General features: G+C 45.6%; 1 protein-coding gene across 1 annotated transcript; it reads left to right on the top strand.

The window, feature by feature from the left end:
- The first annotated feature begins 32879 nt into the window (after positions 1-32879).
- On the top strand, positions 32880-52806 carry LOC121837120. The gene is made up of 6 exons (XM_042292599.1): positions 32880-32893; positions 34029-34910; positions 51062-51257; positions 51433-51454; positions 52426-52598; positions 52732-52806. Exons 1-6 carry the CDS (start codon positions 32880-32882, stop codon positions 52804-52806), a joined length of 1362 nt encoding a protein of 453 aa, XP_042148533.1.
- The last annotated feature ends 19283 nt before the right edge of the window (positions 52807-72089 follow it).

Below are 72089 nucleotides of genomic sequence, written 5' to 3'. Positions count from 1 at the left end.
ACTCACGGTAACCACCTCTTGCTGTCAACAGAATAGCAGAATGCCACTGGAAACGAGGCGTCCGTACGAGAGCATAGGACGAAATTTACGTCATTGCCCAATGTTGTTTCACTAGCTCACCTGGTGCCAGCGTTGCTCAACCGCTGTCATGCCACTAACCCAGCTGGTATAGAACATTTTTAATATTGGTTTTAATCCGGAATGCGGCGTCGGTTTGACGTGATCTTATGGTTATGACCGTATTTTGACCCCCTAAAGCGACATCAGCCCTTTCTATAAGGTCGACTTTTTGAGTGGAGTTGCCCTTTAACTCGCGCTGTCGCTTATGTGCGATTCAGTAGCATGCATAGGGAGAGGCACGCTTCACAGCAGTGTTTTCTAAACCCTGCCACACTATACGACCTAACAGAAACATAATATATCGCGTCGTGATCCCCCAACCCGACTTTTCTCGATGACATTTCGGTGCATGAATATCAGTCTTGTAAACGTTCCTCGAAAAAAAAAAAAAAGGAAACGAAAGCTTGTTCCTCGTTCCTTCTTATTTTCGGAAGGTTACAAGTTCCACCTGTGAAAAAGAAACTCTTTCCCGTTACAGTTCCAAAACGGAACATATCGTTACATTCGTATTTTACTGATTACCATATTTAGTTATTGTAGAACAAATTTTTTTTTATACATATCTTATCAAATGGCAACATACGGATTTGAATACCGTGATGGAAGGGCACCAGGAGAAAAAAAACAAGCGAAGCAGGGATTCCTTTGTTGGTATATTCACCTTTAAAAATCTTAGCTTTTAACCATATTCATGATTGTGGCGGGCGAATTCAGACGGGCAAAATATACTGTTACCCCACACTGCACGAGCGTTTTACAACAACCTCACGCCTTTTAATCTAACAAAGTCCCTTGTTCGCACTTAACAACAGTTGCTTATCGATGTTGCTGTCCGCAAAAAGGTCAAGTGAAGAAGGGGGTAGGACTTTTGGAAGATCAGTCTTGAAAACTATAAATCTTTCTTTGTGAGGGTTGGATTCGTTGTTCAGTTTGAAGGTGGGGCTAGGGGAGAGAGAAATAAAGGTTCATTTTCGTGCATCTTCTAAGTGACCAAATTTCGGGATACAAGGGTGCGTTCGATGTCTGGTAACATGTTATTTTGTTGTAACTCTAGGTCTCTGTGAAAGTTCAGCAATGGCTATAGTCGGCCTTATATTTCTAGGTGTATGAGGATTCGTAGAAGAAAATAAATTAGCCGAGTTTGAAACGTCCCATTTTCGGTGTCTTTTCTTTTGACTAAAAGTTTTGCTTTTTGTACCGCAGTTTCGGGCACTAAAAAAAGAAACATTTCCCACTAGCTTTCCTGCACCGGACTGTTACTAAACGAGGACCACACAAAATAAATCCTTAGATAATTAACCAAGAGGTTAATGAGATTCTGCTCTTCGTAACAATATTGTTTTTATACTTTTAAAAATTCCCTCTTAGAAATAAAAAAAAAGTACCCCACAGGACGAAAAAAAGGAACGCCGTTACTTTTTCCGTTCCAGTAAAAATCCAGTAAAAATGTAACGAGTTCCCGTTTCAGTTCCACCGATGCAAAATGGAACGGCAGCGTTCCTTCTTTATTTCTAAAAGGAACGCGTTCCAGGATCGCCGTTCCTTGGAACGCCGTTCCGTACAACACTGATGAACAGTAATACACATAATTTACTCTGAAATTTTATTTAAGTTAACAAAGACAGTGAACCATTTAAACTAAAAACCATCCTGAAAAAAAAAACGACTACCAGCAAGAATGATTGTTTCTATGACTGTGAGTAAGCTTCTTCGTTAGAGCACAGTTTCTCAAAACAAGGGCGGAGTTTGGACACTGCAACTCCCAGTTCCGACTCAACGTTCGGCATAGTAGTACTCTTCCGGCGAGGTATATAATTACATCTCCCTGCTAAGGAACATACGTGACATAGTAGTAAACTCCGATAAAGTGACCGGAAGTTGTGATTGTTAGCTCGTAAACGCATTCATAGCATATATTGGTGTGACATAGCATGTGAGCTTAAATATTAGTAAAATTAACCTCGTCAATTTCACAAATAACGTATCAAAATTTACCACGACTTATACCATTAAAACGTGACAATCAGCAATATCTCTCAATGTAAATAACTCGGCATTTATTTTTATCAATCGTTTTAAATGGAAGAACCATATCGTTTATACAGTAAGTAGGACTAGCAAAATGATATTCCTCATTCGTAGAAATTTCAAAGATGCGTCCCGTGTCGTAAAGGAAAAACGTTACCTTTTACACGTAAGGTCGATACTTGATTATGCGTGCGTTATTGTGAATCCCGGCCAGCAGTATTTAGTCGACAGATTAGAAAAATAAACTTCAAGCGGCACTTATTGTAAGCAATAACTATGACTCGTACGCCAGTATGTCGGAGGTTAAAGCCATATTGTGTTGGAAACCATTGAACATCCGAAGGCCAAAACGAAGTTTAAATATGTTTTATTTTCATCGTTTTTTTTATAACAATACTGGTGTTGGTAAGAAGGAGGATATTTAGAATTCAACGTACGTTTCAGCAAGGTGTGATAATTTTAGAAACGTTCCTAAAACAAACAGTTATTGTAATTCCTTCTTTGTAAATATTCTGGAGCGAAAGCTCGCTGCAGAACCCATAGTTCCTTGGTTCAATCCCCACCCCTTCTCGTTTCGACCTGGAAGTTCATCGCACCAGAGTGCAGTCGTGTATCACCACGTGGTGCACGCTAAAGACCTTATTGCTCATCTACAGCTGAGAGGCAAGTCGCCCGTTGCGGCAGAACTTCAGGCTGTTAAACATACGCACAACAAAACAAAATTTTTTCTTAGTAAATATATTCTATTCAGAGAGTTGAATTTGCTACCAGAGGAAATGGAAAGCATATTAGACATCAAGGTATTTTTCTCTTATACACCTTTCCAAAAAACACTCGACCCCAGGGGCAACAAACCGTTTTCCAGCCCAGTCACTGAGTTTGAGGCTAGACTCTCACCGGCGTCCCTCCTAACCCTAACTGAGTGGACTGTGATCTCAGTAGGCGCAGCCTGCGTAGGTGTAGTTTCAAACGCTGCTGGCGGCTAAATTCTCGTCTTTTCCCGCTATATTTTGTGTTTCATGGTACATGCATTTTCCCGAGGACATTGAGAAAGCATTGTGCCACATTAACAAAAAAAAAAAAAAAAAATCTCAGCTATTTTTGTTAGGTACGCGCGCAACAAAACGAATGCGTGTTTTTTTTTTTTTTTCTTACGCTAAGTTTTGCCGGTGCAGCGGAATTCGCCGCATGTGAAACGACAAAGCGGTTTGCTGTCAAAAATAAATTGCAACAGAAGAGGGCCGAAAGGCATGCATTTTTCACGCTCACAAATAACGTGTTTACCGATGGACAGGACACGGACATACAATTGAGGAAGTGCTAACATTCGAACAATATATCGTACGTACCACACGATGCAGCGTTATCCGAAAAGATTTTATTTGAGAACGATCTCAAATAACACAGTCACAGTCGACGACAATCACAGCTTGACGATCGGACGGAATCCGAGATGACTTCGTTTTGGGGCACGTTTTGGGGAGAGCTTCCTTTTTTCACAACCGCACCAAGGCAAAGAAACAAACGCGACTGACCCGTTTCTCACCCCAACCCGGACAACTATTTTTGGAGATGACTGAGGATTCTACGCGGATTATCTCTGGAAAGGGGGAGAACAATGTTCGCAAAATCGCGTCGAGGGTCGTTCGACGTCCTTCACCTCCTTCGTTTCCCGTGAATGTCGAGCAGAAAAGCTTGAGTGGCAGGCACTTATCAGCCTTATTTCTCACAATGGAAGATAACATGAAAAGGGTACGCAGCACGCATAAAAAAAATTAAGTGGAAACTTTCAAGAGAGGCGAGGAAACGTCCAATGCAAAACCGCAAAAACGTAGGTAGAGAACCGCGCTGAGCGGGTCTTCACAGTCCCAGGGAGTGGCAGAAAATTTCTAGCTGATAGAGGGCGCGAGAGTCGCACCAGCCGCATCAGCATCAGCAACATGGCGGCGGCCTAGGAGCGTTTTTTGGAAAGGTGTATAAGTAATCGTGCGTACATATGTGACCCTCGTGTATTATTTTCTGCCCTGCCCCCTGCCCTCCCCCCCCCCCCCCCCCCCCCCCCAAAATGGCCTCAAGGCGCTGTAAGTATTCTGTAGAAAAAGTAAATAAATAAATAAATAAATACTACGCAAGCACCTAACGTTACTTAAAGGAACACTCAGGGCATGCTTACAAGCCCGTAGTGTGAAGCGAGCACGCACAAACCTAAGCAGAGGTGAAAGCTCACACCCTCTCCCGCGCACGCATAGAAAGGTGCTCACCGGGAAGCATTGTCCAGGAGCCTGTGCCATGGCCGTATATCCTGAGCGAGCATAATTGCAGCGCAAACATGGACTGCAGAGAGTGGCACACGGAGAAGGTGCGGCTAATTATGGGCGGCCATTCTCCACCTCGCGTGAAAAGGAGGCTAGAAAAAAGAAGAGCCCGTCCCACTTTCTGAACACAATTCTTACGGCCACGTCTTGAATCGCAGGGACTGTCAACAGATGGCATTCCAGACGAGTCGCTGTAAAGAAACTCCGCAGTCGAGGAAGACCGCGCAGGGTTGACTTCGGGGGAAATCCCCGGGTTGCGCAACAACTTTATTCGACAACCCGTCGTGTGACACAGCGGGAGTGTCGACAAAGGGAACAATGCACGCGGTGCCCCGTGGTGCCCCCAACAGCCGACGCCAATTACTCCGCGCCGGTTCACGCCCTCACACGGCGCTGATACCGCCCTGGGTTCTGCGACCGTCAACACTGCGCCTTTAAAGCGGCTTGAAGAAGCTTTATTATTATTTTTTGCTGTAACAATTTTTTTTTGGTTAATCAGAACTTTTACAGCTAAGAAATTTTATGAATGGGGAGCCCGTCTTTGCTGGCGGCTATCGCGTACTTTGTGTAATAAAAACCGTGAATTTTCGTTCGCCGTATGAGCCAGACGAGAGTAAGTGTCTAGACGTAGTTTAAGGTACAGCGCGAGGCGTTTTTTTATTTCTTCTTCCATACAATTGTTATTTTCATGCAAGAATTTTCCATACCGAGAAAACTGTGATTCACACGGATCAGCGTGCTCTTCATACTGACAACCAGGGAGCACGCGAACTTCCAGCTTGTTATAGCGAACCTGCGTACAGTAGAGGAAGTTTACAATATGCCCTCCATTTCGAGAAGACGTCATCTCTTTCAGAACGAGCTAACATAAAGCGGCGACTTTTTACTGCTGCCGCGGCAGTGATGTCTAAATGTCCCCCCTTTTTCCTTTCTCGTTCCGATCTGACAACGGAAGTGGCGCAGGGTATACGAGCCATGCACACGTACTGCACACGCCTCTCGCGCTGTCCATCTGCCCCGTTACGTCAGGCGATCAATGGAACGACGACGACCAATCAGCAGCGTCCGATGGTGTTGTACTGGCGCCTGACTTACAGTCTCTCGTAAGTTCCCGCAGTGGCCATCACGAGGGAATCGTTCTTCTCACTCGCCCTCCGAGGCGCTCAAAAGTGAGACGTCTGCTCCGAGTGTGTCCTCCTCTGGGGAGACGTCCTTTTGTATACACTCGTGGCGTATACACCTGTAAAGACCCGCGAGTGCTGTCCCATGGCCCCCTGACCAGCTGCCCGCCCTCCCCTCTTTTGACGCAAGGCTCGCAAGACGGCCGCAAGAGACGCCTCATTGTACTACCGAGATGCTCGTGCTCTCGGGGTAAAAACGAAATGAGGCAAAGGGATGAAAGGGGGTGGTCTAGTCCGTTGCATGATTCTTCGGAAGCCTTGTTGGGGACTCGCGCCCCTTCGCGGTTTCTGTCAGCGTGCACGGCGCGCGCGTCTCGTGGCAGCCGCCTTGACGCATTGTGTGAGTTCCGTAAAAGGAGCCGCTGGAACTCGGGCTTTTGTGTGGGACAGTTGGGAGCAGAGCGCCTTCTTCCCTGACTTTCTCTCCGAGAAGGAAAGCGTGCGGTGGCGGTTTTCTCGAGTCTTGGGGGCTGACCCCCGAAGGCACCTGAGGAGTCGGCAGACGTGGCGCCGCGCCACGCATGATAGGCGCTTGTTCTCCATTTGCGCCACTGTGGTGTAAGCTCCGTTGACCTAGCGGATTAGGACCTGCTTGTTAGGCGGGCCCATCAATGGCGAGGGATCTATTGGTTCATGGCTTTTTGACACATACTCGTTGTGCCCCCCAAAAGTTTACCTTTTTTTTTTACCGCAATTTTTTTTTTTTTTTTTTTTTTTTTTTAGTTTTGCGTTGCGTTTTGACGGAAGAACAGCATTGTTGTCGTCTGGTCGCTCAAAAAAAAAAAAACTCTGTAGGCACGTTGTTCGTTGAAAAGACCAGTTCTTAGTCTAACTCCGCTTCTCGATGGCTCTTTCCGGTGAAGCACAAGCAGATTTTCTCCCGAACACATATGTGTCGAAGTGCTCGCTGCTGCACGCCTTTTAAAACGATCTTAAGTATATATATATATATATATATATATATATATATATATATATATATAAGAAATAGCAGGTCGTAATTGCAATACTTATTTCAATTAGGCAAAATTCATGCGCTCGTCATGCCTGACTCGGCTTATTTTTTTTTTTTTTTTACATTGAGTTGAAATTATTTTTGTTAATAATGGTAAACCATCTGAGAGCGTTTATATTTTTATAGTATAGTCCTGAATGATGTTGATCCATAAAGATAAAAATCTAGGACTTAAGGGTACTATTCTTTCATTCTGCTTATGCACCGGGGGGTCCACCCATGACCAATTGCCCTTCGAGAAGGGGGGAGGGGAAGGGGTCCACTTTGGGTTTGGGGGGGGGGGGGGGGCGCCCCCGTCGCCACCCCCTTGGATCCACCCCTGCCCGTTCCGTTCTGGACGAGCATCGTACCGGCGCGCGGTCGTGTATCACTACTGCGTAGTGCACGTTGAAAAACCAGGCTAGCGGTTGAACCGCACTGGCTAAATTGCTCATCTACAGCGAGTGACCCGTCGCAACTTTGAAATGGCTGACCAACTACACGCTGTATAAGTATCCACACAAACCCCCCCCCCCCCCCTTAAATCTGCCCCTGCGTCCGCCATTAAATTGCAAACGATCCCATGGTTTGAGTTGGGCACTGTCTACAATCTGGGCGCTCTGATTATTTTCATCGCGCCTTGCGCCTATCTTTATCATTGCGCGCTTACGGCGCCCGTCACACTTTCCCTTCCAGCCACCATAAAATCAGTTTGTCTGCTTGCGAAGCCGCAATAGCCGCCCACCAAAAATGCCATCCCAACCAAAAATACCACCCCAACACTTTATTAGTTCCCTGCTCCAAAATCAGAATGAACGAGTTTAAAAATGAGCTCCACTCGTTTGTCCCGCGTTCCCACACAAAGCGACTTCGTGGCCACGGAGACTCACGCGGTGCTGCGAGGAGGAACGCCAACAAGGCACAAACCACCGGCAAGAGGACACCGCCAAGAACCGCAGGAGGCAGGTAGGTATACCCTTAGGTATGCCAAAATGGTCTCTCCTTTACTTACGTGAAAAAAAAGCGAACTTTTCACGCACGTGCGCTTAGTGCACTAGTGCACCGGTGCCCGTGCGAGGATGACCCGACTACGGGACCACACGTGTCGCCTGCTGATCTGCGACCAGTTCATATCGCGGCGACGGCGTGCCTTCGGGGCGGCCACGCTCCTCTCGGAGACAATGGCGTAGGGACAATCGGCGGAGAGGCGGGCGCGCGGGGAAGACGCTGTCGCGGGACGCCCCGCGGTGACGTGGGCGCCCCTTCCAGGACGTGTGTGCTCCTTGGGTGGCGGGCAGCACCCAGAAGAGACCAATGCTCGACAAAGATGTCTCTTCGGGGCACCGGCTTCTCTGGAAAAGGTATGCGAAGCCCGTAGGGTGCGGCTATGGCAGGGCACACGCGTACGTCGTGTACCGCGGCGGGGGAAAGCGCATTTGTCTGCCAGGCCCGTACTGCGATGTGGCCTGGTACTTTCGGCCCTTCATCCATTTGCTTTCGCTGCTTGCTCCTGCTACCTGTCGACTAGGAATGATCGTTTTCGGCCCTCGCGGAAGTGTATGATAACTCGTGGTCAGGAACGGCTCAATTGGAGCGGTCAGCTGGGCTGTTCTTGATATCTGAGTACTTACTGTACGTCGTATTTGAGGATAGCATCAACCGCAATAAACGGGAGACGCGAAGTTGCCTTGGTGAAGCAGACAGTTTCTCTCTTTTTTACTTCTTTTTTTTCGGGTGACTACATTTTCGCTGGGAGAGGCTGTGTTGAAACTCGAGGTCTCGGACGAGGGTACGTAAACTAAATACTTTACTAGGGAATACATTTGACTCCGCGCAAATCTAACGGCCTTAGCATCGACAGCTTCTGCGTAGTTGGAACGGCTGGACGCGCGCACCCTCTCTGTTTCCCCACTTCATTTGGGAGGCGTGGCTGCCGCCATCTATCGTCGTGGAAACCCTCGAAATATCGGAGCAGCAGTCTCTGCTGTGTGGAGCGCTGTACCAACTGAGCTAACCAGGGGTTAGGTGTCAGTAGAGCAAGCAGGTTGTATCATCTGAGCGATACAACCCTCTCCCTCGGAGCTGCGCGAAGCCGCGACAGCGTGGACGGCGCAATACGCGTGCGTTCTCTCCTCGAGGGGTTTCCAAACCGCTGGGGGTAGATTTAGCGCTGAAGGCTCCTGTGTAATAAAGCCCCTTCATGTTTTAAAAATAGCGCAAGGTGCGTCGGTGCAAGAGGCACGTGCAACGTGCAGCCCTTGTGAAGATCATAGCGGCACAGCGCAGCACCATATACCACCTCTATACTCACAAAACCTGGCAGTTCGATGACGGAGGTGACGGATGACGCGGATCAGGTAGCAAGAGCATTTCTCGGGGGGTCTGGTATTCAGCGCACAGCTTTTGCAGCGGCGAGCACCCGAAACATGGTTTTCAAAGCCGACCGAGGAACGAGAAAAGCACGAGCGGACAGTCCATCGCTCGGAAAAAGTGTTTCGGAGTCTCGCCGCAGCGGGGCACCCGTTAAATGACGTTTGACTGCAGCTCTACCTTTTCCGTTTCGGCGGCCGCGTCTCGTGGCGATCTGCGAGGTTTTGTCAGCAGAGAGGAGGCTATGGCAGACCTGAGTTAAATTTCGGACGCCATGTTCTTCCCAGAAGTGGCGCGCGGCACGTGGTTTGAGCATCTCCACAACAATGAATGGCGTCACTTTTCCCAGGATAGAGGGGCTTTACTGTCTTATGCAAATGAGCGAAGTAGGATATATTCGCTCAGTAAAGTATCTGCGTGAACCTCCATGTAAAATTTTCAATTCTCTTAGTTACGTCTCACGACAATGAAATGCGCCGTCCAAGTGAATTCATTTGAGTTGATTCGGTTTTCTTCGCTTCTGTTGTTGACAATGTTGTTGTTGTTGTTGTTGTTTACTTTAAGGGGAAAGGGACCGGGTTAGAGTTTAAATGTTTCTATAATGCGTATTTCATATTTCAAATTTCTTAGAAAGAAAATAAATAAGGGTCGTATTGTATGTACGAGACTTCCAACCTGGGTGGCAACACTGCTGTGCAGCTTATTAATCGTTGGCATCCTAAGAGGTCTGCCATTCACACATTTGGCAGATCGCAGATGATCTGAAGGTCTATAATAACGTGTTTACTTTACTTTACATTTACTTTACTGCAGGAAGACAATAAAGCCAAATGTCAATGGTGTCGACACACAGCAAGCTGGATCTCGATTTTTAGGCAACAACTGTTCGACATTCCGCATGTAAAACCAGTCCGCGTCTTACCTTGAGTACCAGTTGGAAGCATCGTGTTATGTGTTCCAAAAAGCTTGGAGATATACTTGACTATAAACTTAATTTGTGATCACATGTGTCGTTTGTTGTTATCTTCCCGCTTTAGACTTCTTGAGTAATTTCCCGATTCAATAATATTGCCTTCAACTGTTCTTTCTTATTCGTGTTTTAGTGAAGTTTTATTTCTTCCAAACCATATGACTTACTGTGTTATCTAAAACAGTCTCGGTACGACTTCTAAAAATCTAAAACAAGCAAAAAAAGTTATGTTTATTTTTTTACAGCTAACTGCAAAAAAAAAAAAAAAAAAGGTAAACCCGGTTTTTTTATTTCACTCCAAGTTTATTCCTTCATAATATGACAAATTTCTCGGTGGTGTTATCTATAAGGTATCATGCACCGAAGTGAATGTCTCCTCACCATATCTCAGATTTCATGTGACCTTCATTAACTTGATGTCATTCTCAACTTAAATGAAAAACTACCTAGGATATGCGAAATCATTTGACGTAGAGATTAGCAACCGCAATTTCTTAAGACAATAATTACCTGCCGCTTCAATGCAGCGGCATGCTTATGACTTTATAATTACTCAGTATGTCTTTTTTATGTCTATGAAGTGTTTCAAATTACTATTCTCCTCGTTACAGTGTTTGAACTCATGTGCTACTGCCAACAAGTGCACAGATGGAAGCCACTGTGGCCTTTATAAAGCAGTTTAAATAATCAAATCCAAATCCAAATAGGTAATGGACAAACAGTGAGGCGACATCGGCCAAAGAGAGTACGTCTAATCTAAAGCCCATTCTTGTTTCCCAGTGTTGAGGCCACTCATCATCACGGGCCCGCAAGCACAAAAGGAAAGCTCTCGGCGCTGTGTGGGAACTGGACAGGTATGACCGCAACTCTTGCCAGCCTCTGCGCAGAGGCAGCGAACCGCCAGGGAAAGACGGCACCTTCTCTTCACGCTTGTCATCGAAATCCACGAAGAGAAGCCACCTTTCCCCTCCCCAGATCCCCCGCGCCTCCCCACCGTAGCGTCGGCGTCGGTCGGTGTGCCCGCTCATTTCTGAAAATCTGCCCATTCGTCAACGTTAGTCCCACCGGTTTACCCGTCAGCTCAGCTCCCGACGACAGGCGACCAGGTCCTCCGTGCGTAAGCGCGTCAAGACGACAACGAACTTCCTGTCTACGCGTATTGGGAATTTTCGTTTTGTTCGAGCGTTTGGGACTTGAAGTGATCATGATTAATAACGCGGGTCCCGGGAACAGACTGGCGGCGAAATTGACGGCCCGGGAGTGTAGCCAAATTAATTTCACGCTTGTGCATGGGAACGATAAACAACTTCGAAACGGACTGGGTGGTCGAGAATGTGAGGGACAGCTGTAGACAGTACCCGAATGACTTGAAAGCCTTTGAAGGCTCTATGGTAGAAAGGTTCAACCCTAAGGGTTATTGTAGCTGAAGACCCTACCTACCCTTGGTGCGAGAAGTCCAGCTTAGAAAATAATAAAGCTGCAGCAAATACGACTGCAGCTCAGAGTGGCGTCCGGAACAATATAGGAGCATCACCAACCACAGCCTCCCACTCCAACATCGTACGCCACGCAATAAAAAAAAAAAAAAGATTAATAGAAATTACATAGAAAAGAACAGACGAGCTTTTGAACGTTCATCGTTATAAAAACCGGAGATCGAGAAATAAGAAAAACTAGACACACATACGAAGAAACACAGCAACTATTTTTGAGATCTTCGTGTGTGTTAATTTTTTCCCCCTTTTCCTTAATTTCCGGCTTTCTTATTAATAATTTTACGACCAGCTCACCATATATATGGTCTTGTTTTGATCATCATTTCAGAAATAACCTCATCTTTGCACGGACTGATATGTAAAAAAAAGAGGTTCCCTCCATTTCGAGTTGGAATAACCCCTGTGTAAATTGCCTCTGTCGTTCAGCTCCGGCCATTAGTCCACTTCACAGATGTGCGAAGCTTCAATAGTCTGCATTTCTGCATTTGTCATGCTCTCTGACTGATATGTTTTTATCACACTTTTTTATATCTTGCCACGCTGTCATCAATGTCGGAAGTGCGCCTAATTAAATTATTTTATCTGTCTTTTTTTTAATATAGTGTATATTTTGCATAACAGGGCCTATTAAAGGAACATAAATAAATTAATTAAACGCTGCACCGTATATTTAATCTTATCTAATTTGGAGCGGACTGACAAATAAAAGGTTCGCGTTTACACTTCCCCGCAGAATAAGCTGTTTTCAACGTTTTCATTTATGGCGTTGCATCCAATAGCAGAGAGCAAAATTCTTCATTTCGAAAGTTTTGCACAGAGCTGCTGGAAACATCAGCGTGTGCATGCCGGCCGCCATTTTGCTGCCATTTGCTCGTTCATGTCCCCTTTTTCGTGTTCGTTGCCGTTTGCCGTTTCAATTTTCCTGAGCTGTCACTTGCCCTCGACGGGAACAGATTGCATGCATCGGAATTTTTGGTGAAAGGTGCTCGAACTGCGCTGTGTGAGGATAATAATAAAATTTAAAAAATCATATTTGCCACGTGTTCACTTTTTCTCTAGCGAAGAGTTTGATCTCAGACAACCGAACAATTGCTAGAACCTGGCACTTTGCAGGTTTCAAACTGATTTCGCACACTGGGGCCGAACTGATCCCCCTTCAATCCCCATCGGTTTTTCCAAGACATAGTTTTCTTCTTTTTTTTTTTTCAATTATCGACTGCAGAATATGTTACTCGTGTAAATAGCGTAAAATTGATACGGTAGCTATGATAATGTACGCATGTATTTTAAACAACACTAATATTATTTTGTAGCATTGGTATGACTACAATTTCGTAACCGACAATAACACACACACAAACACACACGCGCGCGCGCACGCACGCACAAATTAAGGCTTTTTTTCTTTTTTTGCAATTTTAGTGATCACTGGCTCGGACATACAAAATAAGGTGTGATGTTCTGAAGTAGTTATCCTTTTTTTTTTTTTTAAAGCGCAACTCTTATTCGCCCGTTTCCGGCTTGAGCGGCGTCGGCGTCGCCGTCGCCGTCGCCGCCGGCGTAACCGCGCGGTGCATTATGGGTAAATTTTCCCGAAGGAACCCGAGGTCCTCCCGAAGGACCTCGGGTTCCTTCGGGAGGACCTCGCAAGAATCTCGGGTTCCTTCGGGAAGACCTAGGGTTCCTTCGAGAGGAGGTCGGAGGACCTCGGGTTTCTTCGGGAGGACCTCGGGAGTACCTCGGGTTCGTTCGGGAGGACCTCGGGAGGACCTCGGGTACCTTCAGTGACCTCGACCCCCCGAGGTCACATGACCCCCCAGGTCACGCGACCCCGTGAGGTCACGTGCCCCATCCACAGGTCATGTGACCCCCCCAGGTCACGTGACCCCCCTGAGGTCACGTGACCCCCAATGTCACGTGACCCCTCCCCAGGTCACGTGGCCCCCCAACTTTTAGAGCGCAGCTCTTAGGTGCCCGTTTCCGGCTTGAGCGGCGTCGGCGTCGCAGTCGGCGTAACCGCGCGGTGCATTATGGGTAAATTTCCCCGCTAAATCTAGCGGAAAAAGTTCCCCGCTAAATCTAGCGGAAAAATTTCCCCGCTAAATCTAGCTGAAAAATTTCCCTGCTAAATCTAGCGGAAAAATTCCCCCGCTAAATCTAGCGGAATATTTCCCCGCTAAATATAGCGGAAAAATGTCCCCGCTAAATCTAGCGGAATAATTTCCCCACTAAATCTAGTGGAAAAATTTCCCCGCTAAATCTAGCGAAATAATTTCCCTGCTAAATCTAGCGGAAAAATTTCCCCGCTAAATCCAGCGGAAAAATTTCCCCGCTAAATCTAGCGGAAACATTTCCCCGCTAAATCTAGCGAAAAAATTTCCCCGCTAAATCTAGCGGAAAAATTTCTCTTCAGGTCAGGTGACCCCCCGAGGTCACGTGACCCCTGTGGTCACGTGACACCCCCAGGTCACGTGACCCCCACGTGACCTTGGCGAGGGGGTCGTGATCCCTCCAAGGTCACGTGACCACCCCTCCCCCCGATAACACGTGAACCTCAGTACCCTTCCCTCCTCCTCCTCAAGAGCTGCGCTCTAATTCGGTGTTACAGGGAGTTGTAAACGGCTTTCATTTTTTTCTTTAAAGGGGCAGTCAAGTGGTTTTTGAGTTCGTGTTTTGATAATGACAGCTGAATTTAGACGCCTTAAGTATCCCTAAAAACCAAAAAGTATAGTCATACGGTGATTATTTCTTTAATAAAAATGTAATTGAAGGCCGCCAAACCTCGGATCCATCCGAAAACGAAACCACTCTCATTGGTCGTCGCACGCTTATCAAAAGGATCTCGGGCCAATGGCGTTGGACGACGTTCCGTCGCGCAGCGATCCCGAGGTAGCCGCATCGGCCGAACCGGCCGAACTGGCCGAACCTCTTTGTCATTCGAGCTTTGATCATGGCGGAGTTCTCTACGCTCGAGGACCTGACGCCGTTAGAGGTTGAAGTTCTTCGGCGGACAGCCGACCTGGGGATGATTTCCTATGACGCCACTCCGACGTGCGATGTGGACGATAGCAGCGCTTCGGAGTCATGCTCGGGTTCCGAGGACGACGAAACGCAGACCTTTTCGGGCGTTCTTCGATTTGCGGTTGGGGCAAGTCGTAACCAAACCAACGTTTGACATCGCAGCGTTACCTCTGGTACGTGATGTCAAACGATGTCGCCACGTTGACTTTCGCCTCGGGAGAACGGGGGGAAGGCTGGTTCAGACATGTGCAACGAGCGCGTACCTACGACCGCGTCCGTTGCAACCGGAGCGACCGGAACGACCGCACTGCGCCGCGCGTACACACACCTGTAACCACTACAACAAGCGCAGCGGGTCGTCAGCACGGCGACCGCTTCTGTACGCCGCCGTCAGCTGTGTCAGCGGCCCCTCTAAAAAAGGGGACGCACTGCTACTCAATGCCGTAACAGAATATAGACAGACAGTTTTCTAGTCTAAAGCTTTATTATTTTTTCTTGATAGGCTTGCAGGGTACAGCGAATGAAAAAAATAAAATAAAAAGATGCAGCGCCGTCTTGGACGATCACGACTCTAATACACGACATAGCAATAGTACAAATATCGCCACACGCCTTTTCTACGATTATAAAAGACAATGTAATCTTAGCAGCGATATAGCAACGTAGAAATATGATTTCGTGATCAGATAGACGTTGCGAGCGTTCAGGATTGCTAACACTAATCACTTTTGTCCGGTGATGAAAACGCGTGAAAATTCGTATCCTTTATACGGTACGCGACAGTAATACCAAAGCACACGCATGAAATGCGCCAAATCAGAAATCCGGGCGATGTTCGAGGACACAAATGCTTAGAAAGCACCACTGTAGTCGAAGTAAACAAACACGACGGCACGGGCGTTTCTGCTATCTAGAGAGCAGAGGTCGGCATTTTAGGTCGCCCTCACTCACCCTCACCCTCACAGCCACACTTACCTAAGCCCCTCACTCACCCTCACCCTCACAGCTACACTCACCTTCAGCCCCTCACTCACCCTCACCCTCACAGTCACACTCACCTTCAGCCCTTCACTCACCCTCACTGAACCTCACGGCCCTCACGCACTCACCGCCCTCACGGCCCTCACGGCCCTCACGCCCCTCACTCACTCATGGCCCTCACGCCACTCACCGCCCTCACGGCCCTCACCGCCCTCACGGCCCTCACGGCCCTCACGGCCCTCACGGCCCTCACCGCCCTCACCGCCCTCACGGCCCTCACGGCCCTCACCGCCCTCACGGCCCTCACGCACTCATAGCCCTCACGCCACTCACCGCCCTCACGGCCCTCACGGCCCTCACGCCACTCACCGCCCTCACGCCACTCACCGCCCTCACGCGCCTCACCGCCCTTGCGGCCCTCACACCCCTCACGCCCCTCACGCACTGATGGCCCTCACGCCAGCTTCAGATGGGCAATTTCGCCCAGAAACTTTACGTCGCAACACCAGCAACACGGGCCGCCCGCGATCACACGCAGCAAGGAATTGCTGCAATTTGCCATCGTCATCATAAAATTTTATTTTTCTTGCACTATTTAGACACAATTACGCGTTATAAACGTGTTTTTATGCATTTAAATCTCGTTAAGAATACTAATGCACCTTTCTGAAACAGTTTATTTCCAAAAAAAACAATCGATTTCAAACCAGAACCAAGTCTTTCGGTGTCATCATCACCGGCACGAGGTATCACGTGAAAATTTTGCGTCCCTGATTGGATGCAGCCGCTTCAAACGCATTCGAATTGCTCCGAGTTGCATGGCCCTCACGGCCTTCACGGCCCTCACCACCCTCACGGCCCTCACGGCCCTCACCGCCCTCACGGCCCTCACCGCCCTCACGGCCCTCACCGCCCTCATGGCCCTCACCACCCTCACGGCCCTCACGGCCCTCACCGCCCTCACAGCCCTCATGGCCCTCACCGCCCTCACAGCCCTCACGGCCCTCACGGCCCTCACTCACCCTCACACTCATGAATTTTCCTGGTTCAGAAACTCACTCACCCTCACCTCACCTGTGAAGATGAGGGTGAGTGAGGGTGAGTGAGGGCCCTCATGAGTGAGGTTTGCCGAGGTATGCTTGAGAGTGCCGCCACGACATCGCCGCACGAGCAGGTGGATGTTCCCTTCTAGTACGTGCTGGGTTATCATAGCGAAACACGACGAAAATTCACAGTCAAGGATAGCGCTTTTACGCGGAACGATGAGCTTTCACCAGGCCGTCCATTCCGACGATCACCACCGACGCCACGTTTGCGGATAGGAGCCGGCCGGCCCGCGACCGGCACGACCGGCCTGCAACGCGCGGAGATACGTGCGCTTCCGCGCATATCTGGGGAACGGGAAATTCACCCCCCGCGGAGGAAGGCAAATAGAAAACGTAGTCCCTTGTTTGTGAAACGATAATTGCGCTATCGCGTATTCTAAACTAGAAATATTTTACGTCTTGTGAAATTATCATGCACAACATATTTAAATGAACTGAAAATTGTTTTTTTAGCGAAACTTTAAAAAGACCGCCAAAATTTTCAAACATAGGATAGTTTCATTGGTCCTCGCAAGTACAGAAAAGAGTCCGCACGTATTTTATTCCTGCGTGATTAATAGGCGTTTCTGCCTTCTAAAACTGAAGATACTCATTCACTGACACTTCCTTAACACCATCGCACCAAAAAGTAGCTTCTTCAAAAACCGCTTGAGTGTCCCTTTAATCTAAAGGGTAATTTTTTTTATTCGAACAGATTTATTACGAAAAATCCGTAAAAGATGCACTAATACGGTTTGTGCAGGTAAGTTATACAACCAAGAAGAAATTATGCGGGTGGCTAATCTTTGCAATAAGTCGGCTAATTGACTAAAATTCGTTAATTAACTTTTTAATTAAGGAAAACAGATATTAGTTCCAATTAGAAACTTAGAGAGCGTCATCGGAAACCACTAAATCAACTGATTTTAGAACGACTTGAAGCTCGAGGGAAACTCGGGGGCCCACCAAAGTTACCACTCGTGCAGCAGGCGCAAAGCCAGCAATGGCGGAACGCGGATAATCAGTAAAGTCGTTCTAAAAAGAGTTGATTTTAGTGGTTGTCGATAACGCTCTCTAAGTTTCTAATTGTCACCCTATGTATATTTTCCCTAATTAAAAAGTTAATTAACGAATTTTAAGTAATTAGTCGACTTATCGCAAAGATTAACCACCCACAGTCACCCACAGTCCTTCAGTCATCAGATGGATTTTTTCGTTTCTAACAGACAGACAGCAGTCAGTTTCAGTCAACAGTTCTTCATCAACATCAGTCCCAGTACTTCCGGTGTTCCCCAAGGCAGCGTCCTCGGCCCCTTTCTTTTCCTTATCTATACACGAACTCAACTCACCTACGTCACGCCGCGGTGGTGGCGCGTCGAACGCACTTCCGGTCTGGGGCGGTGGGCAGAAGTCGCCGTGCGAGACATGCATTCTTGTGTTCTTTTCAGGGAAACCTGACAAAAATCCTGCGTTCTCGTCAAAATGCCGCGACGGGGGCTGTACTAAAAGAGTCTGGAAAGGTTTGAAGATCAGTTTTCATGTGTTTCTGCCCGCTCCGTTCGTCCGAGTATACGTGGATAGTAGCCTTGAAAAGGGCAAACCAGGCGCTGTCGAACTACGATTGTTTGTGCGGGCAACACTTTGTGGTCGCCAGATGTATTTGTTTTGTTCCAACATGAACGAGAGAAAACCGCCAAGTTGTCCGGGCCACCCACGGGTTTAGTGCGACTTCAAATTTACACGGCCGCCTGATCGTTCGAACTTTCGTCTGCTCTCTCGAACTTGTCTGCTTTTCGTCGTCTATTCGTTCAAACAAAAGCGACCCGTAGACCAAACTTTGACCCGGTGATAGCAATGAGAAGTAAATGCAGGCCTCAAAAGACTTAAGTATAGGCTCGGTATAAACAGTATAGATACAAGATGTTGATGATTGGTACCAATCACCGACTTGTTGCGTTTGGTTTGTTCCAGCGTCCGAATTTCAGTATCGACGTCGATCATCGCCGCTACCTTCTACACTTTTGCATCACGAGCGACGTCGTGACCGAAAATATCTAAATCTCATCATAGTTTTGGCGTCCATTCTGCGGCGTTCACGCGAATGAATCGCCGCACGTCAAATGGACCTTTTCCACATACCGACGGCACCAGGCGGTGGCTGCACGAACTAAAAATCGAGGAAGTGACCTACCTGCGCTACCAATCGATAATGGTAGCTACGCTACCAGTTTCTTCGCTCTCTGAGCAGCGGCGCCTGCCCAATGCGGCTTGAAAGAGGGGCATCCGTGGCGTCCACCCAAACGTCGTGTTTTCCGTTCCATCGACGTTCTTTTTTTGTGTAACGCAATTATATATATGCTGCAGTTGCGTGTTCTACTCGCTGATATATAGCCTCCTTCCGAATTTCCTCGATTTTTCGTTCCGACTTCCGCCGCTTGGCATCGGGCGCTCGCGCGTGCGCAGAACGCTTCTCGGAAAAGGTCCATTATTTACGCAAAGTTTATTGAAGTTGATAATTTTGCTCAGGCGATTAAAGTGGTAAGACATTGATTGAGGACGTAGAATCGACAATTCCAACGCGAAAAAGAGTATGCAGACTCACACAGACGCTGACAACGTGACATTCCAACGGTTTGTCGACGCGGGACGCAGTGCTTCTTGCCCACACTCTAGTGCGAAAGCGTTCGAACTGAAGTCTGCTCTTTCAAGCTTTTCTGCTTTTTGTCGTCACCTCGTTGAAACGACAGCGGCCCGTAAGCCAAACGTTGACCCGTTAATTGCGATAAGAACTAAGTGCAGGCCTCAAAACACTTTTGAAGGTTGGTTGGGGTAAGTAGGTTATGTGTAAACAGTAGAGACAAGAATTGAAGAATATGTTGATCAGATTATGTTACCAGCGGCCATCACCGATTTATAATGGCCGATTCTACTTGCGGTTTTCAGTATCGACGTCTACCATCTCAGCTACGGTCCACGCTTTTGCAGCCCGAGCGACGTCGCGAATGAAAATAGCGAGCAAAATCTCATCGTGCGAGTTGGGCTTTAGAGCCCATTCTGCGGCGTCCACGTGAAATGAATCGCCGCAAGTCACATTATTCACGCAAAGTTTTGCCTCGTTAATTTTGCTGTAGCCGCTCCAATAGTCAGACATTGTTAGGAGAACGTATAATCAACAATTACAACGCGAAAAAGAGCACGGGAACTCCCACCGACGCCGAAAACAACGCAATTCAATGGTTTGTTTATGGGCGACGGCGGGCTTCTTGCCCACCATCCACCGCGCATGCGCGGCGCCGGTGGCGTCCACTAGGGGTGCTCCGGTTTGTTTGTAAACATGAATTGGTGTATATTAAGGATCGTCCTTCCTCAATTAACTCGACTGTTCGGCTATTTGCCGATGACTCTGTTGTATATAGGAAAATTCGTGATCCAACAGATTATTACATTTTACAAAACGATCTCGACACCATAAGCTCCTGTTGCACCCAATGGCAGATGAGTATGAACCCCGGGGAATGCAGACAAGTGACCGTTACCACCAACTCGATCATATCATCTAGCGAATATTCATTACTGCCGCAACAATTCGAAAGTGTCTCATTATACAAATACTGGGGTGTCCATATTTCTGGAACATTATTGTGGAATGAACACATCAATAACCTAATCGCCAGCTCAACGAGATCACTAGCTTTTTTGAGACGGAACCTCTATCTGCTGGCCCCTGCTGCGACAAAATTACTCGCCTATAAAACAATAAATCTACCTAAACTTGAATGCGCAAGCGTTGTGTGGAATCCATATCAAAATTATCTAATATCAAACTTAGAAGAAACTCAAAACAAAGCCCACCCGGTTCATCCTAAACAATGATTCTCCAGAAAGTAGTGTCTCCGCCTTAAAATCAAGACTTGGTCTCGCTTAATTAGCCACATGACGCAAAATGAACTGCATGCATTTCTTCCATCAAGTTTACCGTAGAAATTTACCGTTCAGAAATATCTATAGTCATAAAGCCTACAATATATTTCTTCTGGAAACGACAACACATGTAAACCCCTTCAATGCCTCTCCCATAGTAACTCATTCATGTTTTCTCCCTTAATACTGTAAAACCCTTAAAGTTCGCGAGCCCTCAATTTTCGCGAATTTCACGAATTGAAGAATTAGCGAAATTTAAGGGCGCGCGAAAATTTCGGTCCTTATGGTTTTCAATGCAGGCGTCTGGAAATTGCAAAATTTAGTGGTCGCGATTATGTCATCTGTGACCGATTCGCGAAAAATAGGGGCCGCGAAAATAAAGGATTTTACAGTATTGTGTATTACAAAATGGAATAACTTGCCGGATCACGTTGTGACCAACTTAGATATTACAGCTTTCAAGAAATTTGCGTGTTTTTGTTCAATGAATAGATAATGTCTGTTTATGTATATTTTCTTTCTTTGTGGTTAGACGAGATGTGGTTCTGTTAGTGTTCTTACGTTTTATATATATATATGGGTGGTTTCATCTCAAATTGTGCAGGCAAAAAGGGTCGAATTTTTAATTTCGATGAAAAAAATATATGTTATGGCGCCGTTTCTAAAACCGCAGTCGACACAAACCCCAAGTTCGTCGGATTTTTTGTTCCCGACTTATGAATTTTTAAAGAGGCCGCGGCGAAAAGCAGTGTTTTTCACACCCGTCGTGGGTCGGATGTTTCGCTTGATCTCCCGCCATGGATTTTCAGTCCACATTATATTATCTTTTTTGAAGCACTCTGTCGACACATTTAAAAAGCTCCAATACCATGAAATAATTTTTGGCCTTTTGCTTTTTTTCTGTAAAAATGTCAAAAACGCCTCCTCGGTCAATTGTTGACGAACTTTGACAATTAATTACTGGCGATCTACTTGGGTTACACCGATATTTTTTATGTCCATGGAGAGCCCAAAACACGCTCTTTATATTTATTATAAAATGCTTTGGCTGTATAAAATATCCTTTGCGGTACGTTTACGTTAATATTATGCAAAAACCAAAAAGTACCATTTTTGAAATTGATTTTCTCAAAAAACTTATTTTTTATTTTTTTTTATTTTTTGTTCAAATGTAGATATGATAGTTGTCTACACGAAAATCAAGCCTAGAAAGTGTATATTTTGTTTGCATGTTCTACATTTAAGCATCAATATTGTACAAAAACGTGTTTTTACGGCTCGAAATGGACTTGCGAATTGCGCGTCTTCACAAGCTTGGAAATAGTTTTTTTCCTTTTTTCAACGTTCCCACGTAAAAATAAAATACAGTATTTCCACCCTGATATATTTATTGATTATTTAAATTTTATTATAGGCGGCAAGCTACATCGGAGGAGTTCCAAAAAGAGAAAGCAACGCTTCTTAGCAGACCAGCAGGTGTCGTAAATTTTTAACGTGTAGGAGTCGGCAGACGTCTTATTGATTCGGGGCCCTCATTGGCCTGCATGAACGTCACGCCCTTTCGGAGCCAGCAGATGACCACGACCTTTCGCGCTCGTTGTGTTAGATGGGACGGCCCGTGACAGTAAAGCGAGCAGCGCACCCTGTGTCACGAGGAGTGAAATGGTACGATTCTGTCGTTGACGCGGCGAACAGTGACAGCCACCCAGGAGGAGTCAGTCAGAGCATTGCACAAGGGAAAGCAAAGGAATCGTTGCCTGAAAGGATGAGGACACCACGGCCATACAATGTCGACGGTCATCAACTGTTCTGCCAGCCAAAACAACGCCGCGTGCGCGCTAAAACCGGCGGCGCGGGACAGAAGTCCCGCAGACGCACACACGAAGATGGGCCGGTTTCGTTAGGGATGTGGGGAAATTTGAAACCAGCCATCCGTGCATGCGTGAAACGATACCGCCTGTTTGCCCTAGCTTCGAGCGCCCTATCCTTACCTTGAAACGGCCGTGCTCTCTCTCCCTCTCCGGGGAGATCCGATAGCACCGAAGGGTTATCTATTAAACTTGAGGAAGAAAACGAGAAGGAAGTGTTTAAGTTTAATTATCCCCACCAACCCACTCGTTCTGTCCTTATAAAGGGTTATCTCTTTTCGAAACAGCAAAGCCCGGAGACTGACATTAAAACGAGCGTGTTGGTAAATATACTTGTGTTTGTATTCTGCCCGGAGACTAGTTGGGTCGAAGTCAGCCTCCTTGTCAACTATAGCCGTTTGTGAAGAGTGGGCTTCTCCCGAGATGAAACGTTAGCGCCGGCTGACGTGTTCTTTTGAAAAAGGGAAGGGGAAAGAGAAAGTTTGAGTAACTGCAGAAACTACCTCGAAAGCTCCTCTCCCGATATGAAGCTTGAAGCATAGTCTCGGTTACCTTCTCGCGCATCGCCTGCTCGAATCTATTCTTCACTTTCTTTCGTACAGCCACTGTTCCGCACAGCCGTCGTGGATGTGCGTAATAGAGGGAGGAACAGATTCGAGCATCATCTGGACGCCGTCATCCTGCCAGACTTCAATGTCGTGGGACCGACTCGTGTGTGTTTCTTCGCCCCGCTGAACTTTGTTTCTCGGGTGCGGATTTTTCTGAACGTTTTTTTTTTTTTTTTTTTATGTTTTTTTACTAACTGTTTGTTAGCACTGTTCAGTTGTTGTGTTTATTTCGTCATGGCGTAGCGGTCTGGCGGTGATGTAGAGAGCGTGTCCGCACGCATTTGGTTGCATCCCGTTTAGGGAATGCCCGGGGGAGTTGGTTTTTGTTCTTGCCATGTGCGGCTGAGTTTTCCCGCCTTTATTAAATTATTGATTTTTTTTTTCCTTTACGTGCCGTCGACTTCTTTGTCTGACTTTCCACCAGGCGTGGACCTATCGCCTTGCGACCGCTCGTACCTAAATACTTTTTTTTAACGCAATTTTTGTTAAGATCGGAGTTGGGCAATTTAATTCCTATTTATTTATTTTTATTTCCTACCCCTCTCCATGACACACTCTCTGTGTGTTTCGGAATGTTTCTGTGTCACCACTTTTGTGTATTACGGAAGTGAAAGGACATTCCCTGGTGACCTGTGCGATGTGCGGTGAACAAGCCCCAGTGTTTGGTTTCGTAAAGAATTGTATATAATATATCGACGATGTGGTGACTTTCTTTGTCTTAGTAATATGACAGCTAATAGTTAGTCGTGCTAGTTTATTTTGAAAGGTTTATAAATCGAAACAATACAACGTCTGTGCCTTTTGGTTATTGAAAGTCTACTAGGCCTGCTGATTTGGTTAGATACGTATCTCTTGGTTCCCGCTCTTATCAAAACATACATAAATATTCAATACCACAAAATCCGTATATAATTGATTACAAAATGCAGAAGAAAATTCAAGAAAACTTTTTCACAATTCATAGAGACGCATGGGTCGCTATGTCTGACTTAGGTCTTCCAAACCAAAGACGTCTTTTTCCGATTGAGGAGTTTCAGCGAATATAGGGGGCGCTCCGATCGATCCAACATGGCGGACAAGAGGGGGATAGATTTGCGACGCCCGTAGACCGGTAGCGTAAAAATTAAACAAAGCGTGTCGTTCTCTGTTTGTTGCCGTGTGCGAGACGATCATCGTTTCAACCAAGACCTACCGTGATGCTACAGATGAAGCCTTCAAGCCAGTTGAAGGCAAGAAATCTTGCCAGAGTCAAGATATGTGTGCAAGTATTCGACGTGAGCTCTCACTTCTGGTGCAGCTGTCATCAAGTTGAACCGAATGTACGCGGGTCCAAGGAAAGGTACATATCAACAATGTTCGCGCGTTGAAACTATGACGCGTACTTTATATAAGACTAAACTCATCGGTCTGTGGCTACAAACATTTTCGTTGACGTTGCTTAGATGATGTAACCATTCAGGCCTCGCACTAAAAGGTGTCGCGAACTCTTCGGTTGTTCTAGTTAATTGTGCTAAAAAGCGGTTGGATAGAAAGTATGACAACTACAGCATACAAGGGACGATTGAGGTCTTTATCCTGCGTTCTGTGTATCGGAACATCGGTATCCTTGGTGTTATCTTGCGATCAGCTGGTCGCCGATCGTCCTGTTTTTACGCGTAATGTAAACAAGCCCCGGAAGCGCCAATCTCATTTCTATGTGCTTGTGCACCCCTACAAGCCTCGTTTTGGCTCTTGTGGAAAGCTTTATTGTAATAGCAATAGTCTCATCGGTCATTCGAGTTGTATGTGCCACGGTGATATCTGCTGACAAACAAGTCTGTATTAAATGCGAGAAGGAGAACGAAGGTAAAGCTTTTTTAACTGTGTTCTTTTTACAGAACAGGGTAAAGCTTCTAAAACAAGACCAAACTAAGCTGATATTTGAGTGTGCTCAAGAATGAATGCCAAAGGTGCTTATGCTAAGTGGTAGATGTATGCAGTTGATTTTCTGTTTGTCTCTGCATTGTAAATTGGAAGATATGTATCAGCAGAAGACACATGTCCTTTTGAAAATGTCTTTTATTAGGGCAAAAATAGATTTTCATACACAACCGAAGAGTCGCAACACCATTTAATGCGAGGCCTGAATGGTTACATCATCTAAGCAACGTCAACGAAAATGTTTGTAGCCACAGACCGATAAATTTAGGTTTAGATAAGTATGCGTCATAGTTTCAGCCTCAAACACGCAACATTGTTGATATGCACCTTTCTTGATGACAACTGCACCAACGTGAGAGAGCCCACGTCGTCGAACACTTGCACACATATCTTGACTATGGTATAACAAGATTTCTTGCTTGAACTGAAGATCATCTCGCTACGACTAGCTACGACCACCCACCGCAGCGATGCAGGCGTCGAAGGGGCGCAACGCAGTCAGTCGCCGTCACCCGACGCTGCTCGTTTGGCATTCACGGCTTTCCGCCGAGGTGCTTCGTTTGTACTTGGCACCGAGTGTTATTTTCTGTGCTTGTGTGTGCTCCGTGGCTAGATATGGGCCTCAAAAGCAGTTCTTTAGGCTCAATAGCGTTCACCAAAGAACTTCTGAAGAAAATGCCACCCAAGAAAAAAAGCACGAAGACACAACGCACCAGCTTGGCGGACTATGCACTGGGCGCGGAAATCGGGCCCTGCGGATTATACACCAAATGCAAACTATCTAAACAAAACAGAAACATTTTTAGGCTCGAACTGATTACTGCGGACTATACTCCTGGACACTGGTGCCTGTTATTATGCATTGTATATTCACTGCTGTTTGTTGTGGCTTGAGACTGCCTTCCTGTAATAATGCAGATGGGTCCACTGAACCTTAAAATAAAGATATTTGAGCACATCTAGATGCAATGCCCCTTGAAGCCAGATGGTCAGGGAAAAGGTGTGCCATTATCTAATTTGCCAACAGCACACCAATGGTCACAATCAAAACTCACCGAGTCAATGGGCAGTTTTTCACCACAATATTTATTGCCATGTAATCACCAATTGGGTCCATTAAAAATCTTGAGGCTGTAGCCTATAGCACATCTATTCTGGACCTGCAAAGCTTATACTGTAGACATCCATCATCACATGAGCATGTTTCTTATCAATCTTAAACGTAAAACGCTAGTTATGCAACGAAATTCCCATATCATCACATTTTTAGCAAATTGAATGGTCCCACCTGTCACACTGTTAGCTTTGGAAGTAAACCAATTCACAATACCACCAGTGGCATACATCGTGCCGAGCATTAGTGCCGCATGTAGCACAAAAATGTCCTAACTAGAGAAGCAAACTTAATCGATCGTGTTGATTAAAGCACTTAAATACGGGAGAAATTATCAATCAGAAGGTCACTCGAAAGGGAAGTTTTCTCGCTGAACGAATATGACTTTTTATTGGGCGTTCCGCAATGTAAGGCCGAAGACATTCACTCCGTGATCGGTACAGAAGCATTTGCTTAGCAGTCGGTCGTGCGTGCTAGAAACAACAACAAAAACAAAGGTGGATTAGAAACGCGATAGATTCGCCTTTGCACGGAGTACTTACACTCAAAGTCGTGTCAACATAAAGCGACTATGGCCCACCTTGCTAGCAGCAATCTTAAATTTTAATCGTGTAGTCGTCGCAGCCGTGCACCAACCGAAAGCGTTGCTGCAAGCCCTTCCGCCGTCAACTTCCAATCGCTGTTGAGTCTGAAGAACTGCTCTATGAGGCCCATATCCAGCCACTGAGCACATACACAAGCACAGGAAATAATACACGGTTCCAAGTACAAGCGAAGAACCCGGGGCGGAAAGCCCTGAATGCCAAACGATCTGCGTCGGGCGACGGCGGCTGACTGCGTAGTACACAGGTTGCGCTCCTTCGACGCCTGCATCGCTGCGGCGGGTGGTCGTAGCTGGTCGTAGCAGATCATGTCACCTCTGTTGCTCGTACCGAAACACTAGAGCCGCGTAATATTCTTGTTGCCGAAGTTTATAAGCCTACGTTCGCGGCCAACGCATATACACAAAGCCACCGCCCAGTGAAGCTATCCCCCTCGTTCTCTGTCGGCGACCGGCCGCCAGGGCGGTGACACCGTCGCTGAAACTCCTCAATATTGAGGCCTAAATATAAAACATGCAAACAAAATATACACTTTCTAGGCTTGATTTTCGTGTAGACAACTATCATATCTACATTTGAACAAAAAATAAAAAAATAAAAAATGGGTTTTTTGAGAAAATCAATTTCAAAAATGGTACTTTTTGTTTTTTTGCATAATATTAACGTAAACGTACCGCAAAGGATATTTTATAGAGCCAAGGCATTTTATAATAAATATAAATACCGTGTTTTGGGCTCTCCATGGACATAAAAAATATCGGTGTAACCCAAGTAGATCGCCAGTAATTAGTTGTCAAAGTTCGTCAACAATTGACCGAGGAGGCGTTTTTGACATTTTTACAGAAAAAAAGCAAAAAGCCTAGAATTACTTCATGGTATTGGAGCCTTTTAAATGTGTCCACAGAGTGCTTCAAAAATGATAATATAATGTGGACTGAAAATCCATGGCGGGAGATCAAGCGAAACATCCGACCCACGACGGGTGTGAAAAACACTGCTTTTCGCCGCGGCCTCTTTAAAAATTCATAAGTCGAGAACAAAAAATCCGAAGAACTTGCGGTTTGTGTCGACTGCGGTTTTAGAAACGGCGCCATAACATATATTTTTTTCATCGAAATTAAAAATTCGACCCTTTTTGCCTGCACGATTTGAGATGAAACCACCCATATATATATATATATATATATATATATATATATATATATATCGTATTCCCATGTATTACCAACCCCCTCACCTTGAGGTAAATAAATTAAATGAAATTAAACATCATGTCCCCCTGGCTGTATAACTCATCTGCACAAACCGTATTAGTGCGTATCTTTTACGGATTTTTTGCAATAAATCTGTTCCAATTTAAAAGAAAAAATCACCCGGAATACTATAGTCAACGACAACCAGGGTGTTCTTAGCTTCGTGATCTGTCCATTGACGTTCTTATGCGCCGAGAAAAAGAAAAAAGAAAAAAGGAGGAGATGAGGACGCGCGGGGACGTCCGAATGCCGAGCTCTGATTGGAAGGATTAGTGGGTACGCCTCAAGCTAGCTGCCTTTGTCTTCACTGCACTCGTCCAACGCGTTCGAATGCGAAAGCCATGTCCTACATTTCTGAGGCCGTGAGTGGCTTCAGCCTGTGGGTTGCTAAAGGCGACCTACTGGCTTCTGGCTATGAATCTCATCTTTAGTATCTCCTCTCTTTGCTGTGGGTTGATAGAACCAACGGGAAGACGAAGGAAAACACCGTTGATCTGCGAATAAATATTATTGCAGAGACAAGAAATCACACGAGTAGTTTGACCTGGTCCCACCAAATCATGACCGCCGATCTCGAAAGTCGTTTCGTCAAACTCACGAACACGTCCCAATACTTATAACCTGAAATAAAGCAACAGATTACATTTGACCAATAGGCAGGTCACGTGACTTCGTCGTGTCACGTGACTCATGTGCGACTTGACGTCAAGTTCGGGTGTCATGTGACGCCACAATGGCACATCACGTCGTGGTATCATGTGCCATCATGAGGTCACGTGAGACGACATGCAAACATGCTAAATGCGCATTTCTAATATTAGCTCCAGTGTTAAATATTCAGAGCAAAGGATTCGCTTTTGTGCATCCAGTGAGGCCCTTTAATTCTTCCGTCGCTCATATAACAGCTTTTTACGCACGCAACGCTTCCACATGCGATTTTTTTTTTTTTACAGTGACAGTTGTGTTTAGTGGCTTGTTCCCCGGTTTTTGACGGCGTGAGCGTCGCCCCAGTGATACACGCGCAAAGCAGGGAAGCCTTTTTTAAACAGCGTTCCTTTTCGATAAACAGAGTTTCTCTAAAGGCTCCGGTTTCTCAGTCTAAACCGGGCTTCGATAAAACGTGCCCCTCCTCTAAAACGTGTTTCGATGAAATGGCGTTCGATCCACCGTAGTAAACCCCTTCGTCGCACGTTTGTTATCTGTATTAGGCCTAGGTTCTCTGGGCCCCGGCCCCAAACGAAGGCGGAGGAGTGTCGTAATAAGGACCTGTCCCCACTCATGTCCGGGCTACGGCTCTGGACAAAGCCCAACAATTTTCGGTCTATAGACCGTTTTACTGAAAGAGGGCAAGAGAGAAAAGGGGAAAGGGCTTCCGGCGCTTTCCTCCTTTCTGATTGTGTAGAAAGAGTGAAAGTCCCGGATGAGAGGCTTCGCCGGTGTTGGGTGTATGCTGTGCCCCAACTTCGTTCGCGCTTTCTTTCCTGTTTGAAACTCGCAAACTTAGTTAGAGCCAGAGGCTTCGATGGCAACAGTTCCCCGGTCATCGGGACACCATTGCTCGGTCATAGGGTGCAACAACAAAAACAGAAAGCATAGAATACTGTCCGAGGACATATGTAGATTGCAAGGAATCCGGCAAGGCGAGAGCGGCTGCAATGTCTTTGAGCTCCATCGCTTTCCACATGACCCCAGTCTCCGGCGGCAGTGGATTGCGTCTGTAAACCAAAAAGGCGTTTCCTCAACGCCATCCTCTCGACTTCAGGACTTCGCTCAACCTCCGTCGAGAACGGACGTGCTCTTGAAGCTCTCCGTCCTCGCCGAGTTCCCCCGCTCCGAAACGCGAGCCTCCAGTATAAACATCGAGAGGCCCGCTCCCCGGTCGGCGGCCCCCGATTTCGCCTCGCCGAGCCTGGAAGCCCGAGATTCCTACCCCACATGGGTGGGGCCGACACCAAACGGCTGCCTACGATGAACGGCATCCATTGAGACCACACAAGTCCACAAGTCCCGGTGAGCCCACCACTTTTAACATTATCAGACTCCTAAGACACAAACCGAAACCCGCCCAGCTAAGCCAAACGACGAGCACGGCGGCCGGCGCCGCCCGCGCCATCAGAGCGCAGCTCTCAACCCGGCAACAGGCGGACGCTTGCCCCTAACCATCATGGAAAGTAGTCAAGCATTATCCCAGCGCCAACCGACCAACCGAGATGAAAATGAACGCGCGGCCGATCTCAATGGGAACCCCAACCCAAACAACGACGAGTCACACAGTAAAGATGCCTCGCATCAACAACAGGAGGAAACAAATAACTTCTCTTGGACGGACGTAGTCAGCAGGCGAGCCCGAAGACAACAACTTCAATCCGAGAGGGAAAAGGCCGCTGCTGCCGAGAAAGCACCCAACCACTCCTCAAATCCCCGTAGGAGAGCAGGTGATCCCGGCTCCCCCTACACTCAGGAGAACCGGAGCCGCCGAGCACAAACACAAACGCTGCACCAAAAAAGGCTACCGCCCCTCCCGATCGACGACTACAAAGTGGTCATCCGGCCGAGAGACGGTCTCAACCTCGGAGCCTGGAGTACGGACAAGCTCACACGAGCCATCCTCGTGGCATCTAAACTCTCGTCCACCGAAACGTCCGATATCACTATAAGAATCCGCCGTGACCAGAACCTGGCGATCATCAGCACCCCAAGACTAGAGACATCCTCCCGCATACAAGCAATCTCGGCGCTAACTCTCGAAACCAGGCAATACGAAGTCACAACATACCTGGCAGTCCCCGACAATTCATGCAGAGGCATCATCTCCGGTGTAGACACCAGACCGACAGCCGAGACACTCACTGAGGAATTACGTGCCCCCGGGACCAACATCTTGTACGCCAGAATGATGGGACAGACTAACACTGCCATCATCACATTTGAGGGACTCAAGGTACCCCACTACGTGTACCTATCGGGCGGTGAATACCCATGCAGACCCTACCAACCAAGAAAACAAATATGCGGCGTTTGCCTGGGCCTAGGACATCGCACCGACGTGTGCCCGCAACCGGAGAAGAGCCGATGCACCACCTGCGGAACACCTGGCGGCGCCATGGAAGATCACCAGTGCCAACCCTACTGCATAAATTGTGGCGGTGAACACCCAGCGGTCGACCCGCGCTGCCCGGCCCGACAGAGAGGACCATACAACAAGAAACACGTCCAACAACACCAACAAATGCAAGGACGACAGAAATCACCCCTACCACCGCCACCGCCCCCACCGCCCCAACCAAGAAGTGCAGACCCTCAATGGCCGAAACTACAAAGCAAAACCTGGGAAGATCCTAATCCTTTCATCTTCCTGGCCGACTCCACACCGCAAGATTGCCACGAGCCCAGCCCACCCACAGGACACCCGAAACACGTCGGCAGGAATAAGTCCCGTTCCAGCTCGAGGTCACAAAGTCGGCCCCGGACATACGGAGAGACGCAGCGAACGGACCAAAGGGGAAAACAGAAACCCACCCTCCCCGGGGATGACCGCAACGAAACGAAGGTAAGCTGGGCAGCGCAGCCTCCTAACCCTCCCTACGTCCCCACACTCGCAGACGCTCCCTCCCCCCACACACCAGTACCGGACACTATACGGGATATCATCACAAAGCGAACAATCATGACAGCAACCGACACGCAGACGACAGCACAACCAGATTCAGACACGTTCGCAAAGACCAAGGAGCATTTTGCCCAATCCCTACAGAGTTTCCGAAGAGAAATTCAAGAGGAGTTAAGGAACTTCCGAGAAGAAATCAGGGCCCTCACCAGACAACCCATAGAAGAGCTCAAGGAAGCACTCCGACAGACACCACGCGAGGAGAAACTCGCACCCGCCGAAAAAATACGGCAGGAAATAACACAGGACATACAGGAAATGAAACAACAAATAATACAGCAGATTGCTCTACAACTCCCCCAACTCATCCACGCCGCTCTAACAGACCACCGAATCAAGCTCTCTCAGGCAGAGCCGAACCTCCCGTTGCACACGGACACACACGGTGAACGCGATCATCGTGAAGCGAGACGAGTACACCCTTACCACCGACCGACTACCGAAGCCTCCTGTGTCCCTGCTGTAGCGGCACAATCCGACGTCTCTCAACGCCAGCCCCAACACGAAGACAAACACTAGGAAACAAAACAAAAAGCACTCTCCCCCTACCGCCCCCGTGATCTCTACGCGAATCTGGCAATGGAACTGTAGAGGGTACCGACGCAAACGCGGAGCCCTCACACAATACCTCAGCACCCACACACAACGCCCCGACGCCATAGCCATACAAGAAACCAATTGCGCCCCCAACCTGTCTGGATACGAAACATATGTGCAGAATACAATCCACGGAGATACACCGCGAGTAGCGACTCTGGTCGCAAAACACATCCCCGTCATAGAGCATACCATGGACAGAAATGTAGACATCCCACATGTTCTTCTGGAGCTCCTCCCCCAGAAACGCGGAGGAACCAGCCTCTTCATACTGAATATTTATAGTCCCCCCAAGGGTGGCAAGAGAGACACCTTCGACAACATCTTCCTCGACGCGATTCGAATAGCCCGACCACGAGAAAACACCTTTCTTGTAGTGGGGGATTTCAACGCGGCACACCCAGCCTGGGGCTACGAACATGAGACAGTAAAGGGACGGAAGTTAGCTACGACTATATCTAGGAACCAGCTAACCCTCCTGACCGAGCCTGACCAACCGACAAGGCTGGGTAACAGCGTAAACCACGACACGAGCCCGGACCTAACGCTCGTGCGAGCAATAAAGCCATGTACCTGGACAAACCTCCAAGAAAACCTGGGGAGCGACCATTACATTCTTGAGACTGAGATCCAGACCCAGGTCGGCCGAGGCCACGGGCACACAACGACTCATAAACTGGGACGCCTTCCGACAGCTAAGACCACCCCCGGAGGGGGAAACAGCAGAAGCACACCCACCCCTAGCACAATGGATCCAGGAACTTAAAAATGACATTGACAAGGTGACTACGCAGGTGAAAACCACAAGTGCAGCCCCAGTTATAGACCCACATCTACTCCACCTGTGGGAAGCTCGCAGGGACTCACCCGGAGATGGAGAACTCGCAAACACAACCGAAAACTCCGAAAACGCATAGCAGAGCTCACCTTAGAGGCAGAACAGTATGCCGAGGAACTCACACAAACCAACTGGTACAAACTTTGTGATCAGCTCCAAGGAACCCTCGGAACCAAACGGGCCTGGACGCTTCTCCGAAGTCTCATAGACCCAACAAAAACCAAGGCGGCAACATCCCACGCAATCACCAAACTTCTTCACCGAGAAACACGAAAGGAAAATGAGCTATGGGACGCTCTCAGAGAACGTTACTTAGCAACTGGCCCAAAACCCAAATACTCTTCATACCCGCACAAAGAAGCCACGCATCCCCTTGACACAGACATCACCGAATCCGAAGTCCGAAGCGCACTTACAAACCTAACCCGAAGCACGACACCAGGTAAAGACGGCATTACATACAAAATGCTTAAAAATCTCGACGACGGATCCATCACCGCCCTTACGGCTTATTATAACGAGGCTTGGAACACTGGTACGCTGCCACAAGATTGGCGACATGCAGACATAACCCTCATACCCAAGCCGGGCAAGCCACTCTCCCTCGAGAATCTTCGCCCCATATCTCTCACGTCATGCATAGGAAAACTCTTGGAGCACATAGTCCTTAAACGACTCCAACCACACCTGGAAGCCATCAACTTCTTCGCAGAGACCATGTTCGGCTTCAGGAAAAACCTATCCACCCAAGATATACTTCTCCAACTTAAAGAAGACATCCTCGACCACCCAGGACGGGCACAGACAAGGGCGGTTTTGGCTCTTGACCTCAAAGGAGCCTTTGACAACGTGTCACATGACGCCATCCTGGAAGGCCTCGCCCGATCCCAATGCGGAAAGAAGACCTACGAATACATACGAGCTTTCTTATCCGACCGAACCGCCACCTTGGGGATCGGCGATCATCGATCCGACCCAATCCTGCTCACGGGAAAGGGCACTCCCCAAGGTTCAGTCCTCTCGCCAACACTTTTTAACATTGCCATGGCAGGGCTTCCTCGTCTCCTCGCCAAAACACCCAACATCCAACACGCACTGTATGCCGACGACATCACCATATGGACCAGCAAGGGCTCGGACGGCCAGATACAAGACAACCTTCAGGAAGCAGTAGACACCACCCAGAAATTCGCTATAGCAGCAGGACTCAGCTGCGCAGCTGAAAAGTCTGAACTCCTGCTCATCCGAGGAGCACGCAAAACTAATGAACGGAACAAGACCACAGACGAAATCACCATACACCTTGAAGGCACCCCCATACCAAAAACCGACCGTCTAAGGATACTTGGCTTGCACCTCCAAGCCAATGCAAAAGCCACCCATACCGTGCAGCTGCTAAAGAAGCAATGCATCCAAATAGCCCACCTCATACGCAGAGTCGCCAACAAAAGAGGCGGCCTCAAAGAAACCGATACCATTAGGGTTGTGCAAGCACTTCTCATCAGCCGAATAATATATCACGCCCCATACCACAAACTAAACCAAACGGAGCTAAATAGACTCAACATCATTCTCCGCACAGCGATTAAAACGGCCCTTGGACTCCCCCCGTACACCTCAACCCAACGATTACTCCAACTCGGCCTGCACAATACTATTGAGGAACTGATCGAAGCCCACACAACCGGACAACGCACCCGTATGAGCTACACAAAGACAGGACAACATGTCCTTCGCAGACTCGGCTATCAGAGCTTCGAAATCCCAGAGCACACCATCAAAGTAGGGCCAGCTCCACCCGCAATCACTGCCAGGATACGGGTCATGCCACTCCCACGAAACATGCACCCAGAGCTCAATGCCGGAAGGAGAGCGGCAAGAGTGCGTGCTCTCCAACGACTGCACGGAAACGACCCATGTACCTTTTACACCGACGCGGCAGAATATCCCGCACCACATAAGTATATGAGCATAGCCATCTGCGATTCCAACGGTCAGAACAGGACAACGGCCTCCCTTCGAGGCAAGCTCCCCACCACCACCTCGGAAGAGGTGGCTATTGCATTGGCCTTAGCACACTTATATCACACAATCAAGGATCATGAGGTTCCATGCACTATCATCACCGACTCACAAGCGGCATGTAGAGCATATGCCAGAAACTCCCTCTCCCATTTAACATTACGAATTCTATCACCCCTTGACCCCTCCTTGCTACCACCGGTCCGCATTATATGGACACCTGGTCATGCTTCTCTTCCCGGTAATGAGAGCGCACACGCGCTCGCCCGAGAAATAACCCACCGGGCATTACACGAAGCGAGAGAGGAATTTAGCACCAGACACTACAGCACCAACCTTCCCCCAGCCCCCCTACTCACTTACAATAATGTCACAGAATACTACCGCTCCCAGCGCAAAACCCTTCCTCCCCCACACAAGTCACTAACCCGGCAGGAGGAAATCGCATGGCGCCTACTACAGACCCACACCTACCCAAACCTATTCCATAAACAACGATTCTTTCCCACCAGGTACCCAGACATATGTCCGGGTTGCCAATCCCCACAACCCACCTTGTACCACTCCACATGGACCTGCCCAACCCCATTGGGAAACGGCATCAAACCTATCCCCCATCCTACATTCTCGTCTTGGGAGGCTGCGCTGACCAGCACAGCGCCTGACGATCAGCGACGGCTGATTGAACGGGCCAAGCGTATAGCAGAAGCCAACGGAGCCCTGGACTAAGGGCACCGCCCAAGAACGAAGCAACGACCTCACTTCTTAAATAAAGTTTTTCTCTCTCTCTCTCTCTCTCTCTCTCGACTTCGCTCGGAACATTTCGTGAATGGAGCGCGCACCGAACGCTGTACCGCCGATGAACATGGGGACGCTCGCAATGTGCGTGCGAGTTTTCTCATGATAACTGCTGTTTCAGCTTGTAAAATTTCGTAACTGAATTTATCTTAATAGTGATAATTTGCAGTGCTGACTGACTCGATTTTATCATCTACAGCACTTAGTTGAAGGCTCATTTCCGCCGCCGGGTGAGGCTAGAAATTGTTGAAAACGTAGTTCTATTGTTTGTTTGTTTGTTTTTTAATCGCGATCTCCTGCGCGATAGCAGAAAGCCGGCAAAAGCGCTCCTTGAAGTGCCGCTGGTGGGTTAATTCCGTTGACTAAGGCGCTTTGAGGCGCTTGATAGTCGCTGCAGGAACGTCTCGTGTGTTGCGATCTGCGTTTTCGAGCCCAGTGTGCACGTTTCTTTGTTTGAGTCATGGCATCCGCCAGTGTGGCGACAGGGGAACAGCGGCAGCGAACGTGCCAGCGATAGAAATTGGAGGTGAGTACTCAAAATATTGCATCAAATAGTAAAATAATTTGTGGCTGCTTCGAGGCTTTCTGCGGTTCGATAAAAGTACATCTAGAGCGTCTTCGTCGTTCATTCACAAGGAGATATAAGAACAGGGACACGAAGATAAAAACGAGTAGCGGACATTTCGTCGAACGCCGTTTCATCGAGCGCCATTTCGTCGAATGAACGGACATTTCATCGAACGCCGTTTCATCGAATCGCTAAGGGCCGTTTCATCGAATTTCTTTGTTATGGCTCTGTACCGAGTTTTGGGGCATAACAGTGCTTTATAGATGTTTCACTTTGCATTTGTTAAGACTAAGGCAGTCACTTGTGAAATTGTTTTGAGGGTGGTGTCAAATCACTAAAAATAATAACAATTGGCATCAAAAGAAATTAAACAATTGGGTATGCGACTTACTGAAAAGCTTTAGTCATGTACATGACTGAAACCACGACACTGCAAGTAAAGGACAGACACTTAAAACACTTTTAATTGTCTGTGCTTTTTGTTTTTTGTCTGATTTTTAACTGTTTCACGTGACATCGAGAGGGGTCATAATATCATGGAGGCTTTCTTCTCGAAGCAGGATATGTTCACGATGGAACTTTTCTCGTCACTGCACCCAATGATATAAAAACAGAAACAAAACAAAAAACAATAAAAAAAAACCAGAGAGTTAGATGAAGTTGTGTGTAAAAATTAAAGAAAATTCGAAAATATTACAGACTAACGCTGTTCAATGAAAAGGCTTTTGATGAAACGGCTTCTATGAAACTGAGTTCGAGGAAACGGCGTTCGATGAAACGGTGTTCGATGAAACGGCTTCGATGAAATGGCATTCGGTGAAACGGCATTCGATGAAATGTCCGGACCGAGATAGAAACAGCACAGCAAGACGATATGTCGCAGCTCCGGGCGTTTACAAAGTTAATTGAGGTTCCCGTTTCGTGTATCGCTTGTTGATTACAACTAAAAGCGGCTACGTTGAAATAGGCCCATTGCAAGCAAAAATGTATGAAGGGTTCATCATTTCCAGTCATGCGGAAAGCAATGGAGCTTAAAAACATTCCAGCCGTACTTGCCTTGCCGGATTCCATGCAAGCTACATAGGTCCTCGGACAGTATTCGACGCTTTCTGTCGTTATCCGTGCACCCTATCACCCAGCAATGGTGTCCCGATGACCGGGCGACTGTCGCCATCGAAGACCGTGGCTCTAATTAAGTTTGGGAGTTTGAAACGTAGAAGAAAGCGCGAACGAAGTTGGGGCACTGCAAACGCCCAACACCGGCCAAGCCTCTCATCCGGGACTTTCACTCTTTCTACACAATCAGAAAGGAGGAAAGCGCCGGTAGCCCTTTCCCCTTTTCTCTCTCGCTCTCAAAATGGCGCTACCCATGATAAAACGGTCTATAGTAGGGTCCGATCCCCCTTGACGTTCTATGGGCTCCGGCCCCGAACAAAGGCGGCGGTCTCAAGTGACTTTCGGCGTCAAACTAGAGTTAACGCTTTAGGCACCCACACTCACGTCATTTGGGCTTCGGCTCTGGGCAGAACCAGACAACTCTGAACTAGGGTCCGAACTCCCCTGACACCATAGGGGCTTGGGCCCCGGACTAAATACCACAGTTCAAACGTGGAATTAGGCAAGCTAGGGATTGGTTTCCTACTGTTCATGGTACCACTACTGTAGCAGTTGAAGCCCGCACGTAACCTCATAGTTGCCTAAGATTATGATAGCGGTACTTCGGCGCGCTCGGTATGCCCCGTGTTGGAGTGCCTGGAATGTGCTGTGCCCTGACCAATGTACTTCAAGCCCAGCACTAAGACGACAGTTTGTGTGCTATTCTGGGGAGTGGTGGGATCACAAGCTACCTCTCTTGGTGGTGGCTGCTACCGCCGCTGTGTTGTTCAGTCCTCGGAAAACGCTGCCCGGTTGCACTTCCCTTGCCAGTGTTTGAAGGGCTAGGAGAAAGGGTGCCATCCGCTCCAAGGCATTGATGTGCCAGGTCTATTGGAGAGGTGTCCATAGATAAGCGATAGTTTACTTCAATCCCAAACAAGCTACCCCCCTCCCCCCCCCCCACTAGGAGTTCTTGATCTGCCTATTTGGACCTCTCCTCAATCTTTCACCATGATAAGTCCTGTCGCTTGGGTAGGTGCCTCTCGGTATAGGGTTATGCCTTAGACCTGTTTGGAGATGCCTTATATAGGAAGAGTTCTCTGGCAGAACCATCAGGTATACATTGCAGTTGTCCTGCAAAGTTTGCCAACTGGCGATCTGTGGCCTCTAATTTTTCCACACCCTTCCAGTCTTTCTCGTGGGATCTCGAGAAGTAGTGTCCTTGTGGCCTTGCATCTACCAAGAGTTTTAGGAAAAGTCGGTTCTGTACGATTGTCAATACAGATTTCTCAGAGTTTACCTGTAACTATGCGCTTGGCTCTCACCTCAGCATGCAGTACTTCAGACCAGTGCCTGCTATCGACTCACCATATTCGGAAGACTCGGAGGAGGGAGGACAACCTAAGGGAAATTAAGTCCCCTCAAACCAGGTTTTTTTTCCTGTGTTCATTCAAACACGGGACTTGTGACCAGGGTTGTAAAGTACCTAGGTACAAGAAACTGGAGATCGGTATCTATAGGTACTTTTGTTGTACCTGAGGTACAAACCTATACGTGCTTTGATTTCTCGGTATCTGTAGTTGTATCTTAGATACATTTTCCAGTAACTTGTAACTAAACGAAGTTACTTTTTACAGGTCCTTTTCTATTCACTTCGTCAAAATGATAGAAACTAGAAATCTTGAAGTATTAACACACAACTATGTGCGTGAATAACGTTGAGTTGGGCACATCGGAGGCACTGACTTGATCGAACGACGTTTTAGTGAACGAAACCCCGCCTATGATGTTTCATCGAACGACACTTTAGCGAATGTTGGTGTTCATTCGAGCGAACCGTGGATTAGCGATGCCGTTCTAGCGACACAAATTTATCGAATCGCTTCGGAACTCCGTTTAGGGAAAATAGCGACCTGCTTCCTTCATCTCAAAGCGAAGTCGACTTCATTGCGAGTTTGAAGCTCCTCTGACAGCTATACAAGGGAGGAGATAACTTGAAAGATGTGTGCAGTTTATGTTGCCTGTATCTTGTCCTAGTGGTGGCTCTCTTCTGCCATAAATACAATATAAAATATAATTAATAATAAATTATAATTACAATCGTAAAGCAATGTAACATCGCGTATATATTACAGTTTCCCCTCAATAAATCGGACTCTCATTTTGCGGTTAACAAAACTAGAAAAGTTCCAAAAGAAAAAAAAAAAAGCTTATTTTTCTTTCGACTATAATGAAAGAAAAAAAACGAGGAAGCTTGAAGACTTTCGCTCGTCGTCGCGAAGGTTAGGTGCATATGCACTCGATTCATGCGTTTCATCATGCGGCCGACGTCTTCGGGGCCCGTCGACGTCAGCACCGGCACTGAGGGCTAGAACGTCAATAAGCGAGTTTCGACGGTTTCGGCGTGACATGGTAAACAATGGAAGCCGTGGCCTCGGTGAACCAATAGGAGCGTGGAGATAAGGCACGTGAAGACTCAACACCGATGGGGACATCGCATTGACACCAGTAAAGCCCATTTATCGAACTAGTTTTTGTGTGTATCCTTTGTATAAAAAACTTTACTTCCAATATTTTCTGATAAATATGGGCAAAATAAATAAAGTATCTTTAAAGTGACTGTATCTGTACCTATAGGTACATTTTAAGCAAGTACCTAGGTGCGTGCCTGGGTACCTTTTCGAGTAACTGCAACTGTATCTTAGGTACATTTTTTAAGTAACTTTTACAGCCCTGCTTGTGACCAATCGAATGTTTGAGGTGTACCCCAAGAAAAACGACAAGGTACCCTCACACAGCTCTTGCTAACGATGCAGAGGTTTCTTTCACCCAGCCACTTGCGATACAAGAAAATTATAAATAACAAACGGGGTTAAACATCGCCATAAGACAGGCGTTGTTTTTAAAGCGCACTCCGCTCGAGGAGCCTCCACTTCCAGGGCTGTGGAAGTTTGCTGGGGACATTTTGGGACCCAGGTGTTGAGTGCACATATGGAGCTTTGAACAAGCAGTTGTGAACTTAATAGTAAGTGCGACAGAGGCTGAAATATAATTACCAGTTCTGACGAATGGTACTTACCTGAAGTTAGAGCGGGAATTATACGAAGCTTATGGACGCTTTACTATCAAGTTCACACACCCACCATTGCCCAGCCAAACAATGTACCTCACTCTCCCTACCGCGCGTCGAAGGAGCTCCTTGCACATGAATTCAACAGCCAGTTGGAAGCTAAAATCACAAAACAAATTAAAGAAACAAAATTGCGAATGAACATTGATCGCATGTGTTTTCTGTCCGCGGGGGATTCTCTCGGCGGCAAATAGTCTTGCAGCAACTCGGGCAGATGACGAAACAGGGAAGTACGTCACTGTGCAGGGGTCGGGGCGTGTAACGCCACTTGCCTTCAATTTCCAAAATAGCTTTGAAACGTAATTAACGTCAGTTTCTGTTTCTCACGGAGAAATCAGTTGTGAACTTGAATATAAGTGCTTCCATGGGCTTTGTATAATTCCCGCTCTAACTTCAGGTAAGCACAATTCGCCAGAACTGGTAATTAAAAGGCGAGGATCCTTCGGAGAGCACAGTGTGAGTCAAGCCGAATCTTTATTTCCGTGAGATGCAGTGGAGATGCACGGTATCGCTGTTCGTGGCGTTCTTGTAGAATACACTAGAAGAAACATACGCTTTCGTCCCTAAGCTAGAAAAGAGGAAGTTTAATTGTGGGATAAAGAACTGCCCTTCATGCACTGAGCGTAGGTCCACCACAGGTCGCTAAAGCGACCGGCCGCTACTGTTTGATCGATGCGCAGCGCATCGTTTTAGCCTCGTCTAGAGGCGTTGGAACTATTCGGAAGATGAAGAGAACGGTGATGGTGGTGGAGGGAGCGAGCGATATTTTCCTCCTCCTCCCCTGTATTGTTTAAATGTGTTTTTAATTTCTAGGAGAGCAATTGCCTCCTTTGTTGGAACGCCACTGCTAGTCTACGGTCTGAAGTTGACCGGGTAGATGGGCCTGTAACGCATGTAGTAGCTTCGCGGTGGGAACACCGTGTTGACGTTGTAGTGGTAGCCCTGGCGGTCCTCCTTGCGGAAGATGCACCTTCCGTGCCAGCACTGCAGTCTTCCGCAACAGCGGGGATGCCGCTGAATGCCGCACTGAAGAAAGAGAAACGAAGACGAAAGACGCCTGTTGTGTACCCACCACTCCGTAGCAATTATTATCAAATTACAAGTTTAATTGCGGTTACATTTATTCGTACGCGTATTTTGTGAGGGTGAAGGGGGATTTCACTTTCCTTTCCCTGTGTTAACGTGAAATATATAGAAAGTAGGGAGGGGGAAGCCATAACCCTTGGCATCCGCCCAAAGACGTCATAGCATCCATCCATTTATAACTTGGAGACTTTTGTTTGGAGCGTTTGTATTCGGTAAGGCATTGAGTACGCCATATATAAAAAAAATAGCCCGTTGGTCACACTAGTGGTGTCCACACAATGTGGATTAAAGCATCGCATTTGTTCAACTGAATTGAGGCCGTCGACAAAAATGTGGAGGCTCTGGTAGTTGTCATCACGTGTTAAAGTTGGATGGGGTTATGCATACGGCTGAGCCCTTTTAATTGGGCGGTAGCTTCGGTTCAGTCAAAAGTTATATTCATTTTCAATCAAAGGCACAAAACGGAGCGGTTAAGCCTTTCAAGAGTAATACTTATAAAATTACAATCCACACAGACTTGAAAAAAAATATTAAAAAATAACGAAAAGGGTATTTACGTTAAGTTACTGACTACCAGGTAACACAGTAACACAATACTCAGTAATAAGTACTGGCACCAGGTCACACAGTAACGGAGCAAAGTATTCAACACTCAGGAGTAAGTATCTGAGCATAGTACTAAACACCGAGACGAAAAAAAGATCGTTACTTGTCAGTTTACGATTCTGTCAAACAATTACTAACCACAAAATAAGGAAATGTAAAAACGTAATTACAAAAAATAAAAAAGGAAAATTCGCAGTGACTTTTATTTTTAAATTCCTCTAAGAATTCCTATAAGTTCCTATAATGTAATGCATTATAGGAACTTAGTGGGGGAATCGGTATGTCACGTGACGTATATTTTCCCGCTAAATGTAGCCGGAGTCGTCAGCTCACTTGACGTCGATTTGTCTCGCTAAATTTAGCGGGGAAACTGGATTGGTCTCTCGGTCACAGGACGTGAATTTTCCCGCTAAATTTAGCGGGTAACTGAATTGGTGTAGAGGTCACGTGACGTCGATTTCCCGCTAAATTTAGTGGGGAAACTGAATTGGTTTTCGCTGTAAGACGTAAATGTTCCCGCTAAATTTAGCGGGGAAACTGAGTTGATGCATAGGTCACGTGCCGACAATTTCACCAAAGACGTAAAGGTCACGTAAAGTCAGGTGACGTCACGTGACGTCACTTTTCCCGCTAAATTTAGCAGGGGAACTGAAGTCTATATGTCCCATAAGTCGTGACGTCAGGTCATGTGACATGAATTTTTCCACTAAATTTAGCTTAGAAATTGAATTCGTGCATAGGTCGCGTGACATCAATTTCCCCGCTAAATTTAGCTGGACATGCACGGGTGGACGGACGGACGGACAAAATTTTGGGACGGAAGGTAACGTTAAAAAGCATGTCATGCTTTTAAACAAAAGCATTTTATTTGCTCGCATGACCGAATTTTCTAGAAGTTTGCGTCGGACAGCTTGACTTTTTTCTCCATAAGCATGGAGTCTACGCAGAGCACCAAAGATCAGATATATGCCCAGCCAAAAAGACTGAAGTGTTTAATCTTAAGAAGGGAATTTAAGTTACTTGCAAAAAGATAAAAGTTGGAGTAATAAAAAATTACTCCCGAAAGCATTATTAAGACACCAAGTCACTCATCAAAGTATTTGTTGGTATACTAAAGGCTGACCTTCAAAAGTATTAGTGAGATCCCAAATTACTTCTAAAACCAGTTTGAATCCATGTGGCGGAAGCGCCTCTCTGCAACCTGGTGCGCACTCCTACAACGCGCACCTTTCTCCCTACCGCGGTGTAATGTTTCATAGAGAAGTGGCGCCACCTGTTGCCTGACAGTAAAATTAACTTCAAATCCTCGGCGCGAAAGGGCAATGGTATCTTCGTCGCGCATATGGCATAAACATTTTGGCTTACGGTTTATCAAAAAGTCTGCGCGACTGGCAAGCAATATTCTGTGAATAAAAGTACCAGACTACTAATATATATACGAATTTATTTATTTATATCAAACTTGCTGCTCGCTTCGATCTCTGCCGCGTCGCATCGTCACCGCCATCATAGCTCAGTGGCTAGAGCACTGGTCTTGTAAACCAGGGGTCGTGAGTTCAATCCTCACTGGTGGCTGATGCAGGTTCTTTTGTTTTTTGTGTGTGTGTTTTTGAGGTTTGGAGGCTGTACGTCTACCGAGAATAGCCGACTTTAAACGAAAAGGGACTCGTATGATCACGTTTACTTCAATTCTCCTCCACAGAACACATATTCTTATTGCAACACAAGTAATAGAATGTCAGCGTCTCCAGTTTCCTTTACTTTTTTTTCTTTAATGTAGACACGTATGTATTTGATAGCTCTCAGTTTTATTTTTATTGTTGTTTTGTAAAATATCGGCCTAGTATTTGAAAGTGTAATGCGTTGACTCACAATGGCGAAATTTTTTTAGCGAACGATTTACCTCAAATATGGTTCAACACATTAATAGGTACATCTGAACTGGTCACCCGAATTACAAATCACAATTTTTTTTCCACATTATTTTTAAGTTTTGCCTGCGAGGCTGAGAGGCTCTATTGGCAGCGCTGAAAATGTGACGTTAATGCGAGAAGTTTGATGGCGTGCAGTGAATGCTAAGCTAACTTACTAGAGGTTACCTCAGAGGCTCAGTTGTCCAACTCCCACGGATTAAATTCGAGAAGTTTGATGGCGAACTCCCGCGGAATGGAGTACCCGCACCCCCCTCACTCACTTCAGTCCGCCTCCCGTCATTTGATGCGCCATCTAGATTTTAGTTTCATAACTGTGTGTTCCATAGAGTACGGTAGAACGCCATCTAGACGCTGTGCTTCGAAACATAGGTATTCCTCAGAACACACTGCAGTTACCATAGCAGCCGTCCGGTGCGTCGAACGACGGGAGACGCGCCAACGTGCGAGCAGCGTCTAACTTAGCGAATCTACTAACGTTGTGCTAAGCTCATGATGTGACGTCACCTCACTGGAAAGCGCGGGAAAATTTGAACGTTGGATTTGGGATCACCTTCATTTGTCTTTTTCTCAGTTGCTATTTTGAATTTGGAAATATAAATAACATGCCAGGAAGAGTAATACTGGAGAATTCCGAAAATATGTGCAGCTCTCAGACCATAGCAAAAATAAACGTAGAAATGCCTCTATTAAAACACGAATAAAAATAGTCACGTGCAGTTTTATTGCATGATTTGTATATTATGTCGAAATTGTTTCTTTTGACCAATGTATATATCTAAACTCATTGGGTTCGTCTTTGTTTTGTGAAAAGCGAATTAAAACAATACGAACTCAGGAGCAGTTCTCCAAACAAAGTAAACTTTAATCATGCACAAACGGAATTATTTGAAGTTTGCCTTTGTTAATCGCTATCACTGATTGAAATGAGTTGACAAGTGAAATAGATCTAACCATAAAATAGAAAGCGGTCTAACGAACCTCACAAATATTATGCAGCGTGTTATCATAATACACAAACAATTCTCTTTTGTCTTTGCAATTTATTTGTTGATAACTGAGCACGGAACTTTTGTTATACACAATTAGCATTCGGCCTCGGAATTCTAACTAGCACATCTTGCTTCTTAGCGTGCCTTGAGATTGTTTTAGATACCAATTTCCTCATCAATATCCATCCTACTTTTTTTTTTTTTTTAGAAGTTTTTAGGGACGACGCAGTCTGCATCCCCGCTTCCCACCTTTCCCTCTCCGCTGCTTTAACTCTCATATTAACTGACATTTTCTTATTTGCGCCATTGTTGTCAAAACATTTCGACCTAAGTTTTTTTGTTAACTTTTTTCAATTTTTTTATCGACGCCCTTCATGTACAAATAGCCTAGAACTCTCCGTGCCTATCGTTCCCTGAGTCTCTCTTCAAATGCTGTCTTATTGCTAGCCGCCTCGGTGGCTCCGAGGCGAGAGCGCCGGCCTACGGATCCCCATGTGGCGGGTTCGAATCCCGGCCGAGGTGCCCGCAATCTGACGGAGGCTTATTGCGGAGAAGGCGCCGTGTAACCGAGCTTTCGGTTGCACGTCAGAAGATCCCCAGGTGGTCCAAATTAATCCTCAGTCCTCCGCTGGGGCGTGCCAGATGCCCGTCGTTGGTGTGGCACGTAGAACCCCCAAATTTGACTTTGATGTTATTGCTTACTAGCTTACCTGCCCTCAAATAATAACAATCCCATATCACATTGTACCCCCTGATTCTGTGTTTAATGATGCGCTCCCAACGCCAGTTTACCCACGCGTTGCTTTACTTCTAAGCTTGCTTTGATATCAGATTTCTTACACAAAACTGCACTGCCAGAAGTTTAACTCAGCACCATAACACCCTTCCTAATTTTCCTTACCACTTCATGTCTGCTATAATTCCACAAAGCTCTATTCTCCATTACAGCTCTGTCACTCCATACCAAAGAAGACGCGACACTTGTTTTCATATCCAGGATATGTACGAAAGAAATAATTTGAATAAAGAAGCCACTGATATGAGGCAAAAAAAAATTGTCTGAAAAAAAAAAACTACTTTTGTGATATTATGCTTTAATTTGTAGACTTTGCATACAACCCGTCTAAAAAAAGAAAAAAAAAAATATTGTAATACAATTTTTGGCTACCACAAAAATTTTGGTGGTCGCCTTTTAATAACATGCTCCCTGTGTTACAGTAAAATGCAAACATTGAAAGACGCCATTTGGAGTCCAAATAGGAGGTCCAAGAAGAAGAGACTTTATGAGATTTTTTTTTTTTCAGTAATCTTGGAGGGGGTTGTTAGCTGCAATACTTCTATTCGTTTGGTGTCATAGAACCAATGTTCGCATTGCGTGTGTTATTTTTTTAAAGCCTCGTTTTGCTGCGTTCTAAATAAATGACAATTTCTTTAGTTTTTTTGCAGAGACGGGATCAATGAGAGCCAGAAAAAGCAATGCGGGCATCGATGCCCGCAACTTTCCAAATAGCCAAAAGTTCAATCCACCTCATTTCTTCAACCTATCAAGAAACTGAAAAAGTACTTTTTGTTTTTGCTAAGAAATTATTTTTTTTAAAGTTGAGCCTTTCCGACCATGCTTCGAGGCGCCCGCCCCGTAGGCGACGCGCGCTGGCGTTGGCCAGGGAAGCGTCAACGGTGTGAGACGCCGCCGCAAGGTCTTCAACGCTCTCCTGAAAACACGTTTTATTCAGTTGGACGTTATCCTGACTTCTATCCATCCGTACGTTGGGTAATTTACTCTTAATTTTACTCTACTTCTGTCCAGGTAACTGCCGACGAACGCAGGCCTGAATCGTTCGCTTCCCGAGTTTGAGAATGCGTACTGCGCGTCGGCCAAATCTGTCGTATGTCCAAATATAAAAAAAAAAAAAAAAAAAAAAAAAAAAATTTAGACCGGATAGCTTTTTACCGATGCAATATGCTAACGGGGATGTCGCTTCTCTATTGAACTTGAATGTATTTTGATAGAATATGTGGTGCTACCAAAAGCAGTGTAATGATGGAAAAAACATTCCACTCTTTGCGGCGGAGGCCTCATACCCCTGAGCTCACGTACGCTGTGCAGTATTTTAGACTCCGGAATCCCCTGGAGGCCAACAAAGCGTGTCTGAAATTCAGAGCCCGCTTGTATTTTTAGAGGAAGTGTGTTTGATAAGAGGTGGAAGTTACACGGGTGCCGTCTTCGCCATCTGAGCGTCAGGCTCGGCGGACATTAGATGAGGTCAGAACCGTCATAGTGAGTCGGCTCATTAAAGACATTGCTGATTAACAATGGTTTCATTGCTGATGTTGCAATTCTAGTATTGACGACAACTACTATCAGAGGCTTGAACAATTTACAGGATTTGCGAAATGGTAATAGTTTCTTAGATATTCATCGGTCAGTTTTAGTGTTTTTACTCCCGATTTTAATATTGCGCACGAAAAGATTGCCCCAAGCCCTGCCCACAATGACGCTTAGAAGAGTGACGTAGTTGTTTGCATGACGTCGTCACTTTCTCGGTAGCGCGTCCTTGGTGGATGCGCCAACGAACTTCAATCCGACCTAGCTCTATCAAAATACCTTTCAGTTCAATGGGAAAGCGACATCACTGTTATCATTTTGCATCGGTGAAGGGCTATCCTCTCTGAACTTTCTTTACATTCGGACATGCGACACACGAGGCCGACGCGCAGTACTTTGGCAAAAACATATTTAATTACAAATCCAATATATAATCCATAGAAAAGTATTTAACTAGAATTTACCACGAGAGTATTTGATCATCTTCGAATAATTTTGCAAATATATTTTGTTTTGATATTCTGACATATTTAATTTTAAAATTTAACCCCGCAAAAAAGAAAAAAAAGTAGAAAAAGACCGTGCCCAAATAAAGTCTGAGTGTATACGTATACCAAAAATCAAGTGCTCAAAAATAAAAATTGCAGCTCTAAAAACAAAATTTATTTGTCACAAGATAGGTGGGCAAAACATCACGGAAAACAATGTATTCAGACACATTATGTCGTTAGTGCGGAGTCTTTAAAAAATTAAATCACTAAGCTAAAAAGCTAAGAATTATATTCATCTCGTTCATTCGTTGTTCATCTCTTCCTTCTTTTTCCTTCGATGTTTATTGTGCACAATTCGTGCTAGAAATTTTATGATTTTTGTTTTGTTTGCATATGACTCATCGCGAAGAGTGACAAAAATTGCACTTTGTTGGGAAGAACAGTGCCCAAGGTTGTATTTCGGGCAGTATTTAAAATACAAGCAAGCATTTGAAATGCTAAATTTTCAGTATTTAGACACAAGTGACAAATAGATTCATTCCCTAATATGTATTTAAATACGAAATACAAAATACTTAGTCTTCTAAATACGTATTGCCCCAAATTGTATATTTGGCTGTTTGAAATACTCAACTCTTAGAATGTAAATACAATTCACAAATACATTCCCTAATATGCATTTAAATGTTAAATACAATATACAAAATACTTATAGTATTTTAAACATGTACTTTATACACTTGTATTTTAAATACTGCCCGTTCCTGACGTAAATATAAGAAGTGATACAGTGCAACCTTTAGGACACTTTTGGCAACACTCCCCCTATGGTCGAGCGCTTCCGAATTCGTTGTACTTTAAACCAACAGGGAAGTGATGGCCACGACCATCCACCAAAAACGAGAGGCGGTGTGGGGCCTATCCCGTTATCGATGCACGTCGCATGACTTCGGCAGTACAGGACTTTCTTATCATGGACCTCGGCGCCGTCAGTGCGCTTCAAATTTCGCCACAGAGACGTAGTGCAGGGCCGCCTCACCTCTTGGTACCACCCTCTGCAGGCTGGTTCCCCAGGAAGGAGCTGCGCATGCGCTGCCCATGCGCAGAGCAGCAAGAAGGACGCCAGCAGCAACATGGCACGCGCGCTCGAGTCTGCGAGAAAATAGTTGAACGCACTGGTGAAGGAAGTCTGCTTTTATTGCGCAAATGACGACCTCAAGACACGGAACTAAAGTTTCCTTCAAAAGAGTACTATGGAGACTCCCGATGACTTTGATGATGTTATTATGGCCAAGTCGGTTGTAGATGGTATAATTGCCTAAAGGCGGGTAGTTGGTCCACTCGGCCGCGAAACCGGTCTGGGAGGGGGGACCCGCAAACGTGGAAAACAGCATAGGATCGCGGTGGCGCTGTAGTCGACTTTCCCTCAAAAATATTGTTGGCCGTGAACTTCCAGCGTGTTGCGGTCGCTCCGAGTTCGCGGCCTTTCATTTATTAAGGAACATCCGCTTTTTGACGGTGCTAACATTTCGCACGTACACGATTATGAAGCCTGAGATGGGAATTGAAATGAAGACGGACAAAGTAAACTCAGCTGGGGGTTTATTGACCAGAAAATGCGAGTAGATACACATTCCCGGAAAAGGTTGGAAAAAAAAAACACACACACACAGAAAAGCGTGCTAAAATCCAGAGTGTTTACGGACACTAATCAGGCCGGTTATTCGATCCCCTCCAAGGTTCACCACACCACTTAGACAAAAAATGGGCACGCTAAGGCCCAAAAAGGAAACATCCCCCAAGTATAACAGAGCTATTCCTGCTATTGGCTGAGCCCCCGTAATTTGTTTTTCTTACTGCAATCCGCTTAACATCAAACCAGAAGTCAGGGCAAGGAAGAGAAATAGCTAAACTTTATAAACTAAATAAACTATACCAACGAGTATGTCTCTTGTAAAGCGGGACGCGAACATAAATTGCACGGTTCAATATGGTTGCCAAGGCACTTTCGCAACGCAAACGTGTCTGTTTGTTCTCTACACCAGAAGATCACACCACTTTCCTTTGTGATTCTTTACACAGATTGAGTGATCTGAAAGGTTCGTTTTTCCAGTTTGAGAAAGGAAGTGTTACTCCGGTGTCATATCGTTGGAAGTGGAATGGAAGGACAAGTCGATGGCCGTGCTACAGACCGACTAAACTGGTTATTGTTAGCGGTCCCGAAAGGTACAAAGGCCATCTTTAACTAAAAATTATTAATTGCTGTTTCAAAATGTACTAGAAAAGAAAGGTATTCTGGTAGCATAATGGGAATTACGTACGATTTTGGGTGACGTTGTAATAACTTCCACTTGGAAAGGGATACAGTTTATTTACAACAGGATCGTGCTGGTTTTATGGAAAGCATGCTAGGAAAGTTTGATCTAGACATTGCCCCCACTCAGGACACGTCAAACTAGGTATCAGTCATGCCGATGCACTAAGACATACTTGTACTTATTGTGTCAGAGGTGTACATAGCAATCAAAGGAACGTTTATAACCCTTGATTAACCAATGGCAATATACGTTGCCAAAAAGAATTGAGTTACTACAGGTCATGTGTAAAGGGCAGAACTTTGAAATCCGAACGGCTACGTACGTGCCATTCCCGCGCCTCAAATAACTCCCAATAGATGCGCAAGGTGTCCAGAGAAGTGCGGCGGGCACAACAGAATGATGGCTTCCTCCACAAGGTGCGGCTCACGGTATGTTCCCTTTGTTGTCAATGAAGTTTTTGTATTAAGCCCTTTAATTGTTATCTAACTTACTTCTTTTGCATAAATAGGAATTCCTGACGGTGCATTCTGCATATCTTTGAAGAATAAGAGGGCTGTAGCGTTTGCACAGCGCCTATTGTCTTAACAGCGTCTACAAGCGTTGCCGTTAGGAAATGGTGTTCTATATTCTCGCTCGCCGCATTCACGGTTGCGTGAAGGGGTCTCCTGTGATATATACGTTATAAAACAAGTGTGTCTGGATATGCACATATTAACAATGTTTTCACAAGCATTTTCTTTTTGTGACAGGCGTCACTTGTCTGAAGAAGATATCCCAACTATTCTTTTCGACTGCCCAAGTGGTAGCAATTGTTCCATGTTGGACAACTCGGACGATGACTATGTGGAAGCCCCAGCCAGTCAGGGTTCCTCCGACGAGTATTCATTGGACTTATCCGACACAGATGAATCACAAGTGCAGGAATCAACAACTGTGAAGAACAAGGTAAAAAAGACAAGGCACTGGGTCAGAAAGATTTGCAGCTCAATGAAGGCTTTCAGACAAGTGAAACAATTCCACGGGTGACGGCGGTAGAAGCGAAAACACCCCTGAGTATGTTCACTAAGCTCGTTGATGAGAATTTGATAGAACATATCACGTTTGAAATGAATTGCTTCAGGATCCAGAAAAACAAAACAAAGGTGAGCCCCATCAGAAGCGAGTATATCAGAAAGTTTATTGGGATGATTCTCTACATGTCCGGAGTGTCCTTGACCATCAGTCGCACGTATTGGTCACTGTTGTTGCGCCAGTCAGAGATCGCCAAATGGATGCCCCATAATCGCTTTGATCAAGTGGTTTCTGTGTTCCAAGCCAGCAACAATGATGATGAAAAAAAAAAAACTAAAATCAGGATGGCTATGACAGGCTCTTCAGGATACGTCATATCCTTGATATACTCAATGATAAGTTTCAGCAAGGCGCAGAAATGGAGCTTTGCCTTGCAGTGGACAAGATGATGATACCTTTCAAGTGTAGATACAGCCTGAAGGTTTATATGATGAAAAAGTGGGGTTATAAAGTTTGAACTCTTGCTGGAAGGTCAGGCTATGTCTATAAGATCAAGCTTTACGGCGACAACCTTGTTGTTCACCCAGAAGACATTGAAAACGACATTGGTGGAAGTGGAAAGATTGTAGAGCGACTAACTGATCGCTGAAAGGAAAAGAGATCTTCTGTGACAACTTCTTTGCCTCAGTTGAACTTCTAACTGAAATGAAGCTCTGCGGGCTGGGATGCACTGTCATTCTGAGGAATTGGAGGATGGGGCGTTGGCCACTGAAGAACAAAAAGTGATTGTAGTCCGAAGGCCGAGGTGTTTTTGACTTCCGTTTAGAGAAGGACAGTGGCATTGTAATCTGCTAATGGTATGACAACAGAGGAGTCATCATGAGATCCAACACGCACAGCGTGAATCTCGTGGGATCCTGCAGACGCTACGAGAGGAAAACCAAGACGTTCAAAAAAGTACCTAGACCGAGCTTGGTCAAAGTCTACAACAGGCGTATGGGTGGTGTAGACCGAGCGGATCAGCTCCTTTCATTCTACCGAAACGAACTCAAGAGCAAGAAATGTCACAAGAGGATCATTTTTCACCTGCTTGATGTTGCAGTTGTAAACAGCTGGTTACCCTACCGCGCTGTAAAGGGCTCCCAGCTGCAGCTTGCACGGTTCAAGCTGCAAGTTGCAGTCGGCTTGATGAAGGCAGAAGATGCTACTGAAGCAGACCTCGAAGGCTGTCGGTTCAACACCCTGTCGAGCCAAGCCTCTGACATTCCAGATTCGGTGAGATACGGTGGTGTCATCCATGTCCCGATCAAGGTCCCGCAAAAGAGTGCGCCGCGGTGCAAGCAGCCAACATGCAACCGACGTAACAGGATAAATTGCAGGAAATGCAGGGCATATCTTTGTATTGAAGAAGATGGACCATCCAAATGTTTTCAACAATTTCACAGGGAGTGACCTGGTATTCCTGGCGTACACATATGTGTAAATCACTTTTAGTCAAGAAAAAAACCTTGTTCAGACCTGCCCTGTTTTTTCTGCCTTATTTATTGCCCTTAAAATAAAACCACGATGTAAGATTTGTATTTGTGCAAGTGGTAACATTATGGGAAACAAAGGGATAATGCCAGCTCGCTACAGCTTGAAGCTCAAATACAAAAGTCTGCAAATTGTTTCAGAATTAAATCTCGTGCTTCCTTGGCTTTCTGGTTTCTCGCGTCTAAAAAAAAAAAAAAAAAAAAAAAAAAAAGCTTTTGTTGCAAAGACGTTTCTGAGCACTGTTTATAAATCGGACTCCCAGAGGAGTTAGATTACGCCGTTTTACTTCGAACAGAAACAGGGATGAAAACAAAAATGTAAAGTTCCTTCACCGGACTACATTCCGGATTTCTCTACAAGATTCCGTTTGTTAGTCAGTGCTGCGTGGTCCCGAGATCTTCATGTGTTATGACCGTCAGACGGAACAAAAACGGGAATGTTAGAAATTAGCCCCTCAGTCCCGAACTTGCGGATCAAGGTATTTGGCACTGCCCTCTTTGGAAGAAAAAACTCCAACTTTCTGCTAGCCTTTTTTTTCGATATTTGTTTTATTGTTTTTACTTCTAGATTTACAAGGGGCATAAAATTAATTTTGGGCTAGAATAAATGATTTTACATTAGTACTTCACTAATGCGCACCGTTTAGTGGGCCAAAAGAAAGAGGGTAGAAAGTCAAAAGCCAGCTTTTCGGTACGAACATTTAAAGATATCGCGACAATTTCGTACATTCTCTCCTTCTAAAGCACTCCGCTATTTCACTACGATACATCCGCTGTACCCAAAGCACGTCAGCCGACCCCAGCTCACGCATTGGACACGAGAACTGACTGTGTGCTTTGGACATATGCGCTCGTCAACAATCAATTCGTCAACAAATACTTGGATTCGCGTTCGTGGCCAATGAGTGCCTTGACAGAACTTATCATCACTTGAAAAAGACAAGTTATCTGGTGCGCTTAAAAAGCACGGTGAAAGCTTGGAGTCATTGCACTGGTGCCCAAGCATGTCACGACCACGTGATTTCTCAATTCGCTTTTAAGTTGAGGATTGAAGCATGAGGAAGAAGATGGAAAATTATTTCATGACTTCTTTCAGCGGATTACAATAAGAACTATGCAAACGGGGTGCGGATTTCGTGAGTGGGTTGCTCTGTTCATTTTTGAGGATGTCACCTTCAGCTCGGTCATTGGCTGGTAATTTCCTGTCTCAACTGCACTCTAGCGTGATTGCGCTCGTAAAGGCGAAAGGTGCTACCGCGACACTTAATCAATTAGAGAACCACAAGCAGCATTAAATCACAGTATAATGGGGAGTTTTATGATACTCTTCAATACGATTTCGGAAATATTATTTTTAAAGCAATATAATTAAGACGGTGGCCGTCGGACAGAGTTTCCCGTTAGTCAATGGAGCGGTGCCGGCGGGGCCGGAGGGCCTCAGGGGAAGGCCGGCTTTCGCACCCTCTACTAACATCTACAGAAAGAGTAAGCTCTCCGAACGGCATGTGCACTCACTGTTCCACTCTAGAACGTTCTATGGATGGGGAGTAAATGACTTTATGTACAGGGAACGGAAACATACAGTAAAATTTTCGCACCAAGAAGGGAACTTTTTCGACTCTCCGCGGCGGTGATGCGTATACCCACCTAGCTTCAGACAAGAACGTTGCTGCTGATGCAACACAACTGTTAAATAGCCCAGCATTCGGGCAGCTGTCTGTTTAGAAACAAATACCTATAGAAAACAACGATTGATGCTGACATTATTTTCTTCACACACGCTGGCGCCATGACCCTGGAATTGCATTTCATTAGAGCGAAGGTTTTGCGGGATTTTCGAGTTCAAATGTGCGTAGTACCTATGATCGTTTATAACGTTGACAAAAATTTTTCGAGCCTAGAAAAAAAGGGTGATGCGCGAGAGAAATAGAAAATATAAGAGACTGCCAAGTTTCCACTGCTACCCAAAAGATGGCGCCAGTGTATCCACTCGTAGTAAGATATTTTAAGAGGTTCCAAGGCACTCGGTCTTGAGAAGTCGCAAGTGTGTGAACGGGGCAAGGTGTTTGGTTCTAAAGACTCCCAAGTGTGTGAACGGGCCTCTACGCCACGTCTAAAGTTCTGATTCCGTGCCACACAAATGTGCATTAGTACCGTGTGCAAACATAAACGAGACACCCCGCTTCTACGGTGCTGGTAGGCATGGGAGAGCAATACACTCTAAAAACAAATCTGGTTGTAAAAGAACTCTTTGGGATTCCTCGGCTTGACCATGTTTTGCGCCCTAGGAAGTTATTTTAAGCACGCCCGAAAAGGGCTTTTCGTGAAAAACCTAAGCTCCTTTTTTTTATGCGAACAAGTTCTTCATCGCCCAGTTGCACTTCTATAGGTACGCCAGGGGGCAATAGTGCTTGACGCAAAACTATTCTTTGCGAGCTGAAAGAGTTCTTGGGACGTCGAAGAACCTTTCAAGGGCAGATTTTTTTAGAGTGTATGATACACTTGAATCTAAACGGTGCTTTTGTTTCCCACGGTTTTGCAAAAACATTCCTGACACCCGAAAAAAAAAAAAAAGAACTAAACCAAAAGCGGTTGCGTTGAACCTTACAGTGACTTATTACTATTACATTTGCCCTTTCAGAAAGTCATTCCTTACTTCACACTAATTGCTTTTCTTTGAGATATATTTGACTGTAATAAAGCTGACGTGAAGCGATTTTTCCGCACTGAAATTACTTTGTTCATTTCAATGTTGAGAATTCATTACGCGGCATTTTATATTCGTCACGTTTCGTGCATTTCTTTCGCCAATATTATAATTCGGCTGAAGTAATACCGAGTTCCAAGAATAATATAAGTCAGTTGTAAATTTTACACCACCACTAACATTTTGAGCGTTCCTTGTATCAGAGAGAAAAAGTGTTCCAATAGTGATATGGTATGATATGATTATTTCAGCTCAGGGGAGCTGCGGCGCCGCAGAAAGTCAAATCGCCCACACCTTGAAGGCCTGTGGCGTCGCTTCTAATGATGATGAAACAGTATCGTACGAATGAATCGTGTGGATGATGACGATAATAATTAGCCGATGAAAAGCGTTTGCTTTTCATCGGCTAAGTGTTTGCTTAGGCACTGACAAAAACAAATTAGACGTACTTTTAATTTCTGTATTGCATTACTCTTGAAATAACCATAAACTTGTAGTCAGACATTCAATGTACACGCCACAACCAAATTAATTTTATTTTTATCTCCATTTTTACAATGAATAATGTCGCACCTTATCATACGCCTGGACCCTTCAGCATATTTTGGGGCTTTTCCACCACGCAGTTTCTCAGCTGTGCCTACACGGTCAATGCTCAAATGCGGTTTTCGCACTTCCAAAAAAAAGCCCAACAAGCCGGCAACAAAGCAATAAAACAAACACTCAGAATTTTCTTTTTTTTTTTCTCTGTTAGGAGTGTTGGGAAGTACAGCGAGTTCCCGGAGGAGAAACGAAACCGTTCTTTTCGGTCTAAGTAAATAAATTATGCCTCGCAGAAAGCTCGAACTTCGTGAGAACGTGCAGTTAGCGATCGGGAGGGAACGCGAAAGTTTGAGAACATGACGTTACCTGGATCAAAAGATAATTGGGAAAAACGAAATTTCTCTATGAGCACGCGTTCACCTAAGCCTAATATCATAAAAACAAGAAATTACAATGTGGGCGCCTGTAGCACCTGTTTCAATGGAACCTGTCAACAAAAGAAAAAACAATATGTTCTTTCTTTCTGACAAGTGTTTTTCACTTATATAAATCCCAAGAGCGTTCACAATACTGTTTTGGCGATATTAGGCTTAGGAATTAGGTGGACGTCAGCTCATCAAGAAATTTCGTTTTTCTCAATTATCTCTTGGTCCAGGCAACGTCATGTTCTCAAACTTTTGCGTTCTATCCCAACCGTCAGCTCCACGTTCTCACGGAGTTCGAGCTTTTTGCGATGCCTAGTTTATCCACCCGTGCCGAAAAACCTAGCTCTCTTTCGGAAACTTCCTATATTTTAAGTACAGTGTACTTAAAACTTATTGCTTCAAATATATTTAGAAAATTTGTACTTCACTTGAAGTACATTCTCTGAGTATGTACTTGTAATATACTTAAAGTACTTTTGTACTTTCTGAGAAAAGTACAACTCCCGATTTCACAATACATTCACAAATGTGGTCTTGTTAAATTTTTATCTCAAGGTGATGTTCTGTCAACTTTTAGAAGATATACTGGGAGGGATATTCTACTCTCACCAAAAACGCGAGCAAAGGACGCATCGCTCCGTTTGCACGGAGCGGCTTGGTGAAATTAAGCTCTTTCGTGGACCACGTGCTCGCATCCTTGGCTTTCCCAATACTATGCACAACTTCTGAGCCCGAGCGTAAAAGTTCACCAACCTCGAGAACTGGGCAATTGACCGATTAACCTACAAATTAATCAATTAATGCTTCAATCGCTTTTTAACTGTTTTTTTAACTGTTTTTAACTGTTCTCAACTATGGATTGAAGTTGATTCATAATTGAAATTATTCCGCCGCTTAGCACATATTTAGCGAACGAAAAGAAATATATGTAATTTCTACTTTTAAAAATATTATTATTTACCGATTAATCGATTAATTAATCGATTAAAGGCTGGCAATTATTCGGGTTAAAATTTTTAATTGACGCCCAGCCCTACCAACCTCTAACACAAAAATGTGAAAACGTAGTATCGGCTTTCGAAACGTCATCTGGTCATTTCTGTGAGTGAAGTAATGGTGGTTATAAGACCTATATAAATAAGTGCCTTTTAGGTTGATTGTATCAAATAGTTAGTCACTCGACTTGGCCACTTGGCTATCCAATATTTTCCGCCATTTGCGAAAATAATTGATGCACCTTCGATTACCCCAAGCCCTGGGGCAATGCATACCAGTTAAAAAAGCACTGCATCATGAAAGATGTTAAAACATCCTTGTACTTTACTTTGAAAGTACATTGTATTTATAGTACTTTACTTCAAGTACATTGCTCCCGGTGTACTTACTGATTTACTTGAATACATAGCCTCTCATTTACCTTGTACTTTACTTCAAGTAGTTTTTAAATGTACTTACTCAACACAGTCGTCAATTAATCCATAGAAGTGAAAGGTTCGGCATGACAGTCATTGAAAAAGTAGTTGTGATTGTACCGAAGATTCGCCACAATTGCTTTTGAAAAAAAAGAATTTTGAATTACAATTATATTACACTTAGTCAAATTCAATGAGTTTCAATTATCAATTACTAAAAAAAGCAATAATGCATGTAATTTAATTATTCCAATATAATGACTATACAAGTATGCTCAATAGCCACCTTGTGCGCTCACCAATCAAGTTCCTTTTGAGAAACGTTTTTATTTCATTGCTCGGGGAGATAAATAAACGTTTAACTTGTGTAACCCACATCGAGGCAGTTGCCAAGAGTCATTAAAACTGCTGTTACGGAAAGCTGAAAAAAAAAATCGACGATAAATTGGTGTTCATTTTGGCTAAGGCATGACAGGATTTCTGCTGTACACAATATGTGCCTGACGGAAGCGACGATTTTCTCTCCGCTTCCTGTACGCTTTGAAACGTTTTGCTTTCCTTTTTTTTAGCGTTAAAGCGTGCTCATGACGTAAGGTATGACCTAGCCACTGAAACACTTCGTTAAAGCCTCCGCCGTGGTTGTCGGTCCCCGAACTGCCAGAAGCACACACACAGACACACACACACACAATAGTGGAAGAAACGACAGTGAGGAGGCGGGGAGGAAAGTCATGCTGTTTGCCTGGTTGATGTCCCCACTAAAAACGTACACGCGTGCCGAAATGTTCGCAACTTTGTTAGCGTGCGCTTTTTTTTTTTTTTTTTTCTGAACACTTTTTTTGGACATTAGTTAAAACGAATTGGTGCGTGTATATTTCACTCTGCTTTAAGACGTCGGCGAAGATATCAGCAGCGTATATCTTGTGCAACATGCGCACGTGACAGCCCACAGTTCTGTCGCTGCAGCTTGCAAAACAAGGTACACAGCAGATACAAAGCTATGGTAAGTTAGGGGTGTTTTAGCTAAATGAGTGACAAAACGTAGTTATAATAAAAAAAAAATCCCGGGTCTTCTTCGTCAGAAAACAATTAAACAAGTGTGTTAGCATTGCTATTCCTCTAGCATGTGGGTGCTAAGCGCTTATTAATTGGGTCATTGGACTTGGCGGACAGTGCTGAACACGTCGAGAGGCCGTACCCAAAGAAGTGCGTATGATTCTAGCAGCATAAATAAATGGTAACGCCGCCAGACTGCGCAAAAAGAAGCAAATTTAGAGCATATTCTTGTGTTCCTTCTGCTACCTTCTCATGTGTTCCAGCCAGCCGAAACATCCCAGGATGAATACCATCAACGACCGGTCATCAAAAATCAAACTTCTGTTTTGATTTCTGTATTTTTGTATATATTCGTCTGTAATTGTATACTGCATATATATGCAAGAGTCAAAGAAAGAATAAAAGCACACAGGGACAATGACAGACAGCACAGTTCTTTCAACTAGCAACACACATTTGCTAAATGTCTCCTTCAATAGTACTATCTCCCTCCAAACGTTTGAGACTAAAGAGGATGCGGAAAATAATATATTTTTATACGCCCGGACAAAAACAGAAAATCACCCCCAATACACTAGGAGATAAAAAATTTAGAAAAAAAGAAAAAAGAAGAAAAACACTATTGACAATTTCAGAAAGAGGGCCCTTTGACTAATCCAGCTCTGGCTTCAGGTAGTTCATCTCAACTCTGGACAACGCGAGAGAAGGAGCAGCGATAGTCATTGGCTATCATGTATGCTTCAGTGATCTCTCGGCCGAGCCTGTTCTTGTGGCTGCCAATCGTGCTGGTGTCCTGGAACCGGGCTTCACGAGAGCCTTTTATACTGGGAGAGTTCGGCGGTTCTTTGATCCAGCCGCCAGTCTGGCAGCACTGATCAAACAGTCTGGCAACTGTGCGCATCCGCCATGATGTGCCTTGCCGTCTAGCTTGATTGCACCTTTGCATTTAGTTGCATTATAATTATAACCTTAAATTGCAAGCTTCACCCTTGTTGGTGTAAGGCTGGTGGCGGCTGATAAAACCCGTTTGCCCTACTGACTCGAGCCGGCAGTCGGCTCACTAGAGTCCATGGAGCGAGAGACGACGATGAAAATGATCGTTCTGCGCTGCGCTCTGCCAGACGGTAGATGAAAAATAAATGGGGGGCTGCAGTGCCGTTGGGTGCTCGAACAACGCGAAAAAGGGGTTCAGGATGTACCGGCTCCCGCAAGGAAAAGAAAACCGCGCAAGGGACAAGATCTGGGAAACCAAGAAGGGCTGACTGGAAGCCGAGTTCTCGATTGAGCGAGGTAAGTTTATGATTAACGTATAATTAACGTAACAAAATGCTTGATTTTTCGACTTTCTCCTTACGCCAACAAAAGCGCAAACGTCAAAACCTACACACGTATACATCGCATGTCAATGGGGACCCACTCGCCGGGAGGCACATCATGGCGGAAGCGGCGCCCGCTGAGTCCGCTAGACCTAGCGGGCCGTAAGCCCCTCCCACCCGCCGAACTCTCCCAGTATAAAAGGCTCTGGGCTTCACAGTTCGTGAGGAGGCGTTGATGCACAACTATTGGATGAAAAGAGACGCTCGAAGCACGAGAGACCTCGAGGACATGCTCTCGTAGGCGGGTGTTCAGGCAACGCCCTGTCTGTCCAATGTATCGGTCACCACATGAGAAAGGGATGGAGTATACCACCCCCTCTTCACAGGGAACGGTCTGATTGGCATGTTTGATGGGACATCTTTTGAAGGATTCGTTACTGTTCACGCGCCTGCACAGTTGTTTCAGGCGCAACTTGCATGAGAAGACAACTGAAGTGTTGAAGCGCGTTGCAATTGCCTTCAGTCTGTGTGCCGAGTTGTGCACGTATGGAATCCAGATAACATGTGAAGACTTACTACGTGGAGCACGGGGCCTCTGGGTGGCTAGAATTAACTGAACAAGAATGGTGCTCAGTAGACCTTGCGGATAACCAGCTTTGAGGAGACGTTCTTGTTGTGACGTTCAAAGTGAAAACAGGATTTGGTGCGAGAAGATGAAAGGAGAGACCGAATGATTCCATGTTTTACCAGTTTAGAATGGGAACCTTCTGAATTTCTTTATCTTCTAGTGTATTGGGGGTGATTTTCTGCTTTTTCCGGGCGTATATAAATATATTATTTTCCGCATCCTCTTTAGTCTCAAACGTTAGGAGGGAGATAGTACTATTGAAGGAGACACCAGTAAATGTGTGTTGCTAGTTGAAGGAACTGTGCTGTCTGTCCTTATCCCTAAGTGTTTTTATTCTTTCTTTGACTCTTGTATTTTCACCAAAACGCTCTTTGATCTTTGCATATGTGCACAGCGTGTCCCCCCCTTTAAAGAAAAAAAGTTTTTTTTTGATTGCATAAATAAATTACGCATCGCCAAACGCTCATTTTCCGCCTAAAATGTAACGCTAGCTGCCCAAACCAGATGCCCATGTTTCAGCAGAAAAACCGATATTTTATTAAAAAGCAGTGTTGCGAAGCACCCTTTAAGTACACTATACTTAAAGTACTACCTCAAGCAGGCTGAGAAAACTTGTACTTTAATTGAAGTACTACTCCCGACTTCAAAATCCATTCCCCAAATTTGGTCTTGGTGAAATTAAGAGTTATCAAGAACCACGAGCTCGCGTCCTTAGCTAGCAGTTGTACTATGCAGGAAAAAGATCATTCATCCGCGTTAAAGGGGCCATTAAACGATATCGGGTTGGAATGTTTATTACTTGGCAGAGGCCTACTGGTCATGGCATACTCGCACAGACCGCCACTGATTCAAAAGCTTCTTTATCGCGGTGAAATTGCGAGGGTAAAAGAGGACTATTTCTTTCAGTCTTGCCTTCGCGAAGCTTGATGACGCAATAGACCCTTTCCGGAATTCAGTCTGGCCACTTTGATCACTACCATCATCTGAAAAATGGCATATGTGCTATACTAATGGCGGCCTTCTGTTTACTGATGAAGGAAGAAGTTGAAGATGCTCTTAAGCAGATGATTTGAGGCCTAGACATTCTAGACGTTAGCACGACCTGAATCCGGAATTGGATGCAAGAACTACGTAAGCGTTCATTTCTAACTCGGGCCCACTCAATCTGTTAGTAGCACACAATCGGCTTCAAAGTTTCTTGACGTATAGAATTTTATCACTGCATCTATGTGGGCTGGCGCTTTGTTCTGACTGGTTTCTTTTTCGTCATCGACACTGAAAGAGATTGAAAAAGTACTGTACAGTGAAGCACGCATTCTCATTTTCCGATGACTTGCGAAAGTGACGGTGCCCCATCGAATACTGCAGACCACAGGTTCATTGCCGCCATTAGTATAGTAAAATTTAAACTGCCATTTGAGTCACCAGATGGCACTGAATTCCGGAAAGGGTCTATTGTGGGATCGAAACCACCCGCCTGACCGTACAGTTGAGCGCGGCTCATGGATTCGACACAAGAACTGCGTGAGCACTCGACTTCGGCTATGATTAACGTTGATTGCATAGGATAGGCACCAAGCCACGTGGCCGCTTGTTCTGGCACCGAATTGAGAGGTTAAACGATGCTCACATTTCTCGATTTTCTTTTTGTCGACTGCCATTATTTAGAGAGAGAAAAATTAAGGCAAGTTTATCCGTTATTAACGTTAGGAAGGGATTCTAAGTATTATTCAGCGAAAGTAAAAATATCCTTTCATGGCTCATTTAAGTCTTTACTTTGAAGGCTTTTCAAAGAGAAAATTCATTTTTTTAGTACACTCGGAAAATGGCCTCGGCTGTCGCTGGCTTTAGGCGCTGCGCTAGCGTGTGCGCCCATCCGGCAGGACTTTATTTTGCGGAAGTAGACAGTGTTGCGAGATCAAGTGCGTGCTTGGGCCATTTCTCCGATATTTTCAATGAGCGGAACGTAAACGAAAAGAATTCGCAGTCATTTGTTTTTCAGCACCTAATGTTTTGACATGTCTTGCACGAAAAGCACCTCTTTTTAGCTATCCCGCGACCGTATTTATTTTGTTCTGGAGCATGAAGCTAAAGTATTAAACTGCCGGTTTTGGCAATCCCTCGGTATTTTTGTAGTCCACCGACTCGGTGGTGAAATTTAGCGGGCATAAGGAGACCCAGCCAACGGTGAGTCATGCAGTGATCGAAGTCCTTGGCACGCTCCCGAGACACGGTGTGACGGCGCCCAACGTTTGACGGGCTCGTGCCGGTACATTTCCATATCTCACTGTTGTTCCCTCCCAACGCATCTGAGTTTCCGCCTCCAGGGGAGCCTATGACTCCGCTTTGGGACAGTGTCTTTCAATAAACCTTCGATTTTTGCCAAAGTAAGTTGTACATTGTACCAGGAAAAGCAGTCAAAACACAAAAAGCCTTTTTTCATTATTTTTATAACAGAATTAATTATCAAAAGCTAGTTTTCACGAGATGAGCATAACGTTATCAAAGAGTGTTTAAGAAAAACCTTCACACGGTCGATAAATTTTGTGGCCGAGATATCTTTCGCCAAATTTGTAGCTCAAAACATGTCGCACATTCTGTGCCTCCCGACATTATATGTATGATTAAGATGAATCTAATTTTCAAGACGGGTATGTCGGCGACGCTTAAGATTGAAGATGAAGTTGAAGACTGTCTAAGAGATTGGTTCAGTGCATAATTGTAATCATAATTCGTGACTGTGGGGTTTCTGTCTCTTCAACCAACGGTTTTCTTACGAGGCTCGATCCTTCAACGCACGTTTGAGGAGCGGGGTATGAGGTCGGTGCAAGCCCGTTATGAGGCCTTTGGTGGTGTGGTGCCTTGTCACATCCGCAGACAAGAGCATACCGAGGGACCGTGAAAACCTGTTTAATCCTCGAACGGGACAGGCGGCAGACCCGCTCGCGCTATGGGAAACGGGATTATTTCTACCCTTCGCTATACAATAACAGCGCCGCCATTTATAGCCATAACAGCGTGTAACTGGCGGTGACTACGTAAAGTGAAATTCTGTGACACCTTAAAATCTGCTGAGCTAGCAATCGCGCGTCGTCACTCATGTTATGCCTCTCATGCCAGTCTACCAACTCGGAGTTGCCAAACAATCCGACATCTGAAGGTAACCACTGAATGTAACACGAAACCCAAAGTATGGACGGCCACACTTTTTTCGGCTTCATAGGAACGGTGGTCAATCATGGATGGCTCTACAAAAGAGAGCTGAACTGAGTTTTTCTTTGTTTTATTGACTCATTTTGGTGCGAAGTGAACAGTACAAAAAGAGACAGTTTCCTGATGTTTTTTTACGAGTTCAGTGAAGGGTCGTATAAAACTATGTTAGAAAGCTTGTTTAATGCTTTCAAAAGCAAGGTGACGATGTTAAAAGCCAATTCATGTCTTTGTTGAAAAGGTCACATTCTGCAGCCCCCTGCAAGAAAGACATCTCAGATTCCAAAGACAGGTCACCAAGGCTAAAGCTACAAGCGCGAGCAATGCTTGCATGCATGAGCGCGCGTGGTTGGCATGGACACTGAAAGCCTGGAGCTTGCTCTGACTGGGTATAAACACCCATTCAGTTTCCCCGCCAAATTAAGCGGGCCAAATCGACGTCAAGTGACCTAAACAATTTATTTTCCCTGTTAAATTTAGCAAAAAAATAAACGTCACGCAACACACCAATTTCCTCTCCTTGTCCTACCCTTACCTTCTCTTTCCCTCTCTCTTTTCTTCCCTTTTTACCCTCCATTTCTCTCCCCTTTCCATCTCTCCCATCTCTCCCCCTTCCTCTCTCTTCCTTCGCTCCTCCCTCCTTGTTTCCCCCTCATTCTCTTACGGTGCCCTTCCTTACCTCCCTCTTTCCCTTTGCCCTTTCTCTTCCCTTCCCCTCTCCTCTTTTTGGGATAAAAACATAGGTTCCGGGAAGAACCTATGCTTTTATCCCAAAAAGGGATAAAAACATAGGTTCTTCCCGGAATTACTGTTTATGACTTCCCAACTGCAGTTCATGCATTATTTTTTTCAGCGGAGCTGTTAAAGGGGTCATGAAACGCTTTTCCAACTTTTTCCTGTTTTGCTTTCCTCCTCAACTCATAAATCGCGCATTCCACCAAACAGTTAAAGAAGACGAAAAGGGGGAGTCCCCTCTTGCTCGTACTCTCGTTTGTGTAATCCCGGACACATCCATTCTCCCCCTAGAAGATTAGCCCGTCGCTCAAAATTCAGACAAAAGTTGCTTTCCCCACCCCGTTCATTCCGAAGCTGACAGTGCTGTTGAAGCTACGTGCTCGTTGGGCCAGCCACACTTGCCACGTGAGCGTGGCAAATGTGGCTGCGGAGAATGAAGTCAGGTGATGAAAGGGATGCGGCTGATTGGTCCGGCAAGCGCGTAGCTTCCACCACAATGTCAGCTTAGGGGTGAAGGGAATAAGTGAGGTCCTGTTGCGTGTGACGTCAGTTTGGACCCGATAACGCGCTTTTGGGACCGCGGATGTATCACAGTGAAAAGGCAGAGAGGTTGCGAAGGGGAGGAGGTACGAAATAGTCCGCTCTGTTTTCAAATTTTTGCACTGAAAGTCAGGCTTTTGACTTTCTACCTTTTTCTTTTGGTCCACTGAACGATGTGCTATTAGTAAAATCCCAATCTAAAATGATTTATCCCAACCCAAAAATCGTTTCATGGGCCCTTTAAGGACTAGTTTCCCCAGGATCGTGTCCGCCAGCAAATAAATGTCTACATTACACTCCGGACAGCTACCGCCATCTATAAGCGACGGTGGCAACCAGACAACCGGCTTGCCGGTTGTCTGGTTGGTGCCGTCACTCATAGATGACGGCAACCTTCCCAGCCTTTCCACTCTGACTTGCCGACTTGCAGCCGGCCATTACTTCATTCCCACCATAGCACAGCCTCGCTGGTCTTCCTTTTGCACCAGAGTGGAAAGGCTGAAAGATCTTTTTTTCTGGTTTCCGAAACTATCGCAGCTGGCGAAGGCTTCTCAAAAGAGAATGTTTCCCTTCTATTCATTAAAAAAAAAAAAAAAAACGTTTAATGGCCATAAAATAAGGGAGAGGGAGGGCGTCGGTGACTACGAGGTCTGTACGCTGGCACGAAGGAAGAAGGGATATATCAGATCTCTAACTTGACCTAGTAGATGAAATCGAGAGCCCTTCCCCTTGCTTCATCAGTTTTCTTTTTATTCGTTGTTTTCTTGGGTTGTTTTCGTTCTGTAGCCGGCAGAACTCGTGGCGCAGATGTCCAACCGCCAGTAATGCTTCACTCACTTTTTTTTTTTTTCAGGGTCAAATTGGAGTTAGTTTTAGTAAGAATGCAATTCCGCGCTAAGACGAATGATATTAAACATAATTAAACCACTCTCATCGTCCGTGTAGACGTGGACACCGAAGTATGTCAGTTTCTTTGCAATTCAAAGAGCGTGAAGCTAAACGCGTCTGTTTGCTCTGGTCAGAAAATCACCCTCTCTCTGTTGTTTCCGACGCTACAGCTGTTGCACAACACTGCGGGAGTTAGGAGCTGTTCACGCTTCAGCTCAATGTCAGGGAACTACCGCGCTTTGTTGGTAGTGAGATTTATTACAGAGTTTTCACAGACTCAGTGCAGCCGCATGCGCGTGCTTAAAATAACGCAAAAAATGAAGCTAGAAAGAATAGACTCACGATCAGTCGGTATGTGCACGTGCTTACGAGCTATTGCCAAGAAAACAATGAAGTCGACTGAGAACGAAAGGAAACATTTAACGGTAAACCGAAGCACGAAGACAAAATTGTGGAAAGAGGCGAACGGCAACAAAGCTAGAAGCACGCACATTCACGCCAAGTGACACTCGCTTTATGACAGAACAAGAACGGTAGAGAGGTGTTCCAGTTGTCCTGCCTCCAGCGCCAGCTTCCTTCCTTCAATAACGCGCCTGTCTCGTGACACGTAGCCAGTCTGTGCCCGCCCAGCATGAGGACGGCGAAAGCGAACGAGTGCGTGCTGGATGCCGGGCGTTCGATAGAGACGCCCTGCTGTTCTCACCTTCTCGGTGACGAGACGAGAACGGGAAAGTGAGAACGCGTCAACGTGAGAACCGACCAGCTCTGTTGCATCGCCAGGCTTTTTCCCCAATTTACTGTAAGCGGTATAGAAACGCGTTTTTCAAAAGTGACACGAGGGTTTTCTTTTTCTTTCCTACTCTTCTCTTTGTTACGAACCAAAGTTTGTTGCCACTAGTGGCCGTCACGAATTCACAGAGTATACTTAAGATTCCGTTTTTCGGAGGTTATTTTTTGTCAAATTCGGAGGGTGTTTTTCGGAGTTTGTTTTTTGCTAGAAATTCGAGGTTTATCTGAGTATGTTTTCGTTAGATTCCCAATTTTCCGATATTGGCAGCATCATTTTACTCTGTTATTCTATTCAACAAAATAAAAATTTTAAAAGTCGTATATTTTGACCACACTGTTCGATGAAACGAACGCGATAGGTGTAGAGCACGGTCGCGCTATGAGGGGAGAATTGTGCCATCACGTACCTGAGGACGGAGATGCGACGTGGTTAGTTCTGATAGCCGTCGTGGATGGCGCCGTGGATGCCACTGACGACCGCCACGAGTGAAGTAAGTGGGTAAGCGCGGTGGAAGTTTCAAAATACCATCCAACATTAGGTGTAGCAACTGGATACTGTTAAAGTGGGATTTCGCATAACGCGAGTAATGTTTGAAAACAAGTCTTTCAAGTAGACGACACAGAAGACTCACGTTTCGTCGCGTCGTTACTGGCGGGATGCCAGTAACGACTCAGGAAAACTAGTCCAGTGCTCCGACAAACTTTTTTCGCAAAATATCGTTGTCGTTTTTTTCTTTCTATTTTGCCACCGTGACTTCGACATTCGGAATTTTTCGGATAAATTCGAATTGCCGCAAATTTTACCGGCGAGTGTTTCTCGAAGTTCATTGGATTTATCCGAAAAGACGGAACCCTAAGTATACCGTATAAGCAGGTCCTAAGACCCCTTTTTTATTTATCATCGTACCTCGACGTCAACCGAGGCTCATGCATGCAAAAGGACCGCCTTTGAACACTCACGGCTCGTGTTGCTGACGGGATTCCAAGCTGGCAGTTGTTCTCAAGATGAAAAGCGAAACTCGAGGCTACAAACTGGCAGAACCTCCACTTAACTCCCGGTATGCATAAGCTCCCGCGTACGTAGTAGCGTGTCTCTCGCACACGCGTCACAACCCGCACGCAGGGTATAAGTTTCCGGACGCGCGGAGGTACATCCTCGACCTTATTACGCGTTCCGCTGACGCTTGCCGATCTTGACGGCTCGCGTTTGTCGTCACAAAGAGCCTCCCGGCGTTATTTGAGAGCGGGGCACTGTTTGCCATCCATCCATTGTCTCTCACGAGGAACATGTGAGTCTTCGCAACTCTCCTGTCATGGCGAACGGGTCAGCAATGTACGTTGGGTACTGGGTACAGGTCTGTGTCCCGAATGAAGGAACTCTCTTTTTCACTTTCATTTGAATACAAAGTGCCCTCTAAAAGAAACTGCATTGTTTTTACTACCGCTAAAAGAAACTACTCACCGCCAAACGCTCAGTCGGTGCCCAAGTATAGCCCTAGCGGTCGGGACCAAGTGCCAGATTTTCGGAAATAACCGTTATCTAAATAAAAAGTGCTAGGTGCTTTTCTGAAACTTTCAATGGGAAGAGGAAACCCGTTCCCGGTAGCTGACGCCATTCATCTACGCATTCATGAACGTCCTTGGCTGCATTCTTCCGTTGAAAAGTTTAGAAAATAACTTACAAGTTTCGAATCAGGTAATGGCAAGCTCTGAAATTTTGGCGTCTGGCCCGGACCGCTAGCGCTATCGTTTGGACGGAGGCAAAGCGTTCACCGAGAAGTATTTGTTTTGTGTGTGTGTGAAAAAAAAAACAGCAACAACAACAAAAACACGTTGTAAATTATTTTTGGCTGACACTCTGTACACTATTTACCTCCGAAAAGCAGAGTCGTATTACATCCCGTTTTGTGGGCATATCAAAAACGATAAATCTCGCGGTCATAATCAGCCTCCCTGCTTTTTTTTGTTTTTTTGTTTTTTATTTTTTTTATATATATATAATGAAGTTATAACAGCCCAGATTTTATTAGAAATGGCGGCAAAGTGCTGCATAAAGACGCCTTTTTAAATGTTTGTTGTTGTTTATTGTTTTAGAATTAGAGAATGTTAGTTAAACCGTTTAAATCGAGGAAAATTAAAATGAGGCTGATTCAGCATCGCTCCCAGCGCTAAGTAAACATGGGTTCAATATTTAAAGAACAAACCAGTGAGGCAAATGCAACATAATAACGCCTTTTTTTTTACGCTTAATAATAGTTGAATGGCCACGAACTTTCGCTCCAGGATTACCGCAAAGAATGGTGAACGTGTAAGCTGCATATATTTGTAAGTGCGCCCTTATGTATTAGAATAATAATTAAAAAAATATCATGAATCATACGGGTAGCCTTCGCGGGGCCGCACCTATCGAGATATCAGAAAGGTGTCGTTGCTACGCTTTGTGCTTCATTTTCGAAAATTATAATAGGTGAGTTATAATTGCTGCCGCTTGGCGTTAGGACACGTCTGTTCGCCAAAAAAAAAAAAGCGTCCATAATCTACAGTCGTATAAATAATAACGAGACAACAAACCATGTATTTTATTCTATTCGTGTTCTAAAATGTCTGTATTCACGATAAGAATTCTCGCTAGGCGCGCTTTTGTTTCCCTCACTACGGGTAGTGCACGTGCTATACCCACGCGGTTATATTTTAATTTTCATAGTGTACAGCAGCTTGGCATTGCACGTGCTTGCACCAGCAGAGGAAGTTGAAGTATCCTTACTCTCGGTTGTGAAAAATTCCACCCGGCGGCGACTCCAAAAATTCTCGCCGTGAATAGAGAGTATAGGGAGTATTCACTGGCGGCCATATCTGTGTGCGCGGCTGCTGGGCGCGTGCTGACGGCGAGCTTCCGCAGTTCTTTTGCAACGTGCATTCCGCACCATCAATAGTGCCGGTCCTAGCAGGCTATTAGTGTGAGCTCGTTCTGAGCATGCGCTCTAAACATCGCCCTCAAATATGGCGTCCAGTGAATACCCGCTATTGGCGACGTGCGCGATCGAAAGCGTCGCTGTGGTCGGCCTTCCACGATTGGCCGAATGCTGACTAAGACGTCAGGAAAGGATTTCTCATCGACGGATGTAAGAGGAATGGAAGAACTTCAATTTCGACGGTGTAGGTAGTGCTACTTTAAGAACGCAAGGATTTCAAGCTTCCACCATGCTCCTTACAAACACCATCGAACTTGTTGTTCGCAAGGTAATGACGTCACGAAAGGTAACCATATGAGGGCGCCACTAAAACTTCTCGCCGCTAATAGGGAGTATTCACTGGCGGCCATATCCGTGTGCGCTGCTGCTGAGCGCGTGGTGACGGCGAGCTTCCGCAGTCCTTTCGGAGCGTGCATTTAGCACCATCAAGGTTACCGGTCTTAGCAGGCTATTAATGTGAGCTCGCTCTGAGCATGCGCTCTAAACATCACCCTCAAATATGGCGTCTAGTGAATTGGCGACGTGCGCGATCGAAAGCGTCGCTATGGTCGACCTTCCACGATTGGCCGAATGCTGACTATGACGTCAGCGAAGGATTTATCATCGACGGAACTAAGAGGAATGTAAGAACTTTAATTTTGACGGTGTTGGCAGTGTTGCTTTGAGAGCGCAATGATTTCAAGCTTCCACAGTGTTTTTACAAGTACCATCGAACTTGTTGTTCGCAAGGTAATGACGTCACGAAAGAGAACCGTAGGAGGGCGCCATTAAAACATCTCGGCGCTAATAGCGGAGTACCCATATTAATGGGGTCCGTATTAACGACGCGTGACTGTTTGCACACTCTAAACAAATCACGTTGTATAATAACTCCTAGGGCTTATTCGGCTTGTCCATATTTTGCACCCTGTAAATTTATATATAAGCAGCCCCTAAAAGGGTTTTTCGTAAAAAGAAACTACAAGGGGTTCTTTTAAGCTCCTTTTTTGATGCAAAAGAGTTCTTCATCACCCAGTTACCTTTTCAGTGCGCCAGGGGTGCGATAGTGCTTGAGGCGAAATTGTTCTTTTCGAGATGAAAGAGTTCTTGGGGCGTCCAAAAAACCTTTCAAAAACATTTTTTTTAGAGTGCACTGTGATTTTACAAAATTTATTTGGCAAAATAATTAACAAAACTATCCAACGTACCACGTGAGAAGCGCTGCTTCAGCTTGCATGATGCCGCTGAGTCCACAGCAGAAAGTATTTTACGTATCAGCGGGAACCCCGCGAAGCGAGCGTAGTCAGGCGCACTTCGTGTGACGACAGCCCAAGAGAAATATGCGGAAACCCTGATCGGTGAGGCGTATACTCGTGCGCGCTGTGACAGTTCTTTTTTTTTTTCTTTTTTTTTTTTGCGTTTCCGCAAAGAACGGTTTATTTGGATATGATACGTTATTTGACGTGCCAGGTCGCGTCCCTGACCGCAGGTCCTAAGTTTAACGAACACATGAAACAAAAAAGTTAAAATGTATACTTCGAGCAGGCACTTGCTGACGTGAAGTATAAAAGTTTTTCTTCGTCCGCAGAACGTCTCATTGAAATTCGAAGAACAAAACCTAAGCACTCGGATTTTTAAATTAACTTGTTGATTCTTTTTTCTCGTGTTGCCGCTGACAAGCTGTCGTTCAAGAATTAAATGAATTTCACTGCGTCGTCGCTATGTTAAAGCGATGACTTGAATATTGCACTACGAACACTAGTAAAACAAAAAACTCAAACCGAATTAATTTAAAAAATATGCAATTTGAGTTGTAAGTCAGCGCGACGTGAGTGGCCTTTTTTCTGGTATGAGTGTGAGTGTGAGTGAGTTTACTTTAGCGCTTTTCAATACTAAAAAAAAACACTTTTTTCCCGGATATTTGCAATGTCGAACAGAAAACGAACTTGATCAACTGTGCCAAGGCTCACACCGCGCTCTACAGTTACACGCATAACATACACGGTACAATGCATTATTCTGTCTGCTTCCTTT

This window comes from Ixodes scapularis, unplaced genomic scaffold, assembly GCF_016920785.2.
Source record: "Ixodes scapularis isolate PalLabHiFi unplaced genomic scaffold, ASM1692078v2 PGA_scaffold0__279_contigs__length_252992795, whole genome shotgun sequence".
In the NCBI taxonomy this organism is placed as follows: domain Eukaryota; kingdom Metazoa; phylum Arthropoda; class Arachnida; order Ixodida; family Ixodidae; genus Ixodes; species Ixodes scapularis.
The sequence above is the reverse complement of the archived record's forward strand: the minus strand, read 5'-3'. Positions and strand labels throughout refer to the sequence as shown.

What these genes read in the sequence shown, in the direction of transcription:
- LOC121837120 (XM_042292599.1), top strand. An exon ending in CAACAACTGTGAAGAACAAG is followed by an intron (nt 51,258 to 51,432) that starts GTAAAAAAGACA and finishes GAATTGCTTCAG; the next exon opens with GATCCAGAAAAACAAAACAA. An exon ending in CCTCTGACATTCCAGATTCG is followed by an intron (nt 52,599 to 52,731) that starts GTGAGATACGGT and finishes TTTGTATTGAAG; the next exon opens with AAGATGGACCATCCAAATGT.